This window comes from Enoplosus armatus, chromosome 12 (assembly GCF_043641665.1).
Source record: "Enoplosus armatus isolate fEnoArm2 chromosome 12, fEnoArm2.hap1, whole genome shotgun sequence".
Taxonomy (NCBI): Eukaryota; Metazoa; Chordata; class Actinopteri; order Centrarchiformes; family Enoplosidae; genus Enoplosus; species Enoplosus armatus.
This window is the reverse complement of record NC_092191.1, coordinates 8782567-8847706: the sequence shown is the minus strand read 5'-3', so window position 1 is coordinate 8847706 and position 65140 is coordinate 8782567. Positions and strand designations below refer to the sequence as shown.

The window sequence follows — 65140 nt, the reverse complement described above, 5'->3', positions numbered from 1 at the left end:
TCAGAACAAAAGTTTGTGACAGTCCCTGAATCACAAGAAGAAAACGAGCCACCAATAAACACAGACATTTAAAGATCATACAGGGAGAAAAGTCCATCATATAAAGGGCAGAGACACCTATTTCTTAGCTGAGATTAACCTCAAACCGTGTGAATGCATGTGTGTTTAGCTGCGAGGCTTGTTGTAGTGTGAGTAAGGGGCATGGATGCAATCATCACTAACTGAAGCAGAAATAGACGAGGCAGGTTAAGGGAGAGTGAATACACCAGAAAAATAAAATCCAGCTCTTCAAAGCAAAATAACCCCTGGGCGGCATCTCAAAGTGGTGAAGCGCATATAACTGTCAAGAGTATCCTAGCGTGAATTTTTCCTTTACAGTGTCAGACGTGTATAAAAATGAGCCTCTACGACGGCTGCATTTGTAAATGGGCATTTAATCTGCAGCTCGTGGTGGACTGAAGTAGGTGTCACACACACACACCTTTAGATGGCACTCGCAGAGGATGTGTGTGACATCCGCAGAGGTTTTCTGTAGTGCTTATAAAGCTCAGCTCAGACCATAAATGAGAGGAAATTATGCACCGGGGACTCTGCAAGGCCACGGTTACTTGGCAACGAATCATATATGAGTGAAACAGAGAGAAATGGGTAGTATTTGAAGTTTTTCCGCCCATGTGGAAACATTGTTATCACCCCAACTGCAGACTGAGAGTTGAGCGGCTTCATGTCGTCTCCTTTTTATCGTCTATCAGAAGAGAAGGGCAGAGGATCCTCCCCTATGATGCTTTTGTTCGTTTAGTTCAGAGGCTCCATTTTAAATTCTCAGGTTGATCTCCCTTCAATTATTCTGTCCGGCCAGCTCTATTGATCAGCCATGAATCAGATATTTCTATAGTGCCTTTTTCCAGCTCATTTTTTCCCCTTTCATTGCAGTGGTTTAGTGTTGCTGATGTCCTGAAATGGAGTTGATGTTTGGAGTTGATGTGAATGACTAAGTTAGATTTTAAAATATAGGTTCTAACACAATGAATATAGTAAAACCCTGTCCTGCATGGTGTGAATAATAGAAAGTAGAGAAATGAATCACCTCCGCAGTAGAGTTTTAGATGCTGAAAATGTTCGTTGTGTTGTCCCATTGCTGTAATGACTCACCTCAAGTAATATTTCACATTTTCACACAAGCACTGGAGTCAACACTACAATATGAGTCTCAAAAACATTCATATGTCCAAATAAAACGTCTTGGTACACTGACTAATTTTACCTCCTGTCAGCAGATCCCAGCGATGGATGTTTTGCTTTTGTTTACATGGGTAAACTACTATGTAGGATCCTAGTTTGTATGTTGGAGGGAAGAGGGATGGGTGAGCCAGAGTCAAAGTCAGAAAGCTTAACATCCCATTGCCAAATATAGCCTTAAAACAAATAGTAACCACCAATATGAAAACCATCACAAGAGAAATGTCACTTTTGATGGGTCTTACCATGACAGTGAGGACGTTTTTCTCTCCTTGTACAAATAGCAGAGGCGTCAGGATACCTTTCATTTATGCTCATTCATTTGTGTCAGATGTGCAAATGGGAGTAAACAAAGGCAGATGGGAAGAAGCAAGACAGTGTACACGACAGAAGTATTTGTCTTTCATCTACTTTTGTCTGACAAATGATGATGATCCCTAAATCACTTGTGGAAAAACTCTGAATTGTTGCAAAAAAGATGCCCTGAAATAAATCACCCTCACTGTCAGTCGTTTCGTGGTACTGAAATGCAGTGGTATATAAGATGATGTCCATGTGCTGTATGTGGTTTGCTGTATGTGTCAGTGTGCCATCTCTGTACAGTGCTTCTCAGATGTCTGTGTTTATATCTGGTGACAGAGACAGTTGTCATAAGAGTGAGTAAAGATGTTTAAGTGATTAGCTGTGGATGTGATAAAGAATTAAAATGGCTGACCTCAGGGCTTCATAACTAACCGCTGTACTATATTTACTTACTGAAATAATATACATACACTAAATGGACTTCTATAACCCTTACAGGTGCTATCCAACCACTGTACAATAGTAGGATTAGATTTGTTGTTGTTGTTGGGAGCTCAGCAACCAAATAGTGAAGACCAGGGTCATATAGCTTACGTTTTTCTGGATAAAATGCCAGAAATATTATTGTTACCAGGCACCAAAAGCAAACTTTAACTGTCCAAGTGTTAGAACTATTTCACTTCATATGATTCTGGTTTGTAACGGTGGCTGCAGGATGTTGAATAACCGAGTACCGTGGGCTAAAGTGTTATCTAGTTCCGCAGACGGGACAGAAGGATGTGTGTATGTGCATGTAATGTTAACGTTGGGTGGAATAATATGTGTAAAGTAACTGGACCAAATAACTTTCTAAAAATGTGTGTGGTGATGAGTTGTACAAGGCTGTCGTGTAAATGTGTCTTCATTAAAACTCTGTGAAGATTTGGAGAAGCTTATTACTCTGCAGCAAGTGATTGGACATCATGAGGAAGACACAGATTTAGTGTCAAATGTGCATCGTGGTACTTGATTTGAGTGCAGAGCTTGTCTTTACTAAGCCTGTATGATTAGACGTTTCTTTTCAGTACATAATCTTTCCACATTAGCGTTCAATTCAGCCAAGATACATTTGGAGTTAAAGTAGGGACTGTGCAAAAATTATTAGGGTGTGAAGGGGGGCTGAACTTAAAAACGCAAAACCCTCCCATGAGTCATTAATATTTCCTTTGGACACTCCCGTGGACTGGAAAAAAACTACAACAACCTCCACCAACAGTATTGACTGATCCCATACCTGTACAAAAATGATACTTTGCCCCCCCCCCCCCATAACTACTGTGTGAAAATAGTATTCTATATTCAGCTGCTATTAAAAAGTTGCCCAAACTAAACAATTAACAGGTTAATGTTTCTGCTTGTTATGTGCTGAATGCTCCTCTACTGTAAAGATTGTTTGTTGTGTAACCTGGAGAGCAGTTTTACGATGACCAGGAAAAAAGCCCATCTGATGTTTTCCAGGCCTCCGACTGAGATTTTTGCCTTTGGCACTCATAGAACCAAACCTGTAAGTTAACTTACAAGGCCAACCTGCTACACTGAGTATTTGTTGCTGGGTTGTGATGGGGCTCACCTTGTTCAACCTATGAACTGACTTATAGAGGACTGACTCTGCTGTGTACGGCTCCCTCTGTCACTTGTGCACTTACCCCAGCTCCTACTCTCCCTGCCAAGGACTGATGTTGTGAGGTGTTTGTGTCCACTCTCTACTTCCCTGTGAGTATTTTTCTTTTGGTTATTAAAAGCTGTCAAGGCTACAACTGGACTACATGTGGCTGAAACATAAAACAAAGTTATGTGTAAATCTTGACAGCTTTTCACCAGCTGACACTCACTGGGTTCTGTCTGGCCACCTCTACTTAAAGCTCTGTAGATTCACCACCATTTTGCACACACACTATCTAATAAATGTTCCTGGTTTGGTACACCTATTGTGATTATGGAAAGTATTTCATGTGTTGGACTTGTGTTGCATGGAGAAACAGCATCCCTTTATTAAGTCACAGACAGTACATAGATAGGCCTCACACATCACACAAATGGCTAGTTGAGATTTAATGTTAATAGCACACATACTTCACTGAAATCCTTAATTTAAATGTCATGACATGTAAATAGAAAAGTAAAGGACGAGTGGTGTGAATGAGATAAGACTAAAAAAAGGCAGGCTGTGGTAATCCAGTCCAGTCTTTGTAATCAGTCATGTAAGAAAGGAATTATAATCAGAAGTCAACCCCACACAGACCTGAGAGTCAGCTTTTCAAACCACAGCCATGAGTTTTCGTTCGTATGATTGTTAACGTAATGTTTAAACTGACAACAAGTAATTTAAGACTTGTATTATTTTCTAATAATTTCAACAACTTCATGAACAGGTTTGTGACTCAGCTTACAGAAAACATATAGTGTCATAAAGTGAAATATTACTGTAATGTGAAAATCAAGATAAACTTTATTTGTGCCCATGATTAGTTTTGGACTCCGCACTACAGTTCCACAATATATTAACAGCACAGAGAAACAACACAATAAGGAACAGGAAAAATAAAACAATAATAAATACATATAGGCTACAAAACAAATTTTTTGTTTTAAAGTTTTCTGACTGGAAGGAAATGTGTTGCAGCAGCCCACTGCACCTTTAAGATACAATTCACTGAGTCACTCTGGGTTTATTCACTCTGTATTTTGGGTTTTTTCACTTGGGGTTCTTGAAGAGTTTGAGTTGTTATCCAAACCTATCAGAACAGACACAAAAATGACTTTGGAAATTCACACAAACCTGCTGTGCGGCTTTAATCATTCTTTAGATTGCTTAAAACTTTTGCCAGTGGCTATTGGAGTGAAGATAATGTGATCAGTTAGGGAAATTATTACTGTAGTCAAAGCCATTAGTGAGGGCAATAATGTTGTAACTGATGGGCCTATACTGTGATCATAGAGGAGGGCTTGTCTGTACAGATTGCTGCGTTACACATTAGCAATAAATTGAAATATAAATGTAATGTGAGACAAAAGCAGCAGAGGGCAGCAAATCACAATTCTCTCAGATACATTAAAGTCACTTTGACCATAGTGCTATTGATCATCCACTGAGGGTAAATGGATTATTATTGGTCTGAGCACCAAAGTGAGACTGTATAATTTAATTATTTTTGCGCCTTATTGATGGCATGATCCGTAACGGACTGACTGGTTGACCTCCTGAAACTGGGGGGGTAACTTAAACAGCAACCTCAGGGAGGAGGCCGTTTGGCAAAAATAGTGGCCTGTTATCCCATCTGCAGAGTTCAAGAAGCTTTCAATGAAAATATTATTTCTGCCTCTGACTGGGTGTGTGTGTGTGTGAGAGAGAGAGAGAGAGAGAGAGAGAGAGAGAGAGAGAGAGAGAGAGAGAGAGAGAGGATGAGCAAAGCGAGTGATGGAGAATGAAGCAAGCCTAACAAGCTGAAAGCTGCAGCTCTGCTCTCTCCCATGCCTGAAGGTAAAATGTAGGATGATTTCCACAGAACAGAGAGACCTGTGGAGAAGTTACACAATAGAAAACATCAGTAGAGCTGCTGCTCGTCTTCAGGGCTCTCACAACGTCCAACAGCTCCCGGAGGATGGACAACGCAGGAGAGGCCTGATCAGAGGAGAGACAGACAGATTAAGTGTCACAGGGAAAATAGGCAGCAATACTAGCTAACATTGTAAATAGTTAATTAGTTCTCATTTGGTTGTTATAGTCTGTAGAGAGTGGAATTGATTTTGTCACCTCTTGCCTTTTGCACTACTGCTCAACTCAATGGAGACAGACAAACAAAGAAGCAGACAGAAAGAGGAGCTGCAGAATAAATACACTTCATGTAGAGTCATTTGGGATATTATAGAGTCCCACAATTGTTGTTTTTCTACAGTAAAACAAGCAAAAAGATCTGCCAGTACGGTGAGGTTTTGTCACCTGATCACAATACAAATAAACAACTGCAGGAGAAGTACTGAGATCTTTTATTCAAGTAAGAGTAGCAATGCCACAGTATATAGACACTCTGTTACAGGTAAATTCAAAATTAAATTTTTAGTAAAAGGACATGAGTATAATCACCAAAATATACTCCATATAAGTACCAAACGGGAAAGTACTCATTATGTAAAATGGCCCATTTCAGAAGTAAAAAGTACAATATTAGCCTCCAAAATGTAGCGAAATAGAAGTATAAAATACTCAAGTAAAGTACAAGTGCCTCATAATTGTACTAAAGTGCAGTGCTTGAGTTACTTTCCACCACTGCATATACTGATTTAAGGAATCACAGTAATGTATCTAGAGACAAAGCGTTTTTATACTTGTCTGTTTATATTGTCTTGTTTCAAAGTCCTGATACTAATTTCTAGAATACACATTTTCCACTTATTTTAGGGAAGAAATACATTTTTTGTTGCATTATGAAGAGTGAGATTTCTGCAACAGCTTTACATACTTCCAAGGCACCTGGATATGGGAAATAGACTCACTGTAAAGGATCAAAACTCCAGCAACACTTTATAGTATAAAAAACATTTTTTACTGTATTGTGAGACAACGTGTTTCAGCTTGTAGCCTTGATCAGACTCATCTATTATCTCAGTATGAGGACAGGAAAAAACTTTAAGTGGCAGTGCAGTAAATCACTCAACTAAAACATTAAAGAACAGAAAATCAAGAGGTCTTCAAACTATTAAAGTCTGTTTGAAAATGTATTTTATTCAGTTCCTTGTCACTTGCAATGTAAATGCTATAAGCACACCACCTCCTACACGTATGTTTTTTCATGATATTGTAAAACATGACTCATCTGAAATATAAAAGCAGACTAACAATGGTGTTTTGTGAGAAATGTCTTTCCCAAGTTTATAACCTCTGCCTCCACAATGTCTGGAGTCTCCACCCATCCTATGTGTGCAAGGTTATGACATTCTCAGCCCTTTCAATCAAGCTCTTAACCCTGCACACACACACACACTCACACACACCTGTACTGTATGTCGTTATGTTGTAATCAGTGGTCTAAGCCAGACCGGGCTAATGATTGTATTTATGGTTTTTCTTTTGATATCTTGCCGTTGGAGGTCAGTGTCGTGTCATGAGGCGTCACCTGTGGGAAGATGCACAGTTGTACTCAAACATGCATTTTTGGAAAGAGTGAAATCACATTAAAGACTTTTATCACCATGAGGTTTTTTTGTTTGGGTGGTTGTATAATTATTTGTCAAAGAAAGGAGATGATGTCCAATGATTAACCATGGTCTGTACATTTCTTTTTCACACTCTGTCTGCTGCCCTGTTGCAACACGGTTACACGTGCCTGCGGAGGAATTGTTTGGAAAATGTCAGCCACTCATTTTGACATGAATTATGATTTCACAAACACAGCCTTCATGCTTTAAGAAACCTGTGTAGATAAGGCTGTGGGTGGACTTTTGACACAGGCATGGATAACTCTAATTAGGCCTCCATAATAAGAAGTTCTTCTTTACACAAAGGTGTCGAGAAACTCTCTGCAGACTGCATGTGGTCTTTTTCCAGTCAGGTGGCGTGTGTGTGTGTGTGTGTGCGTGTGTGTGTGTGTGTGTGTGTGTGTGCGTCCGTGTGTGTGTGTGTGCACGAAGGGATCTAACACCTCCCTGTCATGTTTCCTGGTGGTTGCTCACCCATGACTCACCATCTTGCCTCTGCACAAGTCAGGTTTATGTTAGAGAGATAGATAGATAGACAGATAGCTTAGCTTAGCATAAACATTGGAAACACATGGAAACAGCTAGCCTGGCTCTGTCAAATGGTAAAATAACATCTACCCACCAGCACTTCTAAAGTTCACTGATTAACACCTTCTATCTCATTTGTTTAATCCATACAAAAACAGTGTAAAAATGACAATTCGCGGTTTTGCAAGGGCTTATGTGTGGGACTATTTCTTGGCCAGGTGTAGTGACTTTTTGGAGTCTCAGCTGTTTACCTGGCAACCACAATTAACAATTTAACTACTTTGCTGTTTGGTTTCATCGATAACAATGCGTCATAATTTATTAGATGAACAGCCAGTGTTTTCCATGTAATTGTCTGTAATTACATGTAAGTAACTATAGCTGTCAAATGAATGCAGTGGAGTAAAAAGTATGATATTTGTCTCAGAAATGTAGGAAAGTAGAAATATGAGTAACAGAAAATGAAAATAATCAAGTAAAGTTCAAGGAGCAAGATACCATAATAGATAGCTTGATAGATTAGTAGAACAAGTAAAGTACAGAAGTATTATCAACAAAATGTACTCAATGTATTGTTGCAGAAAAAACAGCCCCAGTCAGTGTCATATTATTATATACTATATTATAGGATTATAGTGCATTAGCATGTAAACAGTAATTAAATGTTGTAGCTGGTCGAGGTGGTGCCAACATATAAGTACTTCATATGTTTGGTAGTTTAATCTATAACAATGCATCATGATTTATAAAAGTAGTATGTTCTGTCTATAAAATCTTAATTTGTAACTAGCTGTTAGATAAAGTTAAAAAAAGTAGATAGATAGATAGATAGATAGATAGATAGATAGATAGATAGATAGATAATTTCTAAATGTCTACAAGAAGTCAGACTGGCCGTTACTTTCTCATGGACACAATGGCTCCCAGCTGTGTGTGTGTGTGTGTGTGTGTGTGTGCGTGCGTGCGTGCGTGTGCGTGTGCTGAGCCTCTTTTTCTCCCACTCAGGTCACATCTAAACAACAGGACAGGGTCAAGACCGTGCAGATTAAACTATTACCATTATGATGTTAGTAGGACTCGAGGGTGGAATCATGAGCAGCAGTTATGAATACCAGGTTTCATAGAGAACAGTTAAAATGACGCGCAGCTGCCAAAGAAGAAAGGAGAGAAAGAAGGAGGAGGGAGGAGGGGGCTGAGAGGTAGGGGATGTGTGATTCTTAGCCTCCTTACATGTGTGTGTGTGTCTAAGCCATGTGTTCAGTGACTGTGTGTAGGTGTTAGGGGATATTTGGGCTGCACCAGGGGGATTCAGGCATGAGAGAGGCCTTCGTCATATAATAGGATAATGTTTTATCTCATCGGAAGAAAGGAGGAGGGAAGGGGGGGGTAATGAGAAGGGGAAGAGAAAGGCTGATTATTTTCATGAAGCAGATCTGGCGTGGTTGTCCACCCACAAAAGTTTACAACCTGTTTGACATGTGCTGTTCTCATGCACACATTAATATTATGTACACAGGGTGGTCAGACAGGTTGGGACAAGCAATAGGAACTTCTTTTCATTATGTAACATCTATTCATAAAGAGAATTATGTGCTTATCCTGTAGCTACAATAGACTGCATGTCTGTCAGTGTGTGTGTGTATGCAAGTCAGATAGTTCCTCCCATAGTTTTATACCTTTTTAATGTAAGTCCTGTTTAACTGCCTTCATGAAACATTGAATTGAACATTGACCACTTATTTGTTCCAATACTGGGCAAAGTGGCCCTGGATAACAGTATGTGAAGTACCAATGTTAGTCAACGGGTCTGGTTAAGTATTTTAAAGGGTGTGAGGTTTATGTGACGGGAATGTTGTTACTTTAAAGCCTCTTTTGTACTTTACTTCAATCACTGGAGCAACTTTTTCTCAACTTTTTATGTCGCACCCCCTAAAACAAATTCAAGCTATGTCTACTTGTGACCCCGACACAGGTTGTGTTGTGTCTGTGGGTTGTCACCAGTGATGATTCTCAGATTATTCTCACTTTGTTGTATAAAAAAAACAAACAAAAAAAAACAGCAGCAGTAATGTTAGCATTTGGTGTAATGACTTGAGGTGTCACAATAAAGACAAGTTGAGGTTCAGGGACTTAATTTCAAACCTTTTTTAACAGCCAACGTGGAATGACATGCAACAAAGGTCCCCGGTCAGACGTAAATTGGGGGCGTTGAAGTTCATGGTGGGAGCCTTAACCTCTAGACCACAAGGGCGCCCTGCATTTTTTAAGTATTTTTGGGATTTTTTTTCCTATAGAAGATAGTATATATAGTAGAGCACAGACAGAAAAACAAGGGCAAATAAATGTCCCTGGTTAGACTCAAACTGGAGACGTTGCCATTACATGGTCAGCTTCTTAAACCTCAAGTGTGAGAAATGTGAGAGAAAAGTGAATGCTTCAGATGTAGGACCATCGTCAGTACAACTTTCCTGCGTTTTTATTTAATTTTATATGATTTACCTTGGCTGCGCACGCCTGATACTACAAATCCTTTCATATTTCTTATCATGGGGCCAACACACAGATAAACACATTAACTCCTACATGTTTCTAATCCATGCAACCTGCATGTGTTTGAACGCTCACTGGGAGAACATCAACAACACCTGACATGACTCTTGATTCCTGAAATGGCAACAGATTGTGTTTAATTCCTGGCTGCAAACTAAATTTCCTTTGGGATGATAATAAAAGTGGAAAATAATTCAAGTCCCAGTTACTTTAGTGTTCAAATCAAAGCACAAACCTGAGACCTAATGAATCATGTATGTAGATTTCACATTAAAGAGTTAAAATCTCAATGAAATTTGACTTTTCAACTCATCTTACACATCATGAGAAACACCTGTGTATTTATGGATAAATGCCCCGATTGTTTTTATTTCCTTGTATTTTTTTTTTTCAAATCAAGAGGTCATTTCTTTCGACTTGGAAAACAATGGATCATTTCTGGTGAGAATTAAAAACTCACAGCAGTAAAACAATTTTTTTTTCAAAGTCCTGACCCTCCACCTCTTCTATAACTACCTCAGTTTTCCCACTGATAATCTCTTTGGTGCATAATTGTGAACAAATGCATGATTTATGTCCTGCCTGAGCATAATATCTCAACAAATATACATCAAATTATGAATGTCAGATAGTCTCAACAGTGCTGTCTCCTTGGGACTTTAAATACTGGAGTTAAGTAAAGTCTTCCAAGCTTAACAATGACACTGTTGTATTTTATAAGAGTCTGTACTATGGGAATTTGTTATGACAAGAACTGAAGGTTTCCCCGTGAAGATTTACATTGAAACAGAACAAATTGATTCCCCAAACTGAAAGAATAACACTAGACAGCACAATCAGGTGCTTAAGAACCAGGTTTAAGTCATCAGCATTGTACTGACAAGTCATCGACCCTCTACTGCATATGATTTCCCTCAGTCAACAGAGAGTCTTTTTGACCCCCACACCCTCTCATTCATGAATATTTGATGCTTAACACGTTGCACTATCTGATGACATGTTACTGATTAATGAAATGAGGAGCTGAAGTGGGTGTAATGTTGGGGGCATTGTGGGGTGGATAAGCAGAGCCACATGTGCCTGAAAATGTCAAGATCAATTTGACTACTTAACACTTTTAAATAAAGACAGCTTGTAGTTATTCTTATATATATATATATATTCCTAAACTGTGATTTTCCATTTGTTGGCTCAATGCAATGTTAGGGTAGTTGATGGGACAATACCATGCTCAAAGATGGAGATGTAAAATTATGTTTTTTATCTCTACTAATACTCACTGGTGTATTTTAGGGTGGAGAATATCATTTAACCATAGCAACCACACAACATTCCTTTGCAAAGGAAAGGAAGAAAATGTGATACCCATCTCTGTTTCATGACCAGTTTACAAGCTTACTGAGGTTCAACACAGAGTTAGAAAGCAGAAAATGAAGACATGGTTCATAAAATATATCTGGAAAAAATACTGAATTATTACATAAAGAAACTATGGACCATATGTATGTTCTAATACTTCTTTTCCAATGCTTATGTTGCTCGTTTCCATTACCAGAAGAGCCAAATCTTACAAAATAAATAGGGCGAAATATGCCTTTACCCCATAAAAGATTAATGCAGTGGAGGGTTGCAGTTTCAGTAATTGTAATTGGTGATTTGAATGATTGAATGAAGGCCTCACATATACAGCTGAGCTTCCAGTTATAAGACAGTGTGACTAACCGAACCTCATGTGCTTCATCGCCTCTAATCTACACAATCATAAAACATGTGAGAAGACAAGAGGAAACTATTAGCTGTTTGGTCAGGGAGGCGTTCAGTACAGTTTGATAATGTAGGAGTTAACAGTGAGCAAATAACTTTAATATATATATATATATATATATGGAGACCCTTTTCTCTTTGCACAAGTCACAATAAGAACAGAAAGGCCTCCACTTCCACTTCCACACTTCAAGTGTGAAAGCAAGAGGGTTTTGTTGTGTCCTCTGAAGGCCCACTCAGGGTGACACCCTGATATTTGCCTGATATGGAGGAGAGCCTAATGGGTTTGTCCTTTGAACTCATTTTGCATGCAGAAGAACCTACACAGGGAATAACTGAACAGTATTGTTGGGTGGCTCAAGGCTAGAGTCGGACTAAATAGTTAAATCATTACCAGAATGTTTCTCTGAATAGTGCGTTATCAGGAACTGTGTTGATCTGAGAATTACGCTGGTTTATGGTTTGTAGGGGTTGTCATCTTTTTCTTATTAGTCATTGCAGAGTGATGTTAAAACTCCCTGACAACTGATACTACGTTGTTATGTTTCACGTGGCGAGGCAGTGACAAAGAATCTGAACTTGAGAAACTAAATTTATAAAACAACTTGTGATTGTGAATAAAACAGCACTTCACGCTTTAAAGCAGCAGCTGAACTTGCTTAGGAATATTTTGCTGTTGATGTCATTATTTCATGTATTTCATTTCAAGATGAGAGATTATGAAATCACTACAGCCATAAAAACTACTTTGCTGAGAGTGTATTTCAGCTATGGTACTGCCTTTTGATCTACTGTACGATCTGTGACGCAGTTCTGATTCTGTATTGATTTTCAGCTGACACCTCCATATGGTGATGTTGACTCATAACAACCTGTATAGCTGTCAATCTCATCCATGCTTTTCTTCATTCTGCCCACAAAGCTCAACACTGGACCTGTTTTAATCCCTGAAAATCAATACAGAGGTCTAGAACCAGAATACCTTCCTCCCACTCTCTGTGCATTGCGTGTATGTATCCTGTTGCTTTTAAGCACCAACCAGATACAGAGCACATGGCGGTCTGCACAAGCCTGCTTCATTTTAAATGGCTGGAAAACAACCTGACCCCATGAGGATTGCTGTGTGCCAGTTAGTTTGTGGTGATTTCAACATAAATATAGTAGGAAATATGAACCGCGTAAGCATAATATATCAACAGACATAACATACAGTTTTACCCCTTTGTTTCCCCTTAATTTAATTATCTTATTCCCCCTGTGTGCCTATATGATATAAATTATATTTAAGCCCAAGTATCAAAATTCATCCTGACATGTTTGGTGTCTATGAAAACTTTTAAAATAGAATTTATAATAAAGTTCTGTGGGTTTTAAATCACACACAGCATCAGTTTGTAGTGAGCGGTCCAACAGCTGGCCGCTCCCTGATAAGGGGTCACAGTGAAACTAGATTTTGACACAGAGGCCCTCAAAAAGAAAAGATTATGATTAGGTAAAAAGTCAGGAGTCACCTTAAGGCCTTCATCATTTTATTTGTATTTGGTGTAGTGGTGCGCACTGCCAATCAAATTTGCAATTAATCAAACCACAACCTAAGGTCTGGGGCCCTGGTATCAGTTTCCCAAGTTCACAATTAATCTTTAGTTGTTAATGTTGAGCTGAATGAAATGGTAAAATGGGCACACACAGACGGCAGCAACGGGAGCAATTTGGTGGTTCAGTTCGTCATGGAGGAGCCAGAGCTCAAACTGCCAACCCTGCGAATAGTGAACAAACCGTCCATACCTGCTGAGCCAGAGCCGCCCAAAACGCGGTTCAGATGGTGCTCAGGTCGCACCTCCAGAGAGAAGGGTATGATGAGCAGCGACCAAGCAGCCATGTATGTGAACTTCAAATGCAACTTTTGGATTTTCATGTGCATGTGTTTGTACTCATAGCAACTCCCCTACAGAGGACTTAAATGTCCCCTATAGAAAACCACTATAGTCCGGATCAGCAGCTACTGATGAGGCTGAGATTTGATTTCAAACCTCTTAACATTTTCTAACTACTGAGCAGTTCACCTGAGGCAACATTTTTAAAAATGAACGTAACGTCTCAGAGTGAAATCCTCCTCGACTTCTGATATTATCTTTAACTTTGTGATAGCATGTCAGCTGTTCTGGTATCTCTTCAAATATCTGATAACAACATGTTCTATTCTGAGAATATTGGGAAGGGTTGACTTTGGAGGGAGTTGCATATGTGTGTGTGTGTGTGTGTGTGAGTGTGAGTGTCTATCCGGGCTCCCTGTGGTGGTTCTATTGGTCTTCTGAGTGGGTGGTCTGTTCCAAGAGAGGAGCACTGGAAACATTATACCTACATACACACACACACACACACACACACACACATAAAGGGAAACTGGGAATCACACCAACGCAGCACAGCAGAGGGTGGAGCAGGCGGGAGCCTTCTTCCAGATGTGTGACATTAATTTAGTTGATCCAAAACATGAACCGGTAGCTCCCACTCACTCATCACCACTGTGTGTGTGTGTGTGTGTGTGTGTGTGTGTGTGTGTGTGTGTGTGTGTGTGTGTGTGTGTGTGAAACATTCATCCTAACTTTTTAATATTCACACACTCAGAAATTCACCTGCATGGCTGCATTTCCACATATTCTGTATCGTGTGGACGGCTTGGCGAGAGAAGGAATGGAGATAAGAAAAGAAAGACGGGTTCTCCTCCTCTTGAGTTTTAGGTGGAGGAAAAGGCGGAGCAGGGAGGACTAAAGGGGGATGAGGTGCATGATTAAAAAAGGAGAAAAGAAGAGGAGCGGAGCAGGTTATGAGAACAGTCTCCACTCTGACCCGCGAAGCAGCGCCCCTGGACTTTCATACAATACTTTCCACCGGGGAGGAGAGGGGGATAGGGTGCATGGAAAGACAAAGAGAGAGAGGGAGAAAATGAAATTAAATAAGAAGAGCGGAGGAGGAGGAGAACGAGAGGAGACGTAGGAGGACGGAAGTGGTTGATTGAGTCCCCCCAGAGATTCCTTTGTTTAGATTGTTCTGTATTTCACTTCTTTCACTCTCTCCCCTCCACCTCCCTCTCCTCTGACATCTGAGGTAGATTACAACAGAGACCCTGGGTCACATTTATGACTTAAATCAAGAACATATGGTGTGTGTGTGTGTGCGCGTGTGTGTACGTCCATTTCAATGCAGTGGGATTCCCCTCCGGTCCCCGAGTGGTGGTCAAATTTATTTTCTTGTCCATTGTCTCTCGCTGGGACATCAAAGGACTATTGTTTGTTGATCAGCAAGGGTGCTGCAGGTTACTCGCAGGTCTCGGACGAGAGCGCCTCTCCTCCACGTCTTCTCTTCTTATCTCCTTTTGCTGAAACTGAACTTTTAAGTATGTCGGATCTCCGCAGAAGAAATCCCAGACACAGAGGATCAGCACTTTCACAGAAACCATGTTTAGATTTTAAAAGATTAGGTGTGGTTATGCCTCATTTGTTTCATTTAGGCCTTGACGAGGCTTGTTTTAATGTCCCACAGACACCACACTCGATCTGCACAGCTTGGCTTACTCTTCAAAAAATACTTTAATATAAACCTCCTGGACAAAAAACAAAATGTACCCAGCTGCCACACATAAGCCCTGAAATTCAGTCATTGTTTGCAGGTAAAAGAAGAAAATCTCCCCATTGATTTCAGCACAAGAGCACATCTGTAAAAGTGTCAGTTGACTTTATTAGGATCGGCTTCACTCAGTTGAAGAAAAACAACTTTTGTCTTTGGAACGTTTACCTAGGAAGAAAACAAATCTACAAAATAAGTTGTTGGAAGGACAATATATAAAACAATGGCATCAAAATATCTTTTGACAAGAAAACAAAACCAAAGAAAAGAAGGCTCAAATGTTTTTGGATGCAGGGCATTTTCCTCTTTTTGCCCCTTTGTTTACAAAATAATAACAAAAGAGGAAAAAACAAAACAAAAAAAAACAATAGTTATTTACAGTGCATATATTTACATTAAGGCATTTTTGCTGGGGAGAAAGACGGTTGATGTGACACAACCCCCACTTCTACACAATCAAATAAATAGTCAGATTTACCATGATACATTACAGTGCTATATTATCTTTATGCTACCTGCAGTGAATCAACAAATACAGTTATAGGCGCAGGCTAAATCACACCATCAAAATGGACATTCAAGTGTATATTAAAAAGATAGGTTCACATTTTTTTATACTCTCATGTGTAAATGTACATTTTTTGTTTTTTTTAGGGAGTTTGAATCGAGGGTGTCGTATGCTGTACAGATTTTAAAGCCCCTTGAGGCACATTGTGATTTGTGATATTGGGCTATATAATTGAAACTGACTTGACTTGAAAAAGACTTTTTGGTTGATGCAAGTGTTCCTCCTCCACACCCAACTGTGACGAGATCTCTTCCCAGTGCGATTTCAATGCAACTGATGGGCGACAAAATCCTTGTTCTGTGGAAAAATTACTTCTAAAGTTCAACCAAAGTTAATATGAGCTCATAATAAAATCGAATCGTCCAAAGTTACTGTCTTATATGTTATTCCTCACCACAGCTCAACAAGGAAACACCGTCTGCTGGAGCACAAAGAGGGACTTGTGCACTGACGAGACTAACTTTGAAAGATGCTCATGTCACATTATCTTCAAGTTCACAATGCATTTTTACACAGAATGAGAACTGCTGATTTTGTCTCCTATCACTCACACAGAAAACGATCTCTTTAAGGCCGGTATGGACAAGAGGGAACACTTGAACTTTAGCAATGTACATATGGGCATGTGAGTATTGTTTTAAGAAAGACTTGAAAAGATGTGAACCTTTCCTATAACAAAACGTGTGTCCGAGTTCGATTGACTGATAGAGCCAAATTGCGAGTTACTTGTGTACAGAGTCAGAGAGTGAGGACCCTCGGAGAAAGGACTGTAATTTTAACAAAACGTTCCACATTGTGTCAGGATGTCTGTGAAGTGGCCTGAGCCCAGCTGTTAAATTACAATGACCGATGGGTAAAGAAATGTACTTTCTTTTGTTTTGTTTTCCAAGCTGAGTCTAGAGATTCAATAGATTAAGAAATAAAAACAGCACCATGTGTGTTTAAAAGGACTGTCTACGTTGATCACAGCTCTGCTACCACTGAACAAACACACATAAACCAGAGGAGGAGGCACTTAAGAAGGTGTTGATGATGAAGATGATGCTTTGGTTAAAACATTCGAAAGAAGTAAAACGCTGCGTGAGATAGACGTACAGTAATTGTATTTTGAAGACGCTTAATTCAAGCTTGTGCATCAAATACAGTCTGTTTTAACTGAATGAATTCTATGTCGAAGGGTTCTGATACTTTTCTGTTTGGAAATCCATCGAATGACAACATGAATAATTCATCACCTAATTGCTGCTCTTTAGCAACCATCCACCTCCCTCTGTTTCTCAGTCGTACTCAGATCTCCTCTCTCTAAAATCTAAAATCTTTCTGTCTCTCCATCTCCACCCCTCCCTCGTTTTTTCCTGCACTATCTTCCCTCTCTCCAGAGTATAAATGCCTTCAATTTTTAATTTCTCAACAGCAATGATTTGTGTGGTGTTCACAGAGATTCAGTCCAGTAGTGATAGTGATCGTTCCAGTGGTGAATGAGATGTATGGGCCAAAAAGGTTTAGATTACCAATTCTAGTGCAAACCGAAGGATTTGGTAAAAACAAAATCAGACATTCCAGTTATACAAACAAACTAACAAACCAAGGAGTAAACAAGGATTTGGCTTGACTAGTTTTGCAAACAAAAGCTTCTCCTTTATAAAAACAAATGATGAAGCCAGTTCTATGTTAGATCAGAGACAAAAGACATACAAGTTTTGAGTGGTAAGTGCTTTCATTCCAGTCACACAAAAAAGTCCAAATGGACTGGAGACACATTTTTGAGCTACCATTTTCTTTTTGTTATCATTTTTCTTCTTTGTATTTGTCCAAAGAAATCGATACCAAGTATATCTGAAGGTTAAGGGACCAGGAACTTCATCTGGCCATCATCTTTCTACTGTACAGCCTCCAGATTGTCCCACTCTGGGTTTAAGAGCGACACATCTGTTCGGCTACCGTACCGCTTTAGCACACGATAGCAGCACCAGGAGGAGCTGTGGTGTCAGTGAAAGTCGCTCTGCATCAGGCAGCTTGTAACATTGTACTTGTGGGGGATGGAGAGAGTGTTTCATGTGTGTCAAAGATAGTGCGTGTGTATTTGTAGTGTGTGTGTGTGTGTGTGTGTGTGTGTGTGTGTGTGTGTGTGTGTGTGTGTGTGTGTGTGTGTGTGTGTGCAGCTGCTGCTAGTTCTGGTGTCTCTTCATGTGCAGGGCGAGGTGGTCGGATCGGGAAAAGGAGCGCGAGCAGACGGCGCACTGGAAGGGTTTGGCGCCCGTGTGCTTCCGGAAATGACGCGTCAGCTCGTCCGAACGAGCGAAACGCCAGTCGCAGCTGTCCCACGTGCACCTGTACGGCTTCTCACCTGCGGGGACGGGAGCAAAGAGAAAGAGCGAATGAGTGCAGCTCCCCACTGAAAAACCTGATCTAACAGCAGAACTGAGCAGCTCCATCACATGATCTCCAGCACTCTGTGACGGAGCAGAGACGTGTCAATGTGTGATTATAAGTATTCATAGTACTGATGACACTGACTATTATTAAAGCAGACCTAATTCCCTGAGTGCGCTGTACGAATCTACATGATTCACTGGGTGGAGGAACTGGAGAAACAGGCTTTACTGAAAAGTCCAGTTGTCTAACAGCATATACAGTCATAACGCTGTCACAGGCATTCTTCAAGCACTCAAGCTGCACAAGTTTCCCACGGACGACTGGTCTGATTTCTCTGTCTTCGCCTCTGTGCGTTTCTCTTTGATGGCAGTGGTTTGTTTCTCTGTCACTCTACCATTCCAATAATCTTCAGCTGCAGCCTCTGGTGCTTTGTGAAAAACTAGTGTGACCTGTCTCTTTCAGCTCCAGCTCCGTCTGAGGCCCGCAGCTCAACCGCTCACCCTGTGATCCACTGGCCCAAAAAGGTGGGCTCTAAAAGGGTTTGTTCACCCAAATGACAAAACAACATATCATCTCTTGTGGTCTAATCTATCCATGCAGATCATTTTGTTTGTTTTGGTTCAGGTTTTGAGATATCTCTCTTAGACATTTCTGACACCGCCCAAACACAAAGGAGGGGAATGGATTTTCTTTAAAAACATTTAAAGAATTAAACAACATGAGTACATTATACCCCAAAGACGAGATGTAACTTACGCATATTGGCAGTTATACCAGCTTTGTGTGTTTAGTTCTGTCTGGTAACAATGTTAAGGAAACAAGGCCAGTTGGGATGGAACCTGATTCTTGCTTAGTTAGATCTTCTTCTTTTGTTGATTTGCCTCTTTTACTTTGGTCCCTATCTTATTTACATTTTAAAGGTTTAGTGAGATAACTTCCTATTCAAGTTAACACGTTTTTTTTGCCTCTCCATGTAATTGATTTAAGAGTGCCTTAAATGTGAGCCACAGTGCTGTGAGAGCGAATTATAATGGAATCTAATGGAAATTGATAAGACAATGGTTCTGGAAAAAAACAGAACCATTGTCTTAACCATTTAAATGTAATATTTCAAAGCTCTATGCATTATAAACATAATTTAATTCACCTCCATTAAACAGTGGAGGAAGAAGAGATCTCTGAGATATACAGTATATCTCAAAACCTGGACAAATAAAAAGTATGTGCATGCTGGATATCACTATAGGTAAGGAAGAAAATATGTTTTTTATATTTGTGTGAACCAACCCTTCAAACAAGCACAGCAAGCTCTGCAGCGTCGCTACAACAACCACAGAAAACCTGTTCAAAATTAACCAGAGCGTCACCAAACTCACACCTGAAACTGAACACAATGAGAGACAATAAAGAAAAGAGTGAACTGAGAGGAGTGTACAGTTTTCACAGCACACTCGCAAACACACACATGCGCGCACACGCACACGCACACACACACACACACACACACACACACACAAACAATCAGGGTAATGGATGTTGATGGAGATTAGAGTGGGAACTCCCACGGGGACACAAACGCATTAGGAATCATCTCATACAGATTACTGACAGGTGTGTGTGGACGTGTGTGTGTGTGTAAGTGTGCATCAAGCAGCTGAATAAGAGAAGTAGAATGAGTAACAGACAAAGATAGAAATATATGGGGGGGGGGTGAAGGATGGCACAAAGCACAGGAGAGGATGATTAGACGAATGAAAGCGATAGAAAAAAGGGGTAAAAATAACAAAGCGAGAGGATACAGAAGTTGCTGCTACATCCCTCTTTACGTGTCATGTTCTCATCTTGTGGTCTGTCATAACTGCAATAACCACAATCAGCCTGCAGCATGAATGACGCCAGATTTAATTGTCGTGTCATGTTCCCAATACTGAAATGGAGGGCACGCACACCCACAATGATGTTCTGAACAAGTCGTTCTGAACAGTGAGCTTTGCGCGCGTGCGCATTTGCGCGAATCCAGATGAGTGAGGAATGCGTAGATATCAACAGAAGCTTTGTTTTGTTAGCTGGAGCGAGGCGGGGCCCAACACCTAAGTGCATGTTTGTTGACTTTGCTCATCTAAAACAAACAGTTCAAATCTAAATGTGAAAGGAGACAGATTGAAAGAAAAAGAGGAAAAAAAGGGGGAAGTGAAGGGAAGATATTAAGAACAAGATGATATCCTTGTATCTGCACAGACAGAGCTTGTATATATTTATAGTGGCGAACAAGCAGAACTAGTTCCAGAAAAAGCGTATCAAAGCATTTAAACATCGATGTCCGAACAGGCTCTGGGGTCCTAAGAGAGATGGCACCACGCGTCTAGCGCTGACCACATAGTCTGAGAGTCATCCCCTGGCAGAAGTGTGTCACTTCCACCTGTTTTGATGGAATAGTATATTGGGCAGAGGATGGGAATGGGGTAGGATACATTTACACACACATGCCAGGAACACAACACTCTGCCTAGCAACATGGTGCCAGTGCAGATACCGAAATAAGAGTCGTGTGGGCAGCGTCATTTTGTTTTGTTGGGTCCCATTTAAAAGGGCTGCATTAATTAGAGGAATGTCTTACCCGTGTGAGTCCTGAGGTGGGCTTTCAGATGGGACGACTTGGTGTAGACCTTCTTGCAGCCTGACGACAGACAAGGAGATAAACACAAACAGAAGGCTTAATCCAGATCCAAATCATTCACGTGTCAGATATGTATTTACCCAATAAACTGAGCTGCGGCATGCTAGATATTTGAACTAATGAAGAACAGAAGCTGTGTGGAAAGATAGGTAGTTATAGTAAATGTTTGTTTTTGTTTTTCAAAAAGCACATGTGACTGTGAAAAAGAGGTCTTATTTGGTATTAAAACGGTTAAATTATGGTGTATTTACAAAGAAATACATTCAGCTGCATGCCACTAATCGCACAGAATACTGCTTTGTTGGAGACTTCAGTACACCTGTTAGTGTGACGTCAAAGTCGAGATATTTTAAGTTCAGGATTACAAAACCTTGTGCACATTATGTCACACACAGTATGCAGATTACAATGTCAAAAAAGGTCATTATGATTTTGAATGATTTAGAAAGATCTTCTTCACTCTTCCTCTCTTTAAATAAGGGAATGATAGAATTTAATGTACTGCAAAGATTAAACAGTGAGCAGCTGCAGCAGTGTGACTAATATACACTTGGGTAAAGTGTGGATCTGTCCTTGTGTGGATATGATGGATCTGCTTCATTTGACTTTAAAGAAGTTAGACATGTGCTTACATGCTGCAGCAGGCCTGGCTTAAGCCCATTTTACACGCTGCCACAGGCTAGTTGACATTACATGTCCGACAAGTAGCTGCACATCGTACAATCACAATGTGTGTGCGTGAGCCAGAAACAATAAATAAATATTTTAATCTGTGCAAGCAATCTAAAGTGTGACTATATGCAAATGTCTGTGGATCAAATGACTTAAGGAGAACATCTATCTAATTAACACACCCCCACACACACAGGTTCATACCGCAGTCATACCAGTGATGACTTGAAAGCCACAACAATGTGTGAGAGCTCAAGGCTCAAGGCTCAGAGTTCCCGAGCCATTTGAGGTGTGATAATAAATGCAAAGTCCTTTTTAAACCACATGGTTAATTGAAAGGCAATGACTGATGGCCTCCATTGCCAAAATATTTTAATTCCAGTGCAGCGTGAGCTCCGCTGTGGCTGTAGTATATATCATGACTCATAGGCCTGGGAGAGTCATTCAAAACACAACATATAATTTTTTAAAAATGCTCGGGTGTCTTAAAATAAAGCTGGTTTTCTTAAAGCTGACCTTTTGTGAGTGACCAGATGTTCACCTGACCACAGTGCAGCATAAAAATAAACACGCACACACAACAGTGACAAGAATCAGCATGCATGCACAGTGGCGGACCTGTGTTATTGTTCTAACCTGGGTAATCACAGTGGTGGATCCGTCGTTTCTCCAAGTCCGGGTTGTTCCTCCGGTTGTAGCGGGCAGGCACGGTGGTCGGAGCTGGGGTTGGAGCTGGGGTTGTTGCAGGGGCTTGGGGAAGGCCTGTGGCTTGGCCTGGGACCGGCGTGGGACCTGTAGTGACAGGGAGGGCTAAGTTGCCCGGTCCCGGGCCGGGTCCCAGTCCAGGGGTGCTACCTGCCAACTTGGAGGCGATGGTGGCTGCATATGAGGGAGGAGGGGACATCGTGTGGAGCAGCTCCTTCTGCCTGTCAGGGCTGCCGGGCTCCGAGCTGGGCGGAGAGGGCGGCAGGTAGGGCACCTGCTGCTGGAGGAAATGGGGGTGCGCCTGAGCATGAGGATGAGTGTACGCCCCGCCACCCAGGCCGCAGTAGACAGGCTTGGCAGTCTGCTCTTGTTGAGAGGCAGAAGAAGCTACCGGCAAATCATGGAAAGGCGTGTGGATTGTGGAAGTGGAAGTGTGTTGTAGCTGCTGCTGATGATGATGATGATGATGCTGAGCCTCCATACCATTGCCATGGTGATGGTCCAAGCTGGAGTTCAGCAGCTGAAACAGCGAGCCGCTGTTGTCATGGTGGTGGAGAGCATGCTGCTCGAACTGTGATGACATTTCCTGTTTGACAAACACTCCTGGCACTGAATCGCCACCGCGGCTGCCTCCTGCCTGGTTGAAAACACTGGTGAAGTCTGGTAACCCCGTTAACGACATGTTTATGGCTGAGGCTTCCATGGCAATACTGCCGGGGCCATGCCCAGATGTGCTGCAGCTGCTAGTGGACGTAGTGTTGGGACAGTGCAGCTGTAGGTTTGGGGAGAAACACGGGGAGGCAGATTCTGTTTTGATTTGGGTGAGACCTGTGTGGTTCTGGTGCTGAGGGGGCCGCGCCTGCTGACACAAGCCCATCCTCAGGTAGGCGGCGTCGGGGAGGTAAAGATTCATGTTGAGGGTGTAGGGAGCCCCGGTGTGATCGTCGGTGAAGAAGTGATCCACCACGGACGCACTGTCTCGCTGCGACTTCTGCTGGCTGTCTGCAGAAGGTGGCAGGGGAAGAGACTGAGGGGAGAGATACCTATCCATCTCACACTTTGCCTATTGACAAAAAAAAGACAAACACACACAAAAGACCGGTTTAGAAACATCTCATTTTACGCTCTTAAAGTGAACTTTGGTTAAAAGAAAATGTTCCCAGCTCTGACTGCAGCAAGTGCGTCTCATGAGCCACCATGAAACTATTCTGAGGTGCTATTTTGAGAAGACAAAGGTTTGATAGGACAGTCACCGCTAAAACATTTATCAAGTAGTCATCAATAGGCGGTTGCCACATTCCCTCTCTGCCTGCAAGGCTGAACTCAAAAACCTACCCGCCGTGAGGCCAGCAGTTAAAGATCAGGTCGTGTGCTCTGGTGGAAATAAAGAACCATATCTAACACCACTCATATAAAACATTAGTAAATGTGCATACCTGCAGTTACGATAACCGGCTAAAGGAACAGCCTATCACTGATGAAACTGGCATCACAGGTGAAGAACTTCATGCCAAATAATTCCTGGTTCATATTGCGCTTTGTGGTCTAATTCCTGTGTATCTGACTGGTATAAAAGTTAGCGAAGCCCTGCAGCAGAGGATGAAACAGCAACATGAAAGGGAATGGGGAAACACCCATGCCTCCCTGTCCGCTGCAGCAGCAGCAGCAGTAGTCTGGGGATGGGCTGCTATTTCTAGGCTCCTGATCCCACCAGCTGTTAACTCTCTCCTCTGCTGCACAAGTTTCCTGCTAACTGAGGGGGGGCAGAGTTGCTGGGACCTTTCTGTCCGAAGCTGGAGTCAGTTGTTGTCAGCGTGGTATGATGGTGCGAGGGGACGCCAAGAGGAAACCAACAACTGGTGACCAACTGGCTGCCACAGAAAACATGCGGTGAATGCGTTTGCAGGCGGAGCGGCTTCAGCTGGTCGCAGCCTGCTCGCTTATTACCGCAAATAGTGCAAAACAAGGTGAAGATTAAAATCACGCAGCAAGGCCGATTGGAAATTTGGAGGCCAGCAACATAAAAAAAACAACAACCTGGAGTATACATCCAATCTGCCACGCCCATTCAATGAAACGCATCCCTAATGTGTAAAGTAGGTTTGATTTCAAACCGGTTTACCTGAGTGTAGTCGTTTTGTCCCGCCTTGTCTGTTTCTGTGATCTTGCAATCCAAGCCGAACAACGCCGACTCCTCCAGGGGGAATCCAGCGGGCAGAGTCGCCTTCTGCAGCGGATAGAAGGGGTCCTCCTGCCCGCCGCCGCTCATCGCGAGTGTCGCGGCCATGAAGCTCCGATGCAGCACCGCGAAACGATCGTTCGTCCTGTTATGCAAAAAGGAGGATGCTACGGCGGACCGGGGAAGGAGCGGAGGCGACGAGGTGCAAGTGCGCGTGGTGGAGTTAAAAATGTGTGCCTGTCTGCTTCATCTCCTTCCACTTGTTTCATCACTCCACCGGCCCGCAGACAGTTTTCTATCTCCTGTTGTAGGGCGGAGCGGCCCAGTGTAAATACAGCACATGCACCGCCCACCAACCTTTAAAAAGGCTTTGATCATTCATTCACTGGCCACCGCCCTACGCTCCATCTAAATACATTAACAACAGTGTCCTAAAGAGTACACACAACCAGCCAGACCGCAGACATGCATAAAGGTAGTGGAGGTTAAGCGTCCTTTTTTTCATTTTTTTTTTTTACCTTTTTTATCTAAATATATACATCATGAATGGGAAGATTTTATAGGAAATATTATCGTAAGAATCTGAAAATGTAATTTTGTACAATGTGTCTATATGTCTAAATACCTCATCTGCTGTAAACCCTAAAAGGCATGTCCCAGCAATTTATGTCACTTTCATTAAGTTGAGGCATTAAAACAAGAGTGGCCAAAATCGGAGCAGCAGAAGCCGAAATATCCTGAGCTTTTAGTCCCTGATGTGGGTCAAGATCCAAAAACACAAGTGTAAGTCTCTCATTAGACACCCAAAGCTGCAACACCCCACACCCAGTTTGTAATTATTGTTCAATTATAATTATACTATTATATGTATATAATAATAATAATAATAATTATTATTATAAAAAACATTTTCACAGGTTGAGTAGTACTGCTAGTGACAAGTACACTGGTGGTGTATTGTGAAGTACTGTAGGCTCATTAGAGGGGAAAAACAGATGAATAGGGACAAACCAGCTTTACAGCAGTCCTCTGGCCAAGTTTAATACGACACAGTTAAGAACATGGTCTGAAATGATACAGGTATGCCTACTATGTCTATATTTAAAGCCAAAGGAGCATCAGCTCTGGCTAAGGTTCCTACATTGCTGTAGCCATCAGTATCTGCAAACCTGGAAAAGATGAGGAAATAATGATAGACAGACCTAATAAAAGAGACCACTGCCAGGAAAGAGGAATTTTTGGGCAGTCAGTTAGCTAAGAATGTGTACCCTGTGGAAGGTAATACCTCTGGTTTTGGACCAGTACGCAGGGAATTTATCCTCTCTGAAAAATATGTAACCAAGGATGAGAACAACAAAACACTCGGACACCAGTAACAGTTTCTGCTTTTGTATTTCAAAAGTGGTCAAAATATGAAAAGAAGTGTAATTTACAAGTTTAAAGGACAAACGCCTTGATAAAACACAATATTGTTAAAGCCCTGAGAGACAATTATAATAGCACCAGTAGTAACACAGTAACACAAATTACTCTTCATTCATTTGGGTTTCTGCTTCAGTTTTTGGTGCCAATCAGGAACTTGTTTATTGGTCTGCAAAGGAACGACACAGAGAGGAGAAATGATGGTTAGAAAAGTGAAGTGCATGACAGCAGGAGCTCCTGTTTGGATTCTTAAGATATTCTCACATACTTAACTGTCTCATGATTCAAGGATATGTACTGCAGCATATCTATCTTTCAAATGAAACTAAATGACAAAAAGCTATTTATCATTTCCTGTCAACCTGTAATGCTCTTTTGTCTGAACTTCTGTCCAGGCAGGTTCAGGCGGTGTGACTCATACAAGGGTGTTGCCAAGTCAGACACTTACAAACACAGTGGGCTTGGGTTTGTTTGGCGACTCTTCTTCTGTGGTCCTGTTGATGTGTTTAGACTGGTGTTTTCCTGCACCAGAGGTCCTGATACCAGTTTTGTCGGTTTCCAACAGGTTTAGAGCGTCTCCCTGTCTGGACCGCATGCTGATCAGGACCTGCTTCATCACCGCTAACTCCTGGAGAATCACACGGTTCATAAGAATAGGGATGTGGAAAAAACAAGGGTGAAACAATAAACAGGAATCTTCATGAGAAATAAATGGGAGTGTAGTGTCCAAAAGGCCAGAACTCTCAACTAAATCACCAGGTGGTTTTTGACTGAAACTCTGGGATGAACTAAAAATTGATATAATAAATATTTAGTATGATTGATACACCTTAATGCAAAAATAATACCTTTTTGAACATTTTGTGAAACATTTGCTTTAAAATATATGTTTTCAAGAATTTTTATTGTTGCTTTCTGATGACATGTTTGTCCTGAACCACAGGCCAACACAGCTGAACTCTTGAAGTCCGACTTGCAATGAGCTCAACAAGCTCAAGGGTCTGCGGGGGTGGCGGTGGGGCAGAGGGGAGGACTCTGGGCCATTTCACGGTTCTATTTATCACCCCTGAGGACATGAGCCCTGGCATGTCACACGCGCACGAGCACACACACATACACAAAAAACACACACGCACCCGGGTGGCATCCCAAACAGCCAAGCTGAGGAACAGCTGTCTATGACAGGGCACATACTTCATACAGCAAACGGCTGGCGGGGGGGCACACACACATGCACATACGAGCACACACAATCTTGAAGGAGGCATTGCAACACAGTGCAATAACTCGTCTGGCATGACTATCAAAAGCCAGTGTAAAGTAGAGCTGCAACGATCGTTACGGAATAGAAAATTAATCATCAATTGATTGTTTGTCATTTTTCAAGAAAAAGAAACATTTAATGGTTCCAGGTTCTCAAATGTGAGGATTAGTTGCTTTTCATTGATTTAAATTATAATCGAATATTTTTAAGTTTTGGACTGTTGGTCGGACAAAAGAAGACATTTGATGAAAAAAAAAAAATTGAAATTTAAAGATCATTGAAAATTTAGAGATGATGATAAAAAACCAATTTCTTTAGTTGCAGCCATAATAAAAAAGGTTTTCATAGTTTGCTGCAGTTTGGAGAAGAGGCACACTTTGTCAATTAGTGAATAATTTGTGTTTCCACAGAAGCACAGGTTAGCAGTTACAGCATGAACAGCAGCAAAATGGCCACACGCGGTGGTTTCACTAATAAATCTTTATTTTCAAAGCAAGGATTATCTGGAATTTCCTGAAACGGCCCAATATACTGAAATGGAATGGGAGACATTGAATGCAGTTGTCACAACATAACATAACAAACTGCGAACAACATCATCATGTGTACCTCTCGATGGTTGAGGAGTCTCTCCAGATCGGCGGCCATGTTGTTTTTCACCTGTTGCAGAGCAGTCCGTTCTTTCCTCAGAGAACTGGGGTTACACCCAAAAACAGGCAGAGAGATCAGATGTTGAGTTAATAGATAAGCATTACTATATTTACAGCAAGTTATGAATTCAACATTTTACTTATAGGGTCATGTGAATCACTGATCAATGGTTTATGGGATTCTTTAAGGCTGGATATTGCAAGATTGTAGAAATAACGTAATATACTGTATAAAGTAATGTCCATTGCACAGAATGTGCTTTATTTTGCTTTAGGGTGGGGTCAGGTTAGGGTCAACACAGGATCAGATGTAAAGGTGTGGTCTACACTCATTTGAATGTTGCTTCATTTGTGTGACTGTGTACTTAAGTATAGTTTAAGGGAAAAAACAAAACAAAACAAAACGATGAACTATAAATCAAGCGGTTTGCTTTATTAGCACTGAGAGTATAAATCACTGGTATAAACCATCAACAGCCAGACAATAAATTAAACACGCCATGAGTCATGAATTTCTATAATATACTCGATAAATAATCAATTAATTTCTAGGCTTCTGTCTTGTGAGAAAACTCAAGCTCTCTACAGTATTGTCAAAGTGTTGTTTCCTGGGGCTGTGAAACATACAAGCAGGAGCTTGTAATGGGGGTGCTTTAAAGCAAATCATCTCGCAAATCTTGAAACAACAGCTTAGCAGCTTGGCTGCTGTTCCCTGAGAACTCTGGAATAAAGATTTAAACTCGTGGGTCTTGTAGCCTGAGATTTGCATCTGCTGAGATGATGCGATTCGAGCAGAGTGAATTTTGAATATCGCCAAACAAACTGTGAATGCAATTACTACTTAACACGGAGAGACTGAAGTGCATAAAGTGTGAATCTCCCGTGAGCTGCGTCTCTGCTGTTCAACAGATAGAGCGCTTCATAGCCACAGGAAAACTTCAATATCTCTGTCAGATTTGGAGGGGGGGGGGTTCGCTCTCCTCTTTGCCTCAGGTGAGCGCTCAGTGGTAGTGAGTAGCAAGAGAAAACCTGCAGTCTGTCAATTTGCATATTTCTCTGGTTAAAATATGGAAGGGGACAAGGGGGATATAGGTCAGCACCAGGTCGCTTTAGGAGTGCTGATGTTTTTCACTCACTTATTGGACATATACAAACTCATGCACACATGCAGGTTTGCATAAAGACAGAACGAGGTAGGTGTGAGAGGGACGGAAGAAGACAAACAAAGATAAAGCAGAGACGCCCAAGGGCGGGAGGTATCACCTGCTGCCGTGATGAGTAAATTACAAGATACAAAATGTTACGAATGAAATTAACAAAGAAAAAGTTTGGCAAGCAAGAAGACCTAATGACCTTCAATTAAAGAAATTTGTGTTGATTTTAGTTCAGTTCCTTCTTGCATAGACACGCGTTTCCTTCCTGTGAATGTACCTGACATCGTCCTCAAGCGAGGTGAGACGCTCCTTCAGCGCGCTGATCTGTGCATCCCTTTGTTTCACCGTCTCGATCAGGTAGCTATAGGGCTGCTGCGTCTGCTGTAACAGCTGGTTGGCTGCCAACAACTGGGGAACAATACACATTTGTGCATACTTAAACAGTTACAGAAATAATTAGTGTACGTACAAAGTGTCAGGTTCAGGTTGCATTTTTTTTTCCTCCACTTGATAAGTTCACCTGAGACTTAGGTTACATTTTTCACGTGCATAACTCCATGAACTGTGGAGAGTCATATATGATGCAACAAGAGCTTAATGTCTGTCACCACAATGTTCATTATACTGAACACAACATTCACCTGTGAAAGCTGATGTTAGCAGTTAAAGAATATTTCCACTTTCAAACTGACTTTACATGTGGTTAAGATTATAAAATGGTGCAATTATGTCATTATTTGTGAATGACTTTTGAAGAACCACAGCCAAGATTTCTTTATCTCTGGTGTTATCAGGGTAGCTTGAGTGCCCATAAATGTGAGTTTTATGAAGGCGCGTACTTTTTATTAATAGTAGATAGTAGTAGTAGATTTAAAGATGAAGACATAAAGTGGGAATACAATGAAAACACACAAGCACCTTTATAGTGTTTTGGTGATCCCTCATATAACAGTCTGCGTGTAATGTACCTCATACAATATTGCTCAGTTAGTCTCATGCTTAATCTGCGAAACAATACATAAAGTTAGGGTGTTACACATTAAACCACTTTTACAGCCAGCCAGTAGTGAGTAGAACTGGGTGGGAGGGTAAGGACAATAGTTAGTTAGTCAGGGCATCTGTGTGGGTGGTTAAGTGGTTAACACCCTTGCCCTTTCTAGTAAATAAAAAGTATAATATTTCACCCTGCCTTTTCATACTTGATGACTTATGAGGTATTTCAGACGAGTGCCAGTCAATCCCAGCTGACAGTTGAATGGCTGGCTTATTTTGTCTCAAATCTGCCCAGCCTCTCTATTCTGTCTTGCACAATCTCTGCTCTCGTTGAGATTATACAAAGGAGTGAGGGAAAAGCATGCACACTGGCTGCCAGAACTGTCACTCACATAATTTCAAACCTTTCTGGATGATGTTTAAGCATCAGAGCACGAGTGGTAAACATGTGACTTCACACAGTCACGCAAAAACAAAATACACACACCCAAAATTAAAGTCTGAACAAAAGCCTTAATGATTGGTGTGGTGAGTCGTTGGGAGAGTGAAGAGCGTGGCCGTCACGGTTTTTGGCACTGTTTCCCACTGTGTCAACAATTGTGACAGGTACTAAGACTCTAACTTCTCGCTCTTCTCATATAAGGTCTGCGGTGTCTGCTGTCTGCCCCAAAACAACTCGTCATTTTCCTGACACAGCCTTAAAGGTAGATCTGGCGGGACAATTGTTAAACTTCGGAAAATGTTTCAGGAAAAGACAATGCAGGAGACTCTCTCATCAATGAGTCCTGAAGTGTGTTTGATGATATATGTGGAGCCTCACAAGCTGCTCAATTCCTTTTTTTGCTGGTCATTTCTTCCCATCAGAGAAAAGTCCCCTCAAAATTGGTGATAAGAGAGGAGCCACCGAGCCTGGCTCTGTGATAATGACTCTGTTATGTCATCAGAGAGAGGTAGAAGCCAGTTGAAATAAATCCTTATGGCTTGGATAGAAAAAGGGGAATAACCATAATCTGTGTGGGAAAACAAATGTGTGTTGGTATTGACTTGCAACTTAATTTTAATTTTTAAATATTAAATTAAACTTTATCCCGTTAATGATGGTTCCCAGGCAGGCACACACCTGAATGCTGTGTGTGTGTTTACCTCCTCAGATATCTGTCCTGTGTGTGACTTGTGTCTCTCCAGCTCTCTCCTCAGTGACGTGTTCTGCCTCTCGAGCTGCAGCACCCTGCGGGCCAGGTGAACGCTGCACGACACCCCCACAAACACAAACAACATGACATGTTTGATGAGGTAGAACGTGCTTTCATAATGTTTGTTACACAAAATGCATTCTGGTGAGGGATGTTGAATATATATATATATATGTGTATATATATATATATATACACACACATATATATATATATATATATATATGTGTATATATATATATATATACACACATATATATATATATATATATATATGTGTATATACATGTGTATATATATATATATGTGTATATACATGTATATATATATATACATGTGTATATATATATACATGTGTGTATATATATATATATATATATATATATATATATATATATATATATATATATATACATACACACACACCATCCTACGTTAGAATACTGAATGCTGGTTTCATAATGAACACACTATATTTAGGAAAAATCACACACAGTAGAGATGTGCGCAAATTCCAGTTTTTGTTCTCTCACAATGTGACCTACGTTGTGAAGAGTATCGCGTGCTGTACCTCTGTTTTAGTCTTCTTTTGGCCGTTGTGGGAACATTGGCTCCGTAGCCATATGAGAAGAGAACTCTCTCTGCCTCCTCTTCATTCTCAACTGGCAACAGAAACACAAATACCATCTTTACATCTTCTGGACCATTATGATAACAATGTGGCAGTGTTTTCATTTTTCCTGTATTAGGATTTTGTAAAACTACCAGACAAGCCTGTTGTAAAATTCTGTTGTTCTGCACATCTTTCTGTTTTCCTAAACTTCTGTTGCATCCACCGTCACAAAGCCGCCCATTACAGCTCAACTACACCGACTTTTCATTTATTGTTCTTTACATCTTAATCCAACACGCTGCTATCTGTCAATTTTATTATACACACTCTCTGATGGCAGACCAAGGCATTTGAAGGAATTGGTGCTTGATTGTTTGTGCTTTTATCTCTCTGACCTCACAGTAATGTGTGTAATGTAATGGGTATTAAAGAGCTGATGCTGTTCTTACTTTCGGCAGCCTGCATGGTGACTTGGTCCAACTCTTGCTCGAGCCTTTCATACGTCTCCAGCCGAGACGCCTGCTCGGCATTCTGAGCTTGCAGCTCCGCCAACCTCTTCTCTGATGACGTCTGCAGCCTGTAAAACTCCTGGGTCAGGAGCTGAGGCACCGGAGGAGAGGAGAGAGAGAGAGAGGGAGAGGAGTAGGGGGAGAGAGAGAGTAAATAACGGGACTTTCAGCATTGTTTTCTGTGGCCAGTTGAAAAACAATGTCCTCTGAGGAATAATGTAAATGTTACATTCTGTCAGTGTACTAAAATTATGGATAATTGCCTCACATCCTCAGACTGGTGGTGTATTTTTTCCTAACATTAACTATTTATTTTTGCAGTATTAGGGCTGTAACATATTTTCCCAAAATGACAAAAAAAAAACAAAACTATTTTTTTAACTATGTTTGCACATGTTGCGAGCTTCAAATTGTGTTATATTATTTTTCAATGTTAAACAACAAGTAAAAACACTGTTTTTAAGCTAAAATTAAATAGAATCATGTTTTTAAGGCAGTTTGTGTGAATAAAATGTATTTCATGTTGACGACACTGAAACTCAACAGAACTCTTTCAGAGTTGCTGTCATGGTAAATGTGAAAATTACATATGTGAAGATTTACTAAAAACTATTTACCTTTAACATTCACCATTCTTAATTTTCCCACATTTACAAGCTTTGACAAAAACATTCTCAAGGAGAGAGACGTAAAAGAAAACAGGAGAAAAAAAATCTAAATGAAAGGACTTTAATCCCAAAATGACTCACTATTATAAAGAACTGGAACAAAATCAAAGCTAAATAACAAACTCCGATGTCAAAACCTAAACTAGCTCTTCATTCACTGTTTTTAAAAAGAGAAAAGATCCTTCATCCTTCCATGATCATGTGCAATACATGATTACACCATGCATGTCCCTCTGGCAAGCAGGACAGGGTTAAATACAGGTGAAGAGGTGGACCACAGCTAAGTGCATTTAGACATCATGAACAATCTGCACTCAATTAACTTCTTGTACAAACGGGTGTGCTAAAGTGGGCAGAGATAAGAAGGGAGCCACCGGACCGACATACAAAGACGAGATAGACATATTCCCGAGAGTGGAACATTAATTTCTAAGTACTGTGGATGGACTCCTCCCTAAATGAACAGAACAATGATTTAAGCAGTTGTGCATTTTAGGCTATATTAACTCACGTGATGTTTGTAGCACTTTACTACCGTCTCTCCTAGCTTTCACAATGTTAATCAGGAGTAGTGTGGAACCTTGAGACTTTAAAAAACACACAGTCAATCTGTAAATCGGAGTTTCAAGTGGGTTTTATTCTCTGTGATGAATGTGCCATCCACAGGAACCAGTAATGGCATATGCATCTAAATTGTGACAGTTCATATAGTGTTTTGCTATTTAAAATCTATTAAACCATCTACCTGTTTGATCGTCTAAACTTCAAACCAAGGAGTAAGGTTAATTGGCTGAAATCAAATCATGAGAGGGGTATAAACCTGTCATGTAATGAAGAAAAAGTTTTTTCCTTTTTGCCTTTATGTTAATACCTCCAGTTTCTTCTGCTGCTTCTCGCACTCCACCTGGCACTGGGCCAGGGCCTTAGCCGTCTCTTCCTTGACCATCTGAGCGCGCTCAGCCTCGAAGGAGTGCAGCTTAGCCTGGTTGGCCAATTCTGCTACCCGGCTGTCCGTACCCAGCTGGAGCTGACGAAACCTGCATGGATGAAGACACGCGGGTAGATCATAGACTGTAGATGCACACCTCACTAAATATGAATGTGAGTTGGTGTGTTAAAAGAGGGTTTTGGTGAGACAGATTATGTGGACATGTCTAGATAATAAAGCAGCTGTGTCTCACACAGAGGGTAAACTCAGCTCTGGGCTCCTGGTTGAGCTCAGGCATGCCTGGTGCTCCCTTCATATAAATACAGTGACATTTTGTAATAATTTGCATGACAAATGTTTGTTTGAAAATTGGCAAGGAAGTAACTATTTGGTGTGTCTTGCGCAAGAATTAAAAGAAAAAAATTCTGTTGGGTTTTTAAGTGTTCTGTGGCACCTAACAGCTTGGCAACTACAGTATCACACAAAGCCACCGAGCAGGAAAGCCAAGTCTTAAATTATTTGGTTGAAGAAAGGTATTTCTCAACGACGCTCGCAGCAATGTTGGGTCTTGTTTCATGATTCCAGTTGGCAGCTGGAGAAAGGTGTTTCTACTTAAGTGTTTGGTAATTAGGTAAAACCGAAGAACGTATTCTATAGTTTCTGTGTCAGATGACAATTCTGCAGTAACTCACAGCCTTGTCAAATACTGTAAATGCATGTGGATGGGCAAGTTCGCACACATCTTAGAGACAATTAGAAGCAGCTTGCCTTCAAATAAGGAACAGATCAAATCTTCTAATGTGCACAAATCAACAACACTGCAAAAAGAGCACAAGATGAACAAAAGCTGTTGTGTTATTGTGATAATAGATTCATCTTTTAAGTCATTTATCAAGAGGCCAAACATTCGTTAATTCCACCTTCCCAAATGTGAGAATATTTGAAGACATCACTTTATGCTCTGGGAAAAAATAATGAAGGGCATTTTTCATTATTTTTAGATATTTGATAGACAAAACAACGACTTGATTAATGGAAAAAATTATCGACAGATCAACAGAATATTAAAATAAACATCTGCTGCAGCCCTAAAAATAAAACAAGGACAGGCAACAGTTTTTGAGCCCAGTGCTCTTCCTCAGGCAGCTTTCAAGCACGCACACACAGACTCTATCAAACCATGGAGGTTGGTTGGATAATATTAATAACTCTCGATTACAGCTGACCTGATAGGATTTCATCATCCATTGAGTGCAGGACTGAGCTGTGTGCTCACGGTGACAGTTGTACACTTGGTCGACATTTCATGCCTTCTTTTATTAATGGCGGCTGCAATCTAGATGGAAAGAAGCTAAATGTTCCTTGAAAAAGGTAACATACTTTTCCAGAGGGGTCAGCCATGGTCTTTGTCTTTTCAAATGCCAATTTTAATAGCAATACTTACAGCTACAGGAGGTAAGAGCACCTGACTGTGGGGCTCCCCGAGGCCATTTCATTACAACAAGTTTAGGTCTGCTGGAGAGGTGAAAATGGAAAACCGTACTTAGTACTCACTTTTGGACAAGTTGACCACCGTAAATGGCCTCTTAGCCAGCATGAAATAGAGTGCTGAGATTCAAGCTGGCCCTCTATGCTACAATCATCTGACGCCATTTCAAGTTTGTCCGCCTCATTCTTTGCCCCAAAAATAGGGGCATGCGTGGGGTTAGGGGTTAAAGGCTTGCGGCTAGCATCTGTCGTTGCTGGCTTGCGATGCGACGCAGAAGGGAATGTGATCGCAGCAGAGAGAGAGTGCAAGGGAGAGTGAAGTGTGTGTGTGTGTGTGTGTGTGTGTGTGTGTGTGTGTGTGTGTGTGTGTGAGTGTGTATGGAAAGACCAACAGCTGGTGGTTTGGATCTAGAGAAATGACTGGCATGTAGTAGTAACCCAGGACAGGGACACTACTGCTGCTGCTGCTGCTGCTGCTGCTGTTGTTGCTGCTGCTGCTGCTGTGTGCGTGTCTGTTGCAGATACAATACTGTAAAACAAGTTTTTAAATAAAAACGTAAATCAAGTCGTGGGAAACTTATTCCTCCAAATAATTCTTTTCAATACTTAAAACATGTTTCCAAAATGTTTGTGACTACAAAAATCAAATGCAAATACACATCATTTGTTCATATAAGACAGACATATATGTATGCAGCAGAGATACGGCATAAAAACAGGATAAGTTGTTCAGGAGGCTGACAGAAAAAACTCCTCCAATGAGAATAACATGCAGGCTTGAAGTATGTGTGTGTGCGCCTGTAGCAGGGCTCACGATATATCTGTTGCAATTTCCACGCAAGATTTGAAACTTCCCACAAGGCCGTGACCCAGAGGCACCTTTTGAGGCTATACTGAGATGGGCATTGTTGCCTGGAGCAGACACAGGGAATAGCAACTTTGACCCACAGAGAGTTAGTTTGGAAATGGGAAATGACTAAAAAGCATCAACAATTTAAAAACCTTCTACATAATCAGAAAAAACAACAAGAAATACATCACAAAGTCTGAAGAAGCTATTTGTAATCATTAGTCCCAGTTTAAAGGAGATTTCTTCAGCATATAAATTGTCTTTAGTACTACACAGTATCCTGTGTCCTCACTTTGCACAACCTGCACCGAAGGTATTTCACTCCCGACAGGCAGGCCAGTGACACCAGTTGGTACTGAACTGACCTTCAGTGAACTCCGTCTCCCGTGTGACCTTCTGACCCTTCAGTTACAGCAAAGCACTCGTGATGTTTCGTAAGGACCACAGCCACCGAAGTCCTGCCGCACCCACAACATGCGCTAATGACAGACTGCTGTTGGCTCACACATCAGCACCACAGCAGGAACAAGCTCACAGCTTTCAGGGAAATACAGAGGGATTCAAGCTGAATATCAGCTTACATTACAATACTAAAATCTATGTCTACTGATCAGCACAGCAATGCCTGCTTTATTAGTCACACTAGTTGTGCTTTGGCCACCCCCACACACACAACAAGCTAGCACTTTGCTGATTGGCCTACAAAGATGAGGGATGAATTAGAAATATGATGTGGTTAAACTCGACAACAAGAAAACTGTACCTACTGGCCCCAGTTGACTTGACAGTTTAACAGTTGCCCTCAGGTGAAGTTCCAGAAGTTTCTCTGATATACGGCCCATAAACATGAGCATCCAGGAAGTAACCTACAGTTAATTTAAGTGCAGTGTTTAACTCCTAAAAGGCCACAGGGGCTGTCGAACATGCCAACGTTTGTTAAAATGCTGCGTTATGTCATACACCACTGATGATGCAATGCGTCTTGAGAAATGGTGAATAATGAGAGGTGGAACAAGAGCAAGAACATTTGTGAGGTGAAAAGATTTCATACAAAAAATATAACCATGTGTAGACAAGAAATTGTTCAACAGCTCCAGCTTTAGATCATGTTAAAGGGTTTATTCACCCAATTACAGAAAAACATACTTTCTCCCTTCCTTCTCCTGGTATCTAGCTATGCAGACTGTTTAGGTTTATTTGTCCAGGTTTTCAGGGATCTGTCTTTTTGTTTTCTACCTTTGTCCCAAGATAAAGAATGTGAATAGAATTTCCTTTATAATAAACAAATAAAATCCAAACTATCTGCATGGCTGGACACTACACAAGTGAGTGAGAAAGTATGTCATGTACTGATAGAAGAAAAAGCAGAAACAGACAGAATAAAAAGCAAACTGTCTGTCAATGTATAGCAACAAAGTATGGACAGTATGGACACCTGGATGGTAAAACTCACTGTTCCAGCAGTTGGTCATATCTGGACTGAGTGTCTCTCTCAGCAGTCACTGCTCTGTCCTTCTCCAGCACTGCATTGTCTCTGGCCTCACGCAAGTTCCTGGTCAAATGCACACACACACACACACACTAAAAAAGATGTCCTCAACACCTGTACAAATGAATCAGCATGTTCTGTTATGTACAACATAACAGATGTGTTGGTATTCCCTTTTATTTTAATGCTACTGTGAAGTATCTGTGGTGATAGCTCTTCCTCTCTTCCCTGATGATGGAGCACAACAACAGTACAGACAACATGTAAAGCTGGGACAACAGTACAGGCAACACCTGCACCTGATTATTGAGCATGAATGTCATGAAATTACTTCTGCTCTTAGATAAACAACACCAGTGTTGAAGTTTGTCTGTTAACAAAATGTTTAACTTCCTCCAGTTTGATAATAACGCCCCTGATATTTGTTCATAGTTTTTACTGATACCTGTTCTCCCTCTCATACATCTCCCTGGAGGTTCTCTGCAGGTTGTCTATCTCCTGACTGGTTTTCAGCCTGATGTTCTCCAACTCCTCTCTCAACTTGGTCTCGTACTCTGACTTGTAGTGGTCTCTGTAGCGGAAAGAAGATGAAAGAAGAATATGAACACAGTTGTGGAAACAACATTTTCCATGGAGGCTTTCTTTATGCAGGTCAGATCAGATCAGAGGTGAGACGGACTGGATAATAATGCCGCAATGCCAACATGCTTTGTGTCAGACAGATGTTCTTTGGCACAGCTTAGGTGTCCCATATTAAAAACAATAGAATATTGTCTGCTGGTGTAAAACAGCAGAGTCTAACCTGGATGCTACATATTTTTCATAGGCGTCCTCTCTTGCCTTCTTAGTGTCTTCTAATTGCACCTGGAGCACAGAAACAAGAAGTGAGAGCACGTTAGAGGGCTGCTTCCTATTATTGTATGCTTTCAGTATTAAACGAGCCTCCTAGCTGATCAACTCTAAGGACCTGCAGCCTCTCCAGGCGGTCTTCCTCATGTGCACAGCGGACACTAAGCTCCATGTTCTGCCTGTGTAGGTACTCCTTGTCCTTCTGCAGAAGAGTCACTGACTGCTGCAATGTCGCCACCTGGAGGGCATGAAGAGAACAATGAACTATTACAGAACACCAGTACACCAAAAGAGACTTCAATGACTCAATTTTATGAAGGCAAAATATATATATAGTATGTGTAGGTATGTGTGAAGCACCTCTTTGTTGAGTGTGTTCCTCTCTCTGGTCAGCGCAGTGTGAGTCAAGTCTAGTGTCTCAAATCTCCTCGTTAACTCCTTCAGTTCTGCTTCAAAGTTGTCACGCTCACTATAAACAGCGTAAAAGGTAAACATACATTTGAACTTGCAAATTACATATCCAGAATTTCAAATATAATAATAGGGGGAAACTATAATAAATTACATTCCATTTGTTGTCTTCATAAATATATGTGTGTATATATATATACAGTGCTTAACAAATTTATTAGACCACCTGTCATAAAAATGAGAAAACACAAATATTTTAGAAATCTGTCAAAAACTTGTTTCAAACTAAAAATTGTATTGTTATTTATTAGGCAAATAACAAACTGGAACAACTAAATAGTCCTTATTCACATATATTAACCAAAAATCTTAATATTTTGTATGGCCTCCTTTGGCCCTGATAACAGCTTGCATTCTTGCAACCACAAAACAAATTTTTCTGTTCAGGAATGCAAGTAAATAACTATAATTTGGCATCTCAATCAAAAAATAATAATGTGCGTTATTATTTTTTCTGCTTTTTTGTATAACAGTAAATTTGAGAATTCATGGATAACAACAATAATTATATTTTAGCATTAAAGATATCATTTTGATTAAAGAGCTTGGCTTGCACATACTGATGAATTAACCATTACAGAAACATAAAATATTTTGGTAATCAGCAATACTGTTAATTTAGGGCAGCGGTGGCAAATACCTTACACTGGGTGGTGGTCTAATAAATTTGTTAAGCACTGTGTATATATATATATATATATATATATATATATATATATATATATATATATATAAATAAAATATCTCTGAAAATATCTGGAGTTTCATTTTCATGATGATACAACATACTGGTCTTCAAATAACATACAATAAATTCCATATCTCAAAGGATCAAGTAATATAGAGTTATAGTAGTAAAATATTTTATTTCTTTTCTTTTCTTTTTTCACCACTTATATGCAAGAATAAGCAGCAAGTTGCTCTCAAATCTATAGGAGAGAGAAACCTGTGGTGTGAGTACATTTATTGTTGTGGAGATGTTTGCTGCGTCCCATTTCAAGCGCTGCCTCCTTCAAAGCATGCAGCCTTTAAAATTGTACTGTAGTCTTCAAAGGAGTCAGAGGTAGTGGGCGGACCCCTCCTCTTCAAATGAACAGGTATACAGAGGAGTGGCCTCTCTCGTTCTGTCACACAAACACACACACACCGTTTGATGCTCGGGTAGTTGTCCCGCCGATAGTCTCCTTCTTTGATCAGCTGTTTGGTATCAGCCAGCTCGAGGGTCAGTCTCTGGCTCCTCAACTCCAGCTCAGTACGTAGCCGCCGCTCCTCCTCATAGCTCTGCGGACACACAGAACAGACAGCATTAATGTAACTTGAAGTATTCATATTATTTGACACACTATGCAAATAGACAGGATTTTTCCTCCCGAACACCCTACATTTTGTTCCAGACAGGAATTCAGCAAGAATCCCTGTCAGGAAAATGTCTATAAGCATCTCACTCCATGCTGTCTTAACAGTGTCATACAGCTCCTCAAGATTCTCTAACACCAAATTCATGCAGAGAACATCCCATGCTTTTCTCTGAACCATCTTGAGCTGTTGAATAATTTACCTGCTGGATGTATCTGAGTGAAAAAATAAACTGTGACAACAAACGCAGTAATGTCTGTTTACTGTGTGGCATTCAAACGCTGCTCATTTAGTCTCAAACGCTCTTGCCAAGAAAACATTCTTGATGCCATTACACCACCAGCAGCCTGTGCTTGTATTCATGCTATTTTTTTTGCCAAATTATGACCCTGCCTTCGGCATGTTGCACCGTTATCTCATCAATGTGTCGTTTATGCCTACAGGGCCACTGCTGACTAGATTAACAGGATGGTTTCCTCTTTTGTAAACCACTCTCATTCTATACACTGCAGGCTGTGAAAATGACCATTTCGAGAATGCTGTAAATGACAGAACACGTTTCAAGTGGCTTTGACCATGAGTTGTCCCCATGTTGACAGTTAGTTTCAAAGGTAACTGAACCTCTTGACCCTTTTTACATTCTCCGTGTCAATGCTTTCTAAATATATGACTCAATGCCCGGAGGAGCGAATGTTTGTTTAAAGCGAGTTTGCTCTTGAGAGTTTAAAGAAAGCAAAAATGCAACTGAACAAGTATTATATGTATGCTCACAAACACATGAAAAGGTTGAAAAAAGAAGTGCGTTGTTTATATGAACTCTACACTGTACACAGTCTGAGTTAAACAGAGATGACAGAGAATTAAACTAAAAATGATAAAACATGAAAAATACAATAAAGCATAGGTGAGATAAAATGCTGAAGGAATAGCCTAGGCCTTCAAAACATGTCAACTCAACAGAGAGGACAGAATGCAACTGAGAGTTGTAGTACAAGCTTGTGTAAATGTGGGGTACCTCCATCAAAGACTTCATCTGGGTTCGATGTGTATCCAGGTCTTCGGTCAAACTGCCTCTCTTCACATTGAGTTCAGCCAGCTGAGCCCGCAGAGGAGTCACCACCTCATAGAAACGCATCTAAACACACAGCACAAAGAAAGCGTCGCCAATGTCGTAGTCATCAACAAGGTGGTGTAGAGATTAGGGTGAGCTCCCCCATACTTACAGCTACATATTCCTGTATGGATACTTTGTCTTCAGGGAGGTTGCGGAGCTCCTGGTACCTGTCCTGTGAGATGTCCAGATCCCTGAAAGACCTCCGCAGCTCTCCAGCCTTCTCACACAGCTGTCGGTTGGTCTCCTCTAGCTGCTGCTGTCTGAGCAGGATGGCCTCCATCTCTTGTTTACGCAGGGCCTGCTGCTTCCTGGTGGTGACAATCTTTTTTTAGCCCAGTTCACATTTGTGCTTACCAGCTACATGGTGCCATCAACAACACAGGTAGTTATCCTGGTTAAAACTTTTTTCATGCTTTCAATACATATCTCTATTCATGTTTTCATAATCTCGAGCTCTGCCTTTTTCCACATGTGCGTGTGTATTCAGTAAGATGTGTTACTTATGGCTAGGCAAGATGACTGTCAAAACACCACAAAAAATATGTTAAATGAGAGACGCTGGCAAGTATTAATTGTTTGAACTGTGTACATATTTGTCAATTTTTCTGCATGTTCAAATTTATATATTTTAAAACATTTTATATCTGCATAGATATACCGACCTTCTAAAAATCGACAGATAAATCTCTTTTCTCACCTGTTCTCCTCTTGAGCTAGTTTCAGCTGGCTGTCCAGTCTCAGGGCAAAAACTTGTTTCTGATGTAGAGAATCATTCAGTCTCTCCTCCAGCTCCTCAACCTGACATATAAAAACACATGCATGGAAACAATCACAGCACTATTACTGCAACAAAGACAAAGCTCAGACTGCAGCATCCCTCCATTCTACCTTGGACATATGGTCGGCCTTCATGTTGTCTATGATCAGGTTTTTCTGAGAAAGCTCAATTTTTAGCAGCTGAACGTTGTGCAGCAGCTCCTTCCTCTCGATCAGCTGGCGGGTCACCTTCTGTGAGCCGTCCCGTTGCTCGTCGGACGAGGAGACATCTTCGGTGGTAGGCACGGTTGTCTCCAAGCTGATGTCCTCCGACTCCAAGTCCAGGGAGCTGGAGACGTTGGCTGCTGTCGGCTTCAGGTGTTGCTTCTTGGGAGGCATTTTGTATCGTTTTGGTCCTGACCGTGTGTCCTATTTTATGCTAGCTATCGTTAACTAGCAAGGCAAGTGGGCCAGCTACTGTAGCAGAGATTACGTGAGATTAGAAAATTTATCAAGACTTCACGGACATCGCGATATGTGACACTTAATCGTTAGTTTGTAGCAAGGAGTACCGAAAACAAACCCCGACCGAGCACCAGTCTAACTAGCGTTATATCGTTTAAAACAGACCAACCGTTACCAATATAGCGTTACTCATACTCAAGAAAATAACATGTAAACCATAGTACAGCGTTAAAGTGACACCCTGGACCACGGTGAGTTGTTTTTATTTTCAACGGTCCCGCTCCGAGCCGCCTGCTAACCGCCAAAGGTTCGACAACTATGGGGTTGTCGAGTGGTTTTGACTACAGCGCCCTCTGTGGTCATGAACGTGAAATACAATCAACGTCCACTCGTCCGTAATTCGTTACAAGGCACAGATCATGCAGTACTTCCTCCTAAACATTGAGGTCGCTGTAAAATTAACTACTTCTTATGAACCCTTCCAACTAGTCCCTCTTCTGCCTTCGTCTGCTTTGTTTTCATTGAAGAAGCATTAGATGGCCGAACAAAATTAAACACAGACTTTAAAAGTATTAAAGATAAAACCCGTAAAATGTCGTTGTGTCTTTATACATAACTTGCGTATTATTTCCGACACGGTTTCCAAATAGAGATTAACATAAAGGAAAAATACACGATTGAAAACGAACACCTGGAATCCGACTTTTTTCCCCCTTGTTTTATCAAAACTCTGTGAAGGGTTTTGTCGGCCCACTGAGGTGGTTAGTTTACACATGGGCAGCTAACTGTTTGCTTGTCATCAAATGGTAGCATAAAGACATCGGGATTTAACCTTTTGAGGCTTTTATCGTCGTCATGTTGAAATCTAAAACCTTCGTTAAGAAGACCCGGTCGGGTCAGGTGATGAAGATTGTGCGCGAGCATTATCTGAGAGATGACATTTGGTGTGGAAGCGAAGTTTGCACCGAATGCAAACAGGAGTCCACGGTGCTACAGAGAGACGCGTGTATTGAGAGCAACCTGTGCTCTTATCCACATTATCTCGTCCCTGATACGAATGTAGTGCTGCATCAGGTAAAAAACACATTTTCCTTCTTCCCCATGATATCTTATTTCATATGTGTACACAAACGAGAATGGCTTTTGGATCACCAAGCAGCCCAATATGATGATTTCCAGACATCCTGACGTGTAGTTTTCATACAGACTTGAAGCCCCAATTTCTGCCTCTCGTGTATTGTGATAATACAGCATAATACATAATTAGTATGGTCATGATATTTATTTATGATTCAATAGCACGACTTCTGGTTATTGTAATATTAATACAGTTATATATTCTGCTTTGTGTGTCTTTTTATGACTAAAACATTAGTATATTAACCAATTGCAGTGCAGGTCTAACATAAATGTAGGTGATTCCTTATTTTGGGGCAATTATATTATCCTATTTTTTCAGTTGCACCCATATAACCTTTGCACCTGATTCTGAACAGCTCTGATTCTCTTTAACGTTATGTTTACAATTTATGTGTCCTGCAGATTGACGTGTTGGAAGATCCTGTGATTCGTAATGTGATTATCCTTCAGACTGTGCTGCAGGAGGTTCGCCACCGCAGTGCACCAGTCTATAAACGCCTGAAGGACATCATACACGAGAAAGAGAAACACTTCTACACCTTTACCAACGAACACCACAAGTACAAAGACACCACTGACATTTTTACTGTATCACAACATCTTAATTGCACATAGTAATAGTAATAGCATGTAAACATAATCAGTGTCAAAATACTTTGGCCAGTTGCACATAAAGTTACTACTCATATTCCTCTTCACATTTGCACAATTACTTGGAAAAGCATGTCTGATTTTTTTTCCTTTATGCTTGTTACACATTCATCCTTATAATTTCTATTATTCCAGAGAGACATTCATTGAACGTGAACCGGGGGAGAGTGCCAATGACCGTAACGACCGTGCAATCCGCGTGGCTGCAAAATGGTACAGCCAGCACCTGAAGACATCCGAGTCCAGCGCAGATGGGCTCAAGGTGGTCCTCCTCACCAATGATCTAGGGAACAAGCAGAAGGCAGAGGAGAGCGGCCTGCTGGTATACAAATGTAAGTGATCTATCTTCAGAGAAAGAAAATATGATGGGGCACAGTTTGAACAGCTGTGCATATCAAGAACACAGCTCCAATTTTTCAGCAAGGAAAAGCCTCCCAAGGCTCCTATTCTGTTGGATACAAGCATAATTTCAAATGGCATCACTTTGTCACAAACATTTATTCACTTACATTCTAGGTGAAGAGTACATCAAAAGTCTGATAGCGAACCCTGAGCTTATGGATCGCCTGGCTTTGTCCAATGATGACAAGGTAAACATTTGCACAATTTTGTAGTAGTGAGACTGTATATATAATTTGTATCTGTATCTCCTGTTTACACCACTGCCTTTTTCTTTGTGCCTAAAGTCTGTGGGACTCTCTCTTTTCTCCTTCCATTGATTTATTTTTCTTTCCTCCCTTAGAATCATATCACAAGTAGTAAGGTGCTATTCCCAGAGCACCTCCCTCTGTCCAAGATCCAAGCAGGAATTAAGAGTGGCTCCTTCCTGCAGGGCACCTTTAGGGCCAGCAGGGACAACTATCTGGAGGCCACAGTCTTTGTCCAGGGAGAGGGGGAAGATAGCATGGAGGTATGTGTGTGTGTTTACATTTGTGTTTGAATGTTATAGGGTCTGAACAATTATCCAAAACCTGGAAATGTTTGGATCTCATCTGGGTTTGGGTGAGAATGTGTCATGTTGTGTTGAGATCTAAGTTTCCAGTTAGAGGATTTACTACTAGTTAATTGACTAACTTTGTTCAGTGCATGCATATGTAAAAAGCTCTGTACTGTCCCTTCGGCCTGCTGCCAGGTTCTCATCCAGGGTCTTCAGAACCTCAACAGAGCAGTGTACCAGGATGTGGTTGCCGTGCAGCTGTTGCCACGGGATCAGTGGGTGGCGCCCTCCTCAGTCGTGCTGCAGGATGAAGGTGCAGCAAAGGACGATAATACTGAAGAAGAGGAGGAGGAGAAAGCGGTGAATTTGGATTTTGGATTGTATCTGGGTGCTTTGCTGCACAAAATGAGATATATACATTTTTTTTTACTTTGCAATAGAATGACCTCAATTTGGCCTTTGTAGCTACAGTATCTTTATTTAGTCTGTGTTCCTGTGTGTTTGAGCAGTTGAAGATATCTGCAGCTGAAGCAGCCAAGAAGCCCACAGGCAAAGTAGTGGGAATCATCAAAAGAAGCTGGAGGCCATTCTGTGGCATGCTCAATGCCTCCCACATTAAAGAGGTAAGTCTAGACTGCTGTGTTATCCTGTATGTCATACACAATTTAATTTTGCTTGGTTTGAAATTTTGAAGCTGCATTTTGATTTAAATTGATAAATTTCTGTACACTGCACAAACTGTATAGCACTTCTGTCTAACTTCTTCCTCTCTTACCTTCAGCACTGACCGTCCCTTTTCTTTCCTTTTTCGTTCAGTCAACCCGCCATCTCTTCACCCCAGCAGACCGCCGTATCCCTCGCATTCGCATTGAAACACGTCAGGCATCCACACTGGTGGGCCAGAGGATCATGGTGGCAATTGATGGCTGGCCCAAACACTCCAGATATCCAAATGTGAGTTGGAACAGACTGTCAAATATATATATTATGATAATAATGTAATAAAATATGTGTGGTTACATCTCCACTTGCCAAAATTTGACAGGAAATTGAATTGTTTATGTTTTCTACATTTATATGATGCCACTCTTCTCTGGCATGACATGTAATAATACATGACAAAGTCTGTCCATGGAGAGAAATCTATTTTTTCCTCTTTGTTAGGGTCACTTTGTCCGCAGTCTGGGAAATGCAGGGGAGAAGGACACAGAGCAGGAGGTGCTGCTACTGGAGCATGACGTCCCCCACCAGGACTTCTCTCAGGCTGTGCTCAGTTTCCTTCCCAAGATGCCGTGGGCTATCAAGTCAGAGGTAAATAGCAGCTTTTCTTGAGCAGTATTCTAATCACCGTTTTGTTGATCAGTGGGTCTATCACCTTTTTATAATTTGAAAGCACACATATATAGGTCTGGTGTGTATATGTTTATATTAATGTGGATGTGTGTGGTAAGGACATGGCAAAGAGAGAGGACCTGAGGCATCTGACAGTGTGCAGTGTGGATCCTCCAGGATGTACAGACATAGATGATGCCCTGCACTGTAGAGAGCTGGACAATGGAAACCTTGAGGTACACATACACTATAAAGTAACAGTATTCAATTTTTTTGTCTATATTGCATGTGAGCCCACAGTATGTTTTTTGTTTGCTGTAGGTGGGCGTCCACATCGCCGACGTCAGTCACTTCATCAGACCTGGCAACGCTTTGGACAAAGAGGCTGCGAACCGTGGCACCACTGTCTACTTGTGTGGCAAAGTAAGAAAAACAGACTCTTGCATCGGAGTGTTTTAACAACATCAGAATTTGAATGTCTATAAGCCTCGTGATTTTATCTTTGGAAAAGATTGTTTGCAGTGAAGGTGAACAGAGAACCTGTTGTGGTAGATTTGACACTTTTGCCACGTTTTCAGCTGTTTGAGTTTAGAATTTTATTGATTCATGAAAATATATTTTGACTCCTAAAAACTAGAATAAATCGACATCGAGTTACATGTTGTGTTTAATTTTGTGTCCATCAGAGGATAGATATGGTTCCTGAGCTGCTGAGCTCCAATCTTTGTTCTCTACGCTCCAATGTAGAAAGGTGAGGACTGGAGATACATACACAATAATCAATATCATCAAATACTCTTTTATCAATCATAGATGTTTGCCATTCCAGCTGATGTGAACTGAATGCTGTTAAAATGTTTTGTGCTTTTTACCAGGTTGGCTTTCTCATGTATCTGGGAAATGAACCACGAGGCTGAAATTCTAAAGACCCGGTTCACAAAAAGTGTCATTAACTCCAAGGTATAGTACCAGCACATGATGTACAATGAAAATATAAAAAAGAAAGAAAGAAAATATATTATTTTTGCAGTGATGTGCGAATCAAATGACCTGCAACTAATACTACTACCACCTGCTTTCATTAAAAAACAAAATTACAGGGTCAATATTTTCATAGTTTCAAGCATGTCTTTTGTTCATTTACGTTTTCTTGCCCCCCCACCATTTGATCTGATACAGGCCTCTTTGACCTATGCTGAGGCCCAGATGAGGATTGATGACACCACCATGAATGATGATATCACCAAGAATCTACGAGGTCTCAACAAACTAGCCAAAATCCTCAAGAGGCATAGGATAGAGAAAGGGTAAGGGCTTAGGAGGAGAAGAGACTAAATAATAGATTTACAAAATGTACGATGGTACATTTAATGTTGTGGGGAGAAAATGCTATTTGCTTGAGTTTTTATTGGTGTATACATGGCTCAGTTGCCTTGATGCATTCCAGTTGACTGACAACAGATGAAAAGCAATTAGGAGATATGAGGAAAGAAGCAAGAATGCAGAGTTTTGTTGATCCTAACTCGTATAACCGCTATATATTTAAACTGGCTGTATTTAACATGAATTGTGTTTTGTGTTGCATTTGATTTCCTTCAGGGCGTTGACGCTGTCATCCTTAGAGGTCCGTTTCCACATTGACAGTGAAACCCATGACCCCATTGACCTCCAGACCAAAGAACTCATGTAGGTAACTTCAAAAAGGAGCATTCTGTAGAATCTCCTTTGAAACCCTCCACCAAATATCATTTTTTAAAATGCCTTTTTCAGTGTGTCTGTATGCGTCTTGTTGTGTTTTTTGTACATATATAAATAAAGTCATCTCTGGGTTATTAGGGAGACAAACTCCATGGTGGAGGAGTTCATGTTGCTCGCCAACATTTCAGTTGCCCAGAAGATTTATGATGAATTTCCAGACTGTGCCATGCTGAGGAAACATCCAGCACCGCCTCCATCTAACTACGACATCCTGCTCAAGGCTGCAAAGTCCAAGGTGAGTGGAGACGGGTGGTCAAATGCTTGTGTCTTGAGCTAATTTAATAATTTTGCCTTGTAATGACAGCCCTGTGAGATGTACCCCTTCATCATCACAGCCATTTATTTCAAACACTTACCCATTTCTCTAAGCTATTTTAACCATTTATCCATTACTTTTAGCTATTTATTTTAATCATTTAACCGTCACATTAGCTAACTGTTTCAACTTCTCTGCTTGCTTGCTAACTAGGTTTCAAACACTCTCAACATATGGTGTGGATTTTTTAATTCAAATTGTAATTTCTATTTTTACAAACTAGTTGAGCTACTCTGCAGTGTTTCCACATACCCCCAGCATTTGTGCCTCCGGTTGGGAATCATTATAGTAGACTAATAAAGTAAAATAATAATAGTAATAATAATAATAATGATTAAGCAATACATGTATATGTAAGATAAGATTTCTACTTTAAATTATATATATATATTTTTTCCTTTTCTTATCAGGAAGTGATGATCCACACAGATTCGGCCAAGGCACTGGCTGACTCCCTTGACGTGGCCAAAGTAGAAGGCTTCCCGTACTTTAACACGCTACTGCGCATCTTGGCCACTCGCTGCATGATGCAGGCTGTCTATTTTTGTTCTGGCATGGACAGCGATTTCCACCACTACGGCCTCGCTTCACCCATTTATACACACTTCACGTCACCCATTAGGAGGTATGAAAACAGATATTCTACACATCTTGACCAAATATGTTGAGTCGGGCCTTTATAACAATAGACAAACTACCACAGCACAGTTCTTTCTAACCTCCTTATGTCATCCATATTCCCTTTTTCTCTATTTAAACCTCTACCTCCTTTCTTCCTCCCCCTCCACCTTGTTCTTCTGCTGTCTTACACAGGTATGCAGATATTATAGTACACCGCCTGCTGGCAGTGGCCATAGCAGCAGACAGCACCTACCCAGATTTAATGGACAAACATAAGCAGTCAGCCCTCTCCAATAACCTCAACTACAGACATAAAATGTCTCAGTATGCACAGAGGGCATCGGTGGCCTTCCACTCACAGGTAAACACATATGAACACTCTGGTTTGATAATGTCCATTTATAACCCCATGAGCCTTTGGTTTGAGTGAAGATAGAAAATAGAAAACAGACCCCACATCATACTGCATAATTCACTGGAAATTCATGCTTTTAATACAAATGATCTCTTTCCAGTTGTTCTTCAAGAGCCGCGGCATACTGAACGAAGAGGGATTTGTTCTGTTTGTGAGAAAGAACGCAATCATAGTACTCATCCCAAAGTTTGGCCTGGAGGGAACCGTCTTCTTTGACACCAAAGACAAGGTGGCGCCAAACCTTGTTTTTGATGAAGAGGTATAAATGAAAGTTATTTTTTATGGATGGTTAGATCAACACTGACAAACTAAAGCCATCAGATGCTTTAAAGATCTCTTCTGTATGTGTGTTTAGGGTCCCACTCTGAAGGTAGAGCAGCACACCTTCAGCATATTTGACAAGGTGAAGGTCACCATCAGCCTGGACGACTCCAATATTCAGCACCAGAAGATCCGCATGGCTCTGATTCACCCTGTGGTAAGGACCGATCAAACTGAACACAGGTTTCACTATCGAAAAACCAGTGGAACACAAATATAGCTACCTTTACATCTTTAATGTTAGCCTAAGAGATTTTTCATCTAATTTGTGCTTGTCTTGTATTTAGGTTTGATTGAGGATGTTTTCAGTTAGTCCTAATAGGAAAATTCATTCAATTTGCTCAAGAATTACCAGCATTTTGTACTAATTGTCTTTATTTTAGATTCCCGGTGTGAGTGTTCCAGCCCCAGAAGTTGAACCACAGGCCAAGAAACCAAAACTGGACCGCTGACACAGAAAGCAGCAGAGCAATTCACCCGAACCACATTGTCAAAGTCTATAAAAGCACCAGTTTGGACTCTTTGAAGCATTGACACAATTAACTGTTATACTTTGAGCAAGTGTGCCTATTTTAATAAATCTACCTGAGAAGCTACACAACCTCACACGCACCACTCTGCTCATACACTCATTTTATATTTCGTGAAACACTTGTTGGTAGATACACAACGACAGGGGCAAGTTATAAATGCAGTGTAACTTGTCATTAAAGTTGTTTTTTTTTACCTATTTGGTTCAGTGTGTTTTGTGGGCCCAGCATGAACCTAAAATCTGTAAAACTTGAAAACATTGTCTACGAATATATAAAATGAATATACCGTTTAAGTATTCAAAATCCTACATTAAATGATTTTGTCTTACCAGATCAAAATCCTATAATTTTGAAAAAATCATGTACTGTATATTCCCAACTATTTAAAATCTGACAGACATAATTTGGTCAAAGGTAATTTAAACCATAATGAGAATTGTCACAATGCAGTTACACTGAATGATAATGTCATTAAATTCTTATTTCTGCACCAAACCAAGTCAAACTACAGTGCTGAAAATAAACATTGTAGAAACACTGACTCAAAAATAAACAATGTCTTCTCAAGCCAGACAAAGAATTCAAATTAATTTAATGTGACGATCCAGCCAAAGCTTATTAGTATATGAAAAACACATGGCTCAATCAGCTTTTAATTTGCTAGTGGCATTATTCAGGAATAAATATTCTAACAATCCAAAGAAGATCCACAGATAACCTGAATTTTAACAGTTCATACTTGTTCAATAAAAGAAAAAGCTCTCATCATATAAAAACTTCATGATAAACGGTTTTATAAAAACATAAATACAGTACAAATCTGATGTCATCTGAAAGTCAGGATCTATCAGGTCGATCATGTCAGCACCAAATAAAATTTAAATGATGGCATTCGCATCAATACAGCATTCAAAGAGGTTACTGTTGTGCACGTTTGATACAGAATTTACTTTTTTTTTCCCCTTCCCCTCACCGCACCTGTATACTGGGTCCAAAAAACTGTTGACTTATAGCTTTTCAGTGTCTTACAGTGGGACTAAGATAGGCCATGCATTAGTCTTCTCCCTTCTAACCTGTAACATACTATGGTAGAGCATTGGCAACTTGAACTTTAAACCTTCAAAGAACTAACAACCACTTGTGAAACTCCTGAGTTCTGTTCACTTAATTTAACAGTTGATCCCATTCACCCTAACCAAATAATTCAACATAAATGCTTCAAATATAGTGTATTTCTGTATTTGTTTGCAAAATAAATCATCTTCAGCTTCCACTGGAAGAGGCGTCCCTTTAAATGCATCAATCAGATGGTTCAGTGGTGAGGATAAAATACCTGGAAAATAAGAAACTTACTTTTAGCAAGATGAAAAGAAAATGAAAAAATAACTAACTAAAAGAAATGAATTAAGTCTTACAGCATGCACCATATAACTCCTTGCCACATGTTAGTAAAGTCAAGATACTTTGATTACTGATACTCAATTAGATCTAAATACATACACTCACGTATGCTTAACCCTGTGTTTGTGTGTAAACAGTACCTTTACTTTAGTGTGTCGATTGACGTGGAAGGCTTCTTCTGCCAGGTTTGAACTGAAGGACTCTCTGCTGTGACAGTCTGAGCTGAGGCCATCTATAAGACTGGCGGTGCCTGCTGAGGTAGTGTGGTACCCGCTGTCCACCTGAACACACACAAAAAGCAGTCCATTACAAATATGATCAACAATTCATTCATATAAGAGTAAGTTAAATATACAGTGAAACACAAAAATAAAGTAGCTCTTAGTTCTGCCAGGATTCAATTGCTCACAAACCTGCATGCTGGAATCGTAGCGTATGCTGCTTCCTTCTGCCAGAAGAGACAGAAACATCTGAGAGCTTTCTATTGCCGACACATTGCCCATGCGAGAGCTGGTCAGCTGCCCTGAAGGCCCTCCACCTTCTTCCTCTTCATCTCCCTCATCCCCCAACCTCCCTTCTATCCCCATCTCCTTGTCCTCCTCCATTTTCACAGGTTCCATAGGATCCAGGCTAACTCTCTCAGTGTCAATGGGGTGAGCACCGTGGGCCATGGGTGAAGACGGATCTAGCTCCATAGCGGGGAGAGAAGAGGAAGAGGAGGACGACGACAAGGGGAGTTGTTCCTCAGCGTCCTGATTGTCTTGGAGCTTAGGGTTGAGGATCGGGGAGATGAGAGGAGGGGAGGCCCAGCAGCGGACTCTGGGTCGGGGCTTGGGTCTGGCATTGTGCTGGGGCTCATTGTGGCAGTGGAGCTGATGTGGGGAGCAGCTACGAATGGGAGAGCAACCCTCAACAAATGGGCTCTCGTTGCAGGAAGTGACATTGATGTCCAGGGGAACACCGTGTGGAGTCAAATTGGTCAGCTGCTTCCTCTCAGCTAAAAAAAAGGAGCACATATTCAGATTCAGTTTGAGGGGAAACTTGTGTTATATAGTAAATCCTAACATGAGGGTGTTTCTTCAGTTCTGCTTTATTTTACAAAATTTACCTGAGCCTATGGGTGTGCGTGCTGCATGTGCAACAATAGGAGAAATTGTGGGGGAGACGAGACCAGCAGGAGACGACCTATCAGGGAACAGAGGACTGGCGATGCTGCCGAGGCTGCAATCCCGAAAGCAGCCATGCTGGATGGGACTGGACGAGAACTGACCCTATAGTTAAGACAATGCAAATAAATATTTGTTTAAACAGTTAAAAGTGCTAATTTAACTTAAACAGTTTGATCCAAATACCAAAAAAGCCCTATAACTCCTTGCTAAAAATCACTTTAAGTAAAATATTAGTTACGTTACGTTATGTTCACAGTCATTTTTTGGGATTTTCCCTTTCACAATTAGAAATAAATATTAGAAATAACAATATAATTGCCAATTTAATAATAAATAAATAAGTTAAAAGATACTTCCACACAGATTTTGTGCTGCGCATACCAAGAGTATGGCAAAATAATCCTCATTTGCATCCCTATACTTCTCCTCTCACCGTAGAGGGAGTTGGAGCAGACACCCCACAGGACAAAGGGGAGCAGAAGATAGACGTCATAGCTTCAACCCCTCCCTCTCCTCGGTTTAGAGAAGGTCTCTCCTGCCTGCCGTGGCTTCTCTCTGGGCTTGGTGGGCTAGAGCTGTCAGAGCCGCTGTAACTGCCCTGGCCATCAAGGAAGAGTTTTCGTCGTAAGGAGGAGGAACTGAGACTCTCCTGCACAGCATCACACGCTTCCTCATTGCGGTAATAATCCCCTGAGGAGCGGGAAGAAACAGACAGACAAACATGGTGACGCAATGGTAGAATACTCTGACTCTGATAACAGACTCTGATTTGATGGTTCTGGCATTTATTAGAGGCTTACCTAGTACTTTTTCCAAATCAAAAGCCAACGGTAACGAAAGTGTTGTCTGACAAGCAACTGTAAAACAGACATAATGAAGAGATCAAAACAAGTTAGTAGATGGTGAAGGAAAGAAAAGGAGATGGGTCACTGTTTGTACAAAGTAATTCCAAACCCTCTCAAAGAACACACACCAACCTGAGACTTTCTCTGGCTCCTCGGCAATCATTGCAGACATACAACCTACAAGTGCAAAAACACAATATGGTAACATAAAATGCTTAAATAATGTACAAAAACAGAATACAACAAGGCAAATACATGGAGGAAATATGACTATAAAAAGACTGAGGAGTAATATAAACAATAAGGGACTTACTTTTCATATAGACCTGAGGGCCTTTACGGGTGTCTGGTGCTGCCCAAGGGGAAGGCACGATGGCTCCTTTGGTGAAAAACTTTATTGGCAGACAGACAAATGACAAAATTACAAACGTAACCTATAAAATCATCAATATATTAACTTCTATCATTATACAATATGATTAGATTTGATTGGAATACCTGCTCAATAGCATTCTGACGCTTTTCCTCAATGTCAGAATCCATCCTAGATATTTGGTAGAAAAAAAAGTTTTGTCATTTAAATTTCCTGCCATCTTTAATTTGCAACAGTTACTTTAACGGAACACTTACTTAACCCTCCTCAAGGAAGGTTCTGTAACAATGATCCCACATATGTACTAACATTACGGCTACTGTGACTGCTGTGTTTCAGTACATACCTTGTCTGGCTGAGGTAAAAAGACTGTCGCTGGATTTCCTCTGGGTCTATATGTGCTGGGAGAAGACTGGCCATTTCATCAATAGACCAGTTAAACTTGGGAGGAGTCTGGGAAAGAGACAGATAAAGAAGTGAATAAAAGACTACATACGCCCTTCAGTTGAGCAAAACTTGTTGAAATAATACAGTATTTAGATATTTGTGTCAGTGCATGTGTCATAGTCCTCGGTCTATAGGATTTGAGGTGTTCAGACTTACAGCTTTGCATGCCTTGGACTTAAAGACAGATGGGCTTGGCACCAGGGCTTCACAGAGGTGGTGGTAGTCATTGGGACTTTCAAACGGGTTTCTAATGGAAGGCCTGCCTGGAGTCTCTGGAGTGATCTGCACCTCAACATGGTCCCCCATCTTAGCTAACAACAACACATTTTCCAGTCAGCATAAAGGAAAAGAACATTTCAGAAATAAAATTGCACACATACGACAGCCTCTGTTTCGTTGTAAGGTTAATAGACTTTTCTAACTAATTCTAACTAACTACATGACTTTACCTGTTTCTATAGCGTTAACTAGCCTTCGAAGGTCGCAATTAGTGTAATGTTAGCTAACAGTTAGTTACGTTACACGTTTCCTCCTGCCCTCTTTCTCAACACACCACTTTACTTAAAACATATATACATTTATACATTATAAACATTTTGCCGTTGGTACTTACAACTGTTAATGAGCCAGGACTTTGAACACACAGCTAAAAACAATCTTCATTGAAGAGTCAGCAAACAATCAGCAGTGAGAGGGTTCAAACGTTTATTTCAATTTTGCTACAAGGTCCGCTAGCCAATAGAAATGTTACAGGAAGTTCTTGGGAACCAATCAATGAAAAATAACCATGTCGTCACTTCCTCCCCCAGTTTCGCCAGTGAGCTTAGCAGGCAAGGTAGCTAGCTGTTAATATTGTCCCTTATTGATTGTGCATTTCTATTTTTTAGATATCTTATCTAAAATGAATACGGGACGTTTAAAGTCTTCCTGAACTGTTGCAATAACTTCATCTTGTATCGCGTCAGAGACCTCTTCAAGTCTTATCTGTTAGCCACCTGCTAGCAAGCGTTGGCTAACTAATTAGCTACATTCATTCCACACCATGGCAAGTGCAGCAAATGCAAATCTAAACGCAGTCCGGGAGACAATGGACGGTAAATACATTTAATTTAATTCACATGCAACAGTTTATGTACTTGTAAATTATCTTCAAATTAACTGGGTTTTATGTACGAACTACTGGCTTGTTTGTTATTGTATTGCTAATAAGTTGCATATGACAATAAAGCAATAAAGTTCTGAGTTGTTGTCACTAGAAAATGAATGTAACTAGGGTAACTTGTCACCTTCGTCCTCCAACAGTGCTGCTGGAGATCTCCAGGTTGCTTAACACTGGTTTGGACATGGAGTCTCTGTCCATATGTGTGAGACTGTGTGAGCAGGGCATCAACCCAGAAGCTTTGTCTGCAGTCATCAAAGAACTGCGTAAAGCTTCTGAATCCCTCAAGGTACAGATACTGGCTCCCAAAGAGCTCACCATTTCATATTATTGAAAATACTGTTTTTGGTGGTGGTCATTTAAGTGGTGGGTTAAGTCCCAGCCCCGTTGTGTGAAATTACCAGACCTCAATGTGGTGTCGTAACATTTCTTACACTGTCTGACACAGTCCAAAACATAGAATCTTCAATTTGCAATGATATAACAGGGAGAAAAGCAGAAACACATTTTATCAGCTGTAACCAGTGTATTGTGAAGTGTTTGGTTGTTGTTGTTTTGTTTTTTGTGGATAAATGACTTGATAGATGACATACATATGATAGGTTATTGAAATTGTCATACATGTCATTCTGTTGATCAGCTAATCACAATCAATTCAGATTCAGATGATTTGATGTCAATACAACAGCCTACACCAGCACTGAAAACTAGTGTAGTATCAGAAGTTGAGATGCCTGCAGCTGTTCTACTTCATGGTTTGGTATCGCACCCTAGATGTCTTCTGTAATTGAAAACTGTAAACAAAGCTGTTCGATGTGAATGTGTCCAGTGACATGGTATAGGGTAGCAGGATATGACAATATATACGATGAGACAATAAAAAATGTCAGCTGTCAGGGATTCTACCATTTGCTATGGAGGTATCCCTCCCTTCAGTATCTCTGGGTGTATTAGGCCATTGTGAGCAATGTTCCATGACTGTTTTATGGCAATATTGAATTTTTGCACAAATGTGATTAGGTATATTGATTTGTAAGGTATTTGGTCGATTATCCAAAAAAAGACATTTCTGTCTGGTTTGTTGATTTTCCAGAAAACATATTATAACACAATATAAAGCAATATAAGTAGTCTATCTCCTTCTCCTAACATGGTATCATATTGCTCAAGTTTAATTCTGTTGGTTTGTGATTTGGGGTTTAAGTCTTCGGAGTGACTGAATCATGAAGGGAACATTTCAATCACTATTGAGGACAACTAGTGATAAGAAAATATCTTGTCATCCAGGCAAGAGAAAAAGTTGTCATCACAGAGATCCTGAAAAAAAGTAACATATGCACAATGCGAGTTCCTAAAGTTAATTTTGGTGTAGCTTTTGTGTTTTCCACACAAACTCCCAGTCGTCCTTTCCCTCCCATGTATTTTCCAAACATATTTTAGAATTTTGTTCTGTGCACAGCTGTAGCACACCCATAAAGCAGATGTAATTTGATTATAATAAAAAAACTGTATAATCTTATAATTAATCATGATGATGACTCCTGTTTTATATTCATTTTCTCTTTCAGGCCTCTGAAAACTGCACTAACTGAAGTTGCAGCCTGATCACCTCAGTTTGGGAACTTTACTGGGATCATCCCCCATTCCTGGAACTGCGCTTACCATGGGCTCTCCAGCCAATCAGATTTGTCTGTGTGTTGGCTCTCTGTCCTCGGTGACTAACTGCTGCTGTTCTGTGCTTTGACTTGTGTTTGAGTTTTTGTGTAGAGGTATCAACTTCAGTCCTCTTCCTAAACACAAGTCTTCTTCCGACATCAGGGCATGCTCAGCCACTCTGCCTCAAATTTAGGCTTGCTCCAAGTTTCCCCTTCTGTCATTTGTGAAGTGTAAGTTGAGAGTGGTATTAGTGTTGACATCCTGCCTTAATTTAAGAGCCTACTTCTAATTTCTGATAGTCAACTTGTGTTGCACTTATCATGAGGAATTTTTTTTTTATAATGTTGAAATGTCCAAATATGTTAAGAATTGTTTTTAATTTTATGTAAGCGTAATGCATTTTTCAACTTAATCCAATTTAAGCCATTTCCATTGTCCATGTAACCGTCAATGATGGAACAAAATCTAAATTAAAATGTTACAGTCAACGGCCACAAGGTGGTGTTGTGTCATTCTTAATGTAGTCTGAGGTATAGGTATTCATTGGCTGTTAAGGTGCAAGTTTCCTATGACAAGTTAAGAGGAATTAAATTCTGTGATTTTTATCAGGTACTTTTAAAATCACGTTTTCCCTGTTTATTTACCATGACAGGGCTGTTTTTTTCTGTGTTGTCTTGATTCCATTGTAGAATGTACCAAAGCATTTCCCCTAGTGATATCATTCTTACAGGCTTCAGATTTCTACAAAGGAAATGATCTTTCCTGTCACACTAGGTGAAAGGGACAAAGATTGTGGTGGAACATTTAACAATAATACACAGACCATGCAGAGGTGATCACATCCACATGTACAAAAGAGAAGACATTAACGAGGGTCATTCTTTACAGCAGGATTTCCTGTTGAACTGCAATCTTGCCCCCCCCCCCATGTCTGTTCTCTATCCACACAAAAAGTATTTGAGATATATTGCAAACTTGACAAAAAAAAAGATGTCTTTGATCAACCAGGAATGAAGGCCCTACATCATGTATCTAAGCACACAGAGAATTGTGTTGTTTCTCCACTGTCTGTAAAATAGCTCTATTCATCTTCGAGACGAGGGAAAATGCTGAGAGCACAGAACTTTCCTCCACAGGCCAATATACAGGCTAGAAGCGACCTCTCATCCACAAGGGCTTGAATCTGTAGCTTTTGAGTGTGTGTGTGTGTGTGTGTGAGTTTAGGTGTTCATGCAGTGCGGTAGATGTCTACAAATGAGTAGCCCCTAAGCCATCTGACAGTAACGCCTCACCCCTCACAGGCACACCACGGAGAAAGCCGGCGAGTGAGCAGGAGAGCGTGTGTGTGTGTGTGTAAGCATTTCTGTCTGCCTCTGCTTTGTCTCGCCATCTTGACTGACAGGCTGTGAGTCTAAATCTCTGCACTGCTGCTTTGATCTCTTAACACAGTATCTCTCTGTTCCCCAATACCAGCATCGTGTTAGCCAAGTATGAGAGGCGTACAGATACGGTGCAGTGGCTCTCCTTGATAGCCCATAAGCCTGAACAACCCCTGGCCTCCGTGGGGGGCGAGCTGCATGAGATGTTGACGGAGGGAGACCCACATTGAGAATCCTTTTCTTTTACAAAGGAAAATAGTTATGCATGGCTTGATTGGCTACTGTGGGCGTGGGATTCAGGATGCATTGCTCTCTGTTTGATGTGTTTGAAGGGTTTCGCCTGATCCTAGCCGGCTACTTTGATCTCTGTAAAACAAAATATTCACAAATCCCATAGTCCTGACTGAGAGATTAGCGTCCACATATGCATAAACATCTAAGAGGTGTTCAACTAGGGCACTGGTCAGGTCACATGACTGTAGAGGCAAGCAGGTCCTCACATCAGAACTTCTAAAGGTGTTTATGTTTGTACGTCTGATAATTATCCAGGCTGAGGATTATTTTTCTGATAAATGAGGGCAGTCTCATTTAAAAGTGATGTTTTGCAATTACGGTTCAAGTGTGGATATTACAAAAATAATTAGACCGGACTGATTAGAAGTTCTTATGTATAAGGAGAGGTGGTCTGTTGATGTTTGTCCAAACCTAAAATACAAACATATTGTCTCATGTAAACAACTACAGTGTGGAGTCTTGTGTGAAGCAGAGTTTAAGCAAAAGTCAAAGATCTCTGTGTGCAGAGCTATGTTTACGTTACTAATTACCATTAGCCATAAACAGGTAGGTTTAATGGTCTCCCTGCAGAGACCGGGCTTTGTTTGTTACGTCCATTTCATGTTTTGTTGCTCATTATATGATGATTATAGATGATTTCAGGGCTAGAAGTTTTAGTTAAAAGATCTTTATTTCTTTTATTTTATTTTTTAGCTTCAGGTTGGATGATTTTTAAAAAAAGAGTTTTGTTTTAGGAAGGGAACTTTTTTATGGCAGATTTTATTTGCAGAACTTATGGCAGGAGACAAAGTTCTTTGTAATTAAATGTTATATTCTTGTCTGACAAATGCTTTACCTCTGTAACTGTCTGGGCACCTGTATGTGCATGACACACAGTGTGGTGTAAAATAAACTAATTTACTCAGGCACTAAGTACAATTTAGAGGTACTTTACTTTAGAATTTTAATAGCTGCTTTTTACTTCTACTCCACTATATTTCAGAGGGGAATATTGTATTATTTACTCCATTACATTTATCTGACAGCTCTACTTATTTAGCTGATTAAGAGTTTAAAAACCTATAATATACATATAAATATACCGTATTGCATCAGCAATGACAATCAAATTGTATAATATATATTAATGTAACACTGTCAGAGGCCCTTTTGTCTGCATAATGAGTACTTTTAATTTTATACTTTTACAGAAATTTTGCTGGTAATACTTACTTACATTAAATTCGAGACGAGACTTCATAACTTTTGCTGAACAGTGGCCACTGTGGCTTCAAGTACAAGATAATGGCTGATAAGATTTCCTTTCATTTTTCAAGACTCTCTTGAGACTGTTTACATACGGCCTTTTACATCTTGTTTTAAAATGTTTATCCGTTACGTAGCACAAGTGGAGAAGAAGTCCGCAAACAGCAATATCTTTCATAAGCATTAGGCACCATAAGCTTTGGGTCATACTAGACCAATTAAAACCCCCTTGATGGCTTTCACGGACCATGCAGCTTTTATTTGTAAGAGGAAGATTGGGTTATTTCTTTTTTTAAAAGTGACATAGTACCGCTTTAAGTATAATTTTGAAGGTAACACTTACTTGTAATGGATTATTTTTACATTGTGGTATTTCTACTTTTACTTAAGTAAAGAATCTGAGTACTTCTATCACTGTCAATAAATGACAACTATCTAACTATGTAGATAGCAATAAATTGTTAATACTCTGAAACCCAGTTATTGACACATTAGAACAGTGTATCCTGAAGAGATCATACTTATGAAGGTCTGTATTCTGGCACTAAAGTGATTGATTTCTTAATATTTCTGAAACTGATCAAGCCCGCATGGTCCTCATCCTTCAGCAGTGTGAAGCTTCACCGACTGTATTTGTCCTGAGAGCAGTTCTGTGACCTTGTTAGAGCTTCCTCCGATACACCACCCTTGATTAAATACAGGCCACACTTTAACACCGTAAGATTATACTATTTAGATCCCAATTAAATTCATAGCAAGGAAATTGGATCATAAACTCTTTAAAGGATCGTTAACAATCATTAGACAGGATAATGGCATGGCAATCAAAATATGTTAAAAAAAATAAAAAAAACTTCCAAAGTCTTTTAGTGACTTTGTTGTTTTTGGACATTTTCCAAGCTGATTAATGTAGAATTGATTGATTTACAGTTGTAATTAGCTGTCTTCTGCATAGATGCATAATAATCGTATATCTCCCTGCTTGTTTTAAGCTATTAATTGGTTTCATTAACAAAAGCAGTTAATTGAATAACAATTAACAAAGTTGGTGATGGCATCGACACAGCGCGTGCAAACTCCCTTGTGTTTTCCACATGATGATAATGAAACCACCTTTTTATCAGATTGGAATTTTGTGTGTTGGACTATGTAATGACTAATATGATATTGGGCTTATTAGTTTATTCGAGTGGCTCACTGAGGCGTTAAGCTGGTATTGAACGCGTTGTGTTTAACAGGTAGGCACCATATGCTGCCTTAATCAGACATTGGAATCACATTTGGTTGTTAAATTGTCTTCTAATAAAAGCAGGTAGTAAAACAACTTGAGCTAATTCAATTTCAGGCGAGTTTGGTTGAAGTGAACAGCTGTTCATATTTGTTGAATTGTTTTAACATTCCCTCTCTTGTTTTTTTTTCTTTTTTTAAGGTTTAACTCCAACAGCCTGTTTGTTCTTCAACTTTTCTTGTAGAAAATAGAGATGGAGGGTGGACTAGCTGTCCACTCTCCTTAAAAGAAGACAATACCAGGCATATTGTAGTGACAGCTTGCATTGTGTGTGTGTGTAAGAGAAAGAGAGGGAGAGGAAGGAGACAGGAGAGAGAGCATGTGTGTGTTTTAGAAAAACAGAAAAATAGAGAGTGTGTGTGTGTGTGTGTGTGTGTGTGTGCGCGCGTGTGTGTGTGTGTTACAGTGACAGCTTGTATTCTCCGTGATTAATGATGTGCTGTGTGACTTGATAAGTGCTTCGGAGGACCAACGCTTGTTTCAATTAGACCTTGTGAAGGTCGCGACGCCGCGCCGGCCTCTCATTATCATATCCATAATCAATCCACATTATCATAGGGGAATGTGGAATGGATGTGTGATATCTTGGTCACACACACACACACACACACATACCGAGACGAGCACACACACAGACACCTAATCACATACCAAAACACAATGACATACTCTCTCACTCACAAGAGCACACACACACACACACACACCCTTCACTCCAAGTTGATTTGAATCATAACAGTGGCTGTCGGAACGGATTGTCTGTTCAGATTAAGAGTGTGTTTCTGAGAATTAAGCAGCGCTGATGGTGGTGGCATTTCAGATCCCCTCTGCAGACACAAATGCCAAAACATCATTCTGTCACCCCCTCCTTCTCTCACACACACAGCCACATATATATCAAATACACACACACACACACACACACACACACACACACACACACAGACACACTATCACACACGCACTTAACCAGGACCCTGGGGCATTTTTAATAGAGGCGAAGTGATTCGTATGTTTTTACTCCTCTAATGAGAACAGATTGAGTGGTATTTACACTTCATCGGCTGATCTAACCACCTACACATTTCCCTCATGCTTCTGCTGCTCACTGGCCAAAACAGACATGTGGAAAGGACCAGAGCTTGGCTTTCAAACAGCGACACAACATGAACATTATCTTTGTCTCTTTGGCTCACGATGGCACTATGGCAAGATAAATATGAATTATTAAAGCAGAAAATCTGCAGCCAGATTTGGTTTATTTAAGGGAGTTGTGTGATTTGACTCAGACTGTAAAAATGGTAACAAAATGTAAGAAAGCCAGATTCAAATCTCGGGCAAGCACACGGGTCGAGGGGGCCGACTCACTTGGGATCTGACTGTTGTTTCCCAGTGAATCTTTAATTTAATCAGTAAGTCTACTTGAGATTGAAACATACAAAAAATGACAAACACAGGTGACACATTTCCTCCAAAAACAATTCAAACAACAAACCAATGTAGACTACACGATACAATAAAGGCAAATGCTGGAGGTTAAAATTTAAGACCAGAGCAATTATAGGAATCAAAGAAGATATAAAAAATGAATGCACTCTATAATATTCAGTGAAGGGAGAATCTTCCAAGGCGGTCAAGATAGAGGAAGAGAAACTTAAATCACTTAAAAGAGAACTCCACTGATTTAGCATTGGACTCCTATAACACTGTCAGACTCATGATGGACAGTTTATATATAAAAAAAGGATGCAGCAGAGGCAGCGATATCATACTTTTTATTCTATGCATTCTTCTTCCTTGCCAAAACCTCGGGCCTACGTTTCCCACAATGCAACGCGGCTGCCGACAACTCTGCCAGAGATTCAGGTGTGTTATGCAAGTATTGGCTAATGTAGCCTCGAGCCACAAGCCTCAAGCAGAGATAAGGAGCGGGGTACAGAGGTCTGGTAAACGCACTTCTTTCTAACTCCACACCTCTAGACAACCGAGGCTTTATCAGATTTCACGCAGCTCTTTCTGTAGCCACAAGAGGCTTCATACAACCTTTCTTTTCACATATGCAGAAGTACTCCCCAAGACCTGTAAACAGACTTTGATGTGTAAAATCGGTGGAGTTCCCCGTTAACATTACACAGTCCAAGTATGACTTTATTTCTTTCCTCTCCTCTGTATGGTACAATGTATTTTTACACTTCAGTAACTGGAGAGATTTTGCAGTAAGTATCGGTTCATTGTTTCATTTCATGGGAGTTTAAGCACAATAGCTGCTGTAGGAATTAAACCTACGACCTTCCTGTTGTGAGACAAAGTCACTTCCCACCAGGGCATCCTGCAACCTACTGGTAACAGGGTTCTCTTTTACACTGTGGTTGCTTACCAGACCGTAAATGGATGAAGTAAAATTAAAAATTAAACAAAACACCTAAGGTTATAATCACTTCTTTAGGCTAGCATATTACTCATCAGGTCCTTGTTTGTGCCACCTTTTTTTGGACCGACACGGTTACCAGTATACCAGTAAATCAATTATCAGATGATGCTACAAGCTTAAAAAGTTGCAAAGCACCGGCCTGGGAGGGTAAAACTGAACATTTCACCACTTATTAAACACTTTAAGGTGGGAATTTACAACATGAATCAGCCCTGCTTAACACTGATGGCTTTATCGGTGTATTTTCTACAGATGGAGAAAGAGAGTCGTGACATTTCTTTTTGGCAAGGAAAAGGCCATACTCAGCAGGAGTTATCAAAGGCAAAAAGTAAAAAGTTCGAGTTAGCTATCTCTCTCTCTCTCTCTCCCTCTCTCTCTCTTCCCCTGGAGATACTCATGTTAAGCATAATTAAGCAGATTTGATTAGCATCAAGCCTGGCTTCCTCTCTTGACTTTTAATGAATGTAAATCTACCATCTACATCCTAAAGATTAATTTCTGCCAATTAAAAAACACAAGAGGGCTTATTGGAGAGGGGGAGGGGGGGTTGTGAGGAAAAGAGTGTTAAAGTCCTTTGAGTTGGAGTACAGTCGGAGTTTTATCCTCTTCCCCCTTGTCTTATGGTGAGATGGTCTCTGGAGATCTGTGTCTCTCTCTCCCTCACGACCAAGATCATTATCAGCACAATGTTCCGTGAAAGCCACTTTGAAAGGACTGCGAGCTCCATATGTAAATGATGGGAGTGTGTGTGTGTGTGTGTGTGTGTGTGTGTGT

General features: G+C 40.6%; 5 protein-coding genes across 5 annotated transcripts; 2 read left to right on the top strand and 3 right to left on the bottom strand.

The window, feature by feature from the left end:
• Nucleotides 1–17982: 17982 nt before the first annotated feature.
• klf5a (Kruppel like factor 5a) lies at nt 17983–24672 on the bottom strand. The gene is made up of 4 exons (XM_070916326.1): nt 24367–24672; nt 22176–23307; nt 20808–20867; nt 17983–18161 (listed from the first exon to the last, which is right to left on the bottom strand). The coding sequence occupies exons 1-4, from the start codon at nt 24529–24531 to the stop codon at nt 17983–17985; spliced, it is 1536 nt and encodes a 511-aa protein (XP_070772427.1). The 5' UTR covers nt 24532–24672.
• A 1161-nt stretch (nt 24673–25833) lies between these two features.
• Nucleotides 25834–42677, bottom strand: pibf1 (progesterone immunomodulatory binding factor 1). The gene is made up of 18 exons (XM_070916193.1): nt 42323–42677; nt 42132–42232; nt 41544–41742; nt 41336–41455; nt 40112–40245; nt 38854–38962; nt 38612–38731; nt 38447–38508; nt 38090–38215; nt 37609–37707; nt 33761–33926; nt 32162–32312; nt 31671–31761; nt 31050–31152; nt 29191–29321; nt 27719–27803; nt 26294–26473; nt 25834–26014 (listed from the first exon to the last, which is right to left on the bottom strand). Exons 1-18 carry the CDS (start codon nt 42587–42589, stop codon nt 25961–25963), a joined length of 2298 nt encoding a protein of 765 aa, XP_070772294.1. The 5' UTR covers nt 42590–42677; the 3' UTR covers nt 25834–25960.
• Nucleotides 42678–43510: 833 nt separating this feature from the next.
• Nucleotides 43511–50871, top strand: dis3 (DIS3 exosome endoribonuclease and 3'-5' exoribonuclease). Its single transcript, XM_070916085.1, has 21 exons — nt 43511–43729; nt 44198–44355; nt 44582–44778; nt 44963–45036; nt 45189–45356; nt 45579–45743; nt 45893–46006; nt 46200–46337; nt 46548–46694; nt 46835–46951; nt 47037–47138; nt 47402–47466; nt 47591–47675; nt 47895–48022; nt 48315–48401; nt 48552–48708; nt 49200–49414; nt 49603–49771; nt 49926–50084; nt 50181–50303; nt 50530–50871. The coding sequence occupies exons 1-21, from the start codon at nt 43511–43513 to the stop codon at nt 50596–50598; spliced, it is 2856 nt and encodes a 951-aa protein (XP_070772186.1). The 3' UTR covers nt 50599–50871.
• Nucleotides 50872–51991: 1120 nt separating this feature from the next.
• On the bottom strand, nt 51992–55608 carry bora (bora aurora kinase A activator). Its single transcript, XM_070916561.1, has 12 exons — nt 55528–55608; nt 55071–55225; nt 54814–54920; nt 54593–54638; nt 54408–54486; nt 54227–54271; nt 54050–54106; nt 53683–53939; nt 53189–53351; nt 52494–53077; nt 52221–52361; nt 51992–52012 (listed from the first exon to the last, which is right to left on the bottom strand). The coding sequence occupies exons 2-12, from the start codon at nt 55218–55220 to the stop codon at nt 51992–51994; spliced, it is 1650 nt and encodes a 549-aa protein (XP_070772662.1). The 5' UTR covers nt 55221–55225; nt 55528–55608.
• Nucleotides 55609–55735: 127 nt separating this feature from the next.
• Nucleotides 55736–58226, top strand: mzt1 (mitotic spindle organizing protein 1). Its single transcript, XM_070916408.1, has 3 exons — nt 55736–56008; nt 56217–56362; nt 57642–58226. The coding sequence occupies exons 1-3, from the start codon at nt 55957–55959 to the stop codon at nt 57663–57665; spliced, it is 222 nt and encodes a 73-aa protein (XP_070772509.1). The 5' UTR covers nt 55736–55956; the 3' UTR covers nt 57666–58226.
• The last annotated feature ends 6914 nt before the right edge of the window (nt 58227–65140 follow it).

Excerpts from the sequence above, each read along its gene's own strand:
- klf5a (XM_070916326.1), bottom strand. The coding sequence starts at position 24,531 with ATGGCCGCGACACTCGCGATGAGCGGCGGCGGGCAGGAGGACCCCTTC. Across the intron at positions 20,868-22,175 it reads CCACCACTGTGATTACCCAG|GCTGCAAGAAGGTCTACACC; the intron begins GTTAGAACAATA and ends GTCTGTCGTCAG. Across the intron at positions 18,162-20,807 it reads CCACCTCAGGACTCACACGG|GTGAGAAGCCGTACAGGTGC; the intron begins GTAAGACATTCC and ends CCGTCCCCGCAG.
- pibf1 (XM_070916193.1), bottom strand. The coding sequence starts at position 42,589 with ATGCCTCCCAAGAAGCAACACCTGAAGCCGACAGCAGCCAACGTCTCC. Across the intron at positions 31,762-32,161 it reads CACCATGCAGGCTGCCGAAA|TTGAGAATGAAGAGGAGGCA; the intron begins GTAAGAACAGCA and ends TTCTGTTGCCAG. Across the intron at positions 27,804-29,190 it reads TCGCTTGAGGACGATGTCAG|TTCTCTGAGGAAAGAACGGA; the intron begins GTACATTCACAG and ends GTGTAACCCCAG.
- dis3 (XM_070916085.1), top strand. The coding sequence starts at position 43,511 with ATGTTGAAATCTAAAACCTTCGTTAAGAAGACCCGGTCGGGTCAGGTG. Across the intron at positions 47,467-47,590 it reads CTACGCTCCAATGTAGAAAG|GTTGGCTTTCTCATGTATCT; the intron begins GTGAGGACTGGA and ends GCTTTTTACCAG. Across the intron at positions 49,772-49,925 it reads CGGTGGCCTTCCACTCACAG|TTGTTCTTCAAGAGCCGCGG; the intron begins GTAAACACATAT and ends ATCTCTTTCCAG.
- bora (XM_070916561.1), bottom strand. The coding sequence starts at position 55,220 with ATGGGGGACCATGTTGAGGTGCAGATCACTCCAGAGACTCCAGGCAGG. Across the intron at positions 54,487-54,592 it reads GTCAGAATGCTATTGAGCAG|TTTTTCACCAAAGGAGCCAT; the intron begins GTATTCCAATCA and ends CTGCCAATAAAG. Across the intron at positions 53,352-53,682 it reads CTGCTCCAACTCCCTCTACG|GGTCAGTTCTCGTCCAGTCC; the intron begins GTGAGAGGAGAA and ends TCTTAACTATAG.
- mzt1 (XM_070916408.1), top strand. The coding sequence starts at position 55,957 with ATGGCAAGTGCAGCAAATGCAAATCTAAACGCAGTCCGGGAGACAATG. Across the intron at positions 56,009-56,216 it reads AGTCCGGGAGACAATGGACG|TGCTGCTGGAGATCTCCAGG; the intron begins GTAAATACATTT and ends GTCCTCCAACAG. Across the intron at positions 56,363-57,641 it reads AAGCTTCTGAATCCCTCAAG|GCCTCTGAAAACTGCACTAA; the intron begins GTACAGATACTG and ends TTTCTCTTTCAG.